The following is a 72,089-nucleotide window of genomic DNA, read 5'->3' as shown; positions in this document are numbered from 1 at the left end:
TACGAACCAAGTTGTGCGCAAGTCACATAAATCTCCTCAAGGCAAAAATGCGATTCCTCCTAAGCAATAAAATACCATTATAAGTGTTTTAGTATCATAAAATGACCCTTTACTCTTACAAAATAAGTAAAATAGATGTTCATAATATTCACAATGAGAAAGGGATTGAAATAGAATATTTAAGGCTTATCTTTTATCGTATAAACATTTTAAAGAATTCCTTCACTTGGTACCCCGGGCGTACTGTCGTGGGATCCCGGGACGTACTGTCGTGGGATCCCGGGGCGTATGAGGCCTGTAAGAACCCAGAATCTCTGGTTCTCTGCACTATACAATCTTTCTCCATGCTTGTTATGCAATGGAATTTTGTCCTTTCCTTTTACCTCTATAGATCCTACACAAGAACAACTATACAATGCACATATCTTCAAATAATTGTTAATTTCTTAGATTAGGATATATATATATATATATATATTAATACATATACATATATGTAAGTGAATTTCATGAGAATAATTCAGTCACGAGGATCCTGGCCCCAATTTTCACAGACTTAGTGCTTTTGCACAAGACTTGTGGGATTTGGAGCTCAAGTTTGAGTGGCTTTGCTTGGGCAAGGACTCAGCTTTACAAGCAAGAATATATGTATTGAGCAGCAAGAAGCAGTAAAGGAAGATAATATAATAAAGAAATATGCAAAGTAATTGTTAGAAGTTCTCAAATCAATATGAGATATTTCATTATTTTTCTTGATTGTGGATTACAAATGTGCTCACTAAGACGTGATACAAGGTTCAAATAAGCTCAAAAATTACAGACTTTGATGGCTATTCAAGCCTCTAAGACTTGTAAAGTTTGAATCCTTTTGAATCTAAGTATGTGCTATAATGGCTGTTTCTGAGATACCGGGAGACATTAGTGGCTGTTTTTGGGATACCAGGAGACATTCCTCTGTTTTTCTTAAATTTTACAGAGTTCTAATGATTCTGTTATGATATTCTTCCTATTGAAAATCCTCTCTCCCCCAATTTCAACATGGGTTTTCTCTTCTTTTTATAGTGTGTTTTCTAGGGCTCCATGGTACTAGTGATTTCTCTCTTTTGCCCCTCATAGCTCGTGCTGTGACAGTTGCTCAAGGGTTGGTCTCTTCCCTTTTTTCTCATAGTTTTCATCTTTTATTGCTGTTTCTCTAAAAGTCATTTGCTGACTTTCCATTCCGGGGCGTCCTCAGCAATTAGCCTTCAATCTCTCTTATTTCAAGGTTTCTCATTTTTCAGACTTAGTTGTCGGTGTTATTTCCTTGTTGTCATTATTCCCAAATAGCTGGAATCTTTTACTGCTGGGTTGAAAGTTCTCTTCCAGTCGCTTCTACGTATGATTTTCTCATTCTTGGTTCCTTGTGGTACAGCTCCTTTGTTCATGAATGTTTGCTTTATACTTTCTGATTCTTTGCTGCACCACTGGGTACTTGAGAAGGACATCTCTGTTCTTCATTTCTTGTATTTCATAGTACCTCTCTTGAGCTATCTCAATCCCACAGTAGCTGTGCTGCATTACCTGAGGATCCCGGGCCTCTGGCAGCCTCTGGGTATCCCGGTCCAGTTCTTTTACTGGATTTTGCTGGACTTTTTAATGACATTTTTGCTGGAAATCTGAACATAAATAGGGCCTTAATGTTGATTCTTCTTGCTGCTTGAATTGGGTCTTCTTTACTTTTCATGGAATGGGTTTTCTTGTGAAATTTTAGCCTTCAACATTAGCCCCCCGAGCTCGTGGGTTACCTGTAGCCCATGCGTGAGAAAATAAATTGTTTTTGGACACTTTTCTGGTTTGTAGAACCAATGTGTAGATCAAAAAATTCTTGAGGGAAACTCCAAAGGAATTGCTACACTTCCTTCATGGGATGAACTTTCTTTTGTTGAGTCGAAATACCTCCAAACCTTTGGTGAGTTTGCACCTTGTTGGGGGAGGGAAATGTCGCTAGCTGGTTTGCAATGTCATTGACTAATTACTTTGTATAGAGACTTGCAAAAGTATCCATGCTTGTGCGGCTTTGAGTGATGTACTCTTAGAATTTTATTTTATTTATTTATTTATTTATTTTTTTAAGTTACACCTTCCTTGCTTCTTTAGGCTCCCTTGAACCAATTCCTTTCAAGGAGGTCAATCTTGTGCAGTTTACACACCCACTTTTGGGTTTTCATACCCACTCAAGGTTCTTTCTCTTTGTACCCCTCGTTAGGTTTTGCTAACAATTTGCATCCTTTGCTAGGACATGCTACGGCTGGTACCTATAAACTTTTGCTTTTGACCATTTTCTTGGTCGTACTTGGAAACTTTTGCTCTTGGCAAATTTTTGGGCCATGTATTTAGAAAAATTGTTCTAGGCCAAGTCTTGGGCTAGGTACATGGAAAGTTTGCTCTTACCAAGTCCTAGGCCATGTCACTTGGGAAAATCTATTTTGGTCAAGTCCTGGGCTAGGTACATGGAAAGTTTGCTCTTACCAAGTCGTAGGCCATGCCATTCGGAAAAAATTCTATTCTGATTAAGTCCTGGGCTAGGTACATGGAAAATTTGCCCTTTCCCAAGTCCTAGGCCATGTCACTTGGGAAAATCTATTTTGGTCAAGTCCTGGGCTAGGTACATGGAAAGTTTGCTCTTACCAAGTCCTAGGCCATGTCACTTGGGAAAATCTATTTTGGTCAAGTCCTGGGTACATGGAAAGTCTGCTCTTTTCCAGTCCTAGGCCGTGCCACTTGGAAAAAATTCTGCTCTGCTCAAGTTCTGGGCTAGGTACATGGAAAATTTGCCTTTTCCCAAGTCCTAGGCCATGCCACTTGGAAAATTTGTGTTTTGCTCAAGTCCTGGGCTAGGTACATGGAAAATTTACCTTTTCCCAAGTCCTAGGCCATGCCACTTGGAAAATTTCTATTTTGCTCAAGTCCTGGGCTAGGTACATGGAAAATTTTCCCTTTCCCAAGTCCTAGGCCATGCCACTTGGAAAATTTGTTCATGACCATTGAATTTTTCGATCTTCAGAAAAAGTTCCTTCATAGCCCCTCGTTTTCAAGTGGGCTCACTAAACTGATTTCTTTTCTTTTCTTTAAAGGGTTGAGGATTTGTTTTCTTCTCCGAAGATCTTCTAAAATATCCCCTCTTAGCTGTGAACAAATCCTTTATGGAAATAATCTTCTTTTATGAGTCATCTAAGATTGCTCTCACTGGTGGACTGATGGCCAGGAGCTCCACCAAGATGATTCTGTCATGGTGTTTTCTTCAAGTGGGGGATCTTCTTACGGGGATCCTGAAAGAGGATGGCTTCCTCTAGGCATGCTCGTTGAAGGCTGTCTTCACAAACCTCATAGTCTGTTTCTTTACAAGGATCTCTACTGCTACTACTTTTTTAGAGATCTTCTCACTTAATAGGAATTTCTCTTCTTCGGGGAACTGGGTTAGTGAGTTTGTTACAACTTAGCTCTTGATAACTCTGGGGATCCTTTAGACCTATGTTGTATTGGGAAATTAATATTAACCACCGGGCTACTCTTCAAGATTGTAAGGGCTGATTGAGGAGGGCTTTTATTGGATGAGAGCTTGTCACCAATAGGATTTGGTGGGATGAAAAGTAATGATTCAATTGTTGAGATGCATGACTGCCATACACGCCCTTTCTATGTTGGGATACCTCATTTCAGTGTCCTTCAATACTTTGTATGCTTGGGATCAAGATCCCAGATACAACAATAGTGATTTTGCCATGGACTAGTACCCATATGGTAGGCAAATGACTCATGATCTATTGAAGTTTTATGAAAGACATTTAATTGCTCAACTCCCCATATGAAAACATTTCCCTTTTTCAACAGTTTGGATAGTCCACTAATGACCAAGGTTGGTCTTGGTGTGAACTTCTTAATGTAAGAAACTCTTTTTAAGAAGCTCTTGAGTTCCCTGATCGTGGTATGCCTCTTCATGGTTGATATTGTTGTTGCCTTAGTTGGATCTATGAGGAGATTGATGTTAGGCGAAGGAAATTTATCCTTTGGACGCGCCTTATTTAGTTTGAAGGAGTTCACGCCAAGAAATCTTCATATATTTTTCTTTTTAATAGCTCCACCAGTTGCTTCTTCTTTTTTTTGTACTGATAACTGACTGCTGATTAGGATGGGCCCCGGGTTCCTTGGGTCAGCCCCCAAGTTCACCTCTTCTAGTTTTTCCTTTGGTAGGATTTATGCCTTCATTTCCATATCCGTAAGTTTCTCCAGGACCTTCATAAGCAGTATATTAACCTTCCTCCTTCTGTCTTTTTCTGTCCAAGGGATCCCTCAAACCATGGGTATTGCTTCTTTCTTCTGGGATGGTAGCCCCCTGGGATCCTAGAGATGAGAGCCCTTCGGGATCCTAACAATGGGATATTCTCCAGTTGGAGCTGATTCACCATAAAGTATATTTTCCACAAAGTTTACTTTGTACTGGATGAAAGGACTAAGATTGGCAGCGACTTTTGTGGGCTTCCCATTCAATCCCTTTTTCACGTACTAGTGGTACATTGAGAGGATTAAGCAGTAGTTGTGATGTTATGTTTGGCCTTTAGAGCTAGTTGTAGGTGTCCTCCAGTGGTCTTTGTATCTCCTCCAAACCTTGTTATTTCCATAGGTGAGCCCAATTATTGAGCTATAAGAAATGATAGATGCATTGTATAGTTGTTGAGCTTTCAATAATGTTCATTTTGCTGCTGACTTGCAATATAGCGTTTCTATTAATTTTCTTCAAAATATATTTAAGGTCCACTGCATAATAGGCTTTAGCCCCCAAGACATGAGGCGGTTGTTGAATCATGCTTGATCCACTTTCTCTTGATGCTATTATGGAACTTCTATCCATTTTCCGGATGCCTCCATTTTTTTTTTTTCACAACCATTTTACTTTGCTGGATTCGTGGAAATACGTCGCCTTTGCTGGAACTAACGATCTTTTAGGCTTTGCTGAAATTGAGGGTGTACTTAGCCTTGCTGGAATTAAGGATCTCCTCAACTTTGTTGGGATCAAAGATCTCCCAGGCTTTACTTTCCTGGAGTTAAGGATCTCTTAGACTTTCCTGGAATTAAGGATGTACTCAGCCTTGCTGGAATAAAGGATCTCTTTAGTTTTGTTGGGATTAAGGATCTCTTCAGCCTTGTTGGGATCAAGGACCTCCTCAGCTTTGTTGGGATTAAGGATCTCCTAGGTTTTGCTTTCCTAGAGTCAAGGATCTCTTAGACTTTGCTGGAATTAAGGATGTACTCAGCCTTGCTGGAATAAAGGATCTCCTCAGATTTGTTGGGCCCCAGGATTTCTTAGGCTTTGCTGGGATCAATGATCTCCTAGGCTTTGCTTTCCTAGAGTCAAGGATCTCTTAGACTTTGCTGGAATTAAGAATGTACTCAGCCTTGCTGGAATAAAGGATCTCCTCAACTTTGTTGGGATCAAGGATCTCCTCAGCTTTTTTGGGATTAAGGATCTCCTAGGCTTTGCTTCTCTGGAGTTAAGGATCTCCTAGACTTTGTTGGAATTAAGGATGTACCCAGCCTTGCTAGAATAAAGGATTTCCTCAGCTTTATTGGGATCAAAGATCTCTCAGGCTTTGCTTTCCTGGAGTCAAGGATCTCCTAGACTTTGCTGGAATTAAGGATGTACTCAGCCTTGCTAGAATAAAGGATCTCCTCAGATTTGTTGGGACCAAGGATTTCTTAGGCTTCGCTGGGATCAAGGATCTCCCAGGCTTTGTTTTCCTGGAGTCAAGGATCTCTTAAACTTTGCTGGAATTAAGAATGTACTCAGCCTTGCTGGAATAAAGGATCTCCTCAGCTTTGTTGGGATCAAGGATCTCCCAAGCTTTGCTTTCCTAGAGTCAAGGATCTCCTAGACTTTGCTGGAATTAAGGATGTACTCAGCCTTGCTGGAATAAAGGATCTCCTCAGATTTGTTGAGACCAAGGATTTCTTAGGCTTTGCTGGGATCAAGGATCTCCAAGGCTTTGCTGGGATCATGGAACTACTCCATTTTGCTAAACCCGTGGGTGGAGTCAAGGAACTTGTCCATTTTGTTAACTAGCGTCATATGATATTATTATCAAGTTGCTGCAAAATTATTTAGCCCCACAACGTGAGGAAATTGCTTTGCTATGTAATTTACATTTCATCAAATCTCATTGATTCACTTACCTCTCTTTCTTCTTTTTCTTTTTAAACAAATGAAACAATATCATGAATTTTTTTTTTAAAGAAAGAAAACATTAGCCCCCAAATGTGGGGCCATTTCTCTATTATGTAGCTCATACAATCTTCATTTCCTCAATCTCTATTTTTTTTTTTTTTGCACACTTCTCCATTTTTTTTTTTAATAATGAGACAATGTTTTGATTGTTAAAATATTATTACATGACCCCTCTTACCCCTTTTTGTAAAGAGTAGAATCCTCATGAGAAAAAAATGATTTTGCTTCTTCTAGCTGAGTTTAATATTTATTTTTTTTATTTTTTTTCAACCTTTTGGTTGTACTCTATAGGTTGGCTGTACTCTCAAAACACCTTTAGTATTAGTTAAGTTTTTATGAAACCAATGAGTTGCCTTTGGAGACCAGTGGTACAAAGTAATTTCACACCACCAATACCTCATTTAACAAGCATCTTCAAGTTTTGGACTTCAAAGTTTAGGACTAAACTAACTACATAAATGCTAATCAAACTGACCAACTTTCTTCTCATCACTCCTTCCTACCCTTTCAATTGCTCAGGGTGTGGAGTCATTAGCAGCCAATCCCATGCCATGTTCAAAACATTGTGAACTTTTGATCAATGTCAAAACCATTTAGCAACATGGTCTCAACCACCAATAAGTTGAAATAAAACAATATTGCAGTATCTTTTATGAATATTTTTAAAATGAGGTCCATTTAGTTGGAGGATGAGTATGACAACCAAACTTATCTATGATTCTATATTGTGTAGAACAAGTGTCTACTAAACAATACAATGCTTTTGCTTTCATGCAACATAGTGAAAGCTATCCATTTGAAAACCATAGATTTCAGTCCATTATGTTCAAAATATAAAATGGAGAAAATAATGATGCATAAAACTTATCTTGTGTTGGGAAATTCCCCAAAATTCCATATAGAGTCCCTCGGTAGAACGTTTGTTGGAGGAACCGGCACTTTTGGGATCTTGATGTTGAATGCACAAAGAGGAACTTTCCTTCCTCTAGGTGTTTCCTAGCTTTGGAGCCATGCTTGCGAAGGGACTGCTTTTTCCCTCTCCTTTTTCCCAGTCCCCAGCGGAGTCGCCAAAATGTGAGAGTGCTTTTTTTCTTTAGCACACAGGCCCAAGGATCCTGGGCTAAATAGTTGTATTTTGGTGGACTAGGCTTGGTTCACCGCAGCTAAATGGGGGCTGATTACGAACCAAGTTGTGCACAAGTCACATAAATCTCCTCAAGGCAAAAATGCGATTCCTCCTAAGCAATAAAATACCATTATAAGTGTTTTATATCATAAAATGACCCTTTACTCTTACAAAATAAGTAAAATAGATGTTCATAATATTCACAATGAGAAAGAGATTGAAATAGAATATTTAAGGCTTATCTTTTATCGTATAAACATTTTAAAGAATTCCTTCACTTGGTACCCCGGACTGTCGTGGGATCCCGGGATGTACTGTCGTGGGATCCCGGGGCGTATGAGGCCTGTAAGAACCCAGAATCTCTGGTTCTCTGCACTATACAATCTTTCTCCATGCTTGTTATGCAATGGAGTTTTGTCCTTTCCTTTTATCTCTATAGGTCCTACACAAGAACAACTATACAATGCACATATCTTCAAATAATTGTTAGTTTCTTAGATTAGGATATATATATATATATATATATATTAATACATATACATATATGTAAGTGAATTTCATGAGAATGATTCAGTCACGAGGATCCTGGCCCTAATTCTCACAGACTTAGTGCTTTTGCACAAGACTTGTGGGATTTGGAACTCAAGTTTGAGTGGCTTTGCTTGGGCAATGACTCAGCTTTACAAGCAAGAATATATGTATTGAGCAGCAAGAAGCAGTAAAGGAAGATAATATAATAAAGAAATATGCAAAGTAATTGTTAGAAATTCTCAAATCAATATGAGATATTTCATTATTTTTCTTGATTGTGGATTACAAATGTGCTCACTAAAACGTGATACAAGGTTCAAATAAGCTCAAAATTACAGACTTTGATGGCTATTCAAGCCTCTAAGACTTGCAAAGTTTGAATCCTTTTGAATCCAAGTATGTGCTATAGTGGCTGTTTCTGGGATACCGGGAGACATTAGTGGCTGTTTCTGGGATACCAGGAGACATTCTTCTGTTTTTCTTAAATTTTACAGAGTTCTAATGACTCTGTTATGATATTCTTCCTATTGAAAATCCCCTCCCCCCATTTCAACATGGGTTTTCTCTTCCTTTTATAGTGTGTTTTCTAGAGCTCCATGGTACTAGTTATTTCTCTCTTTTGCCCCTCAGAGCTCGTGCTGTGACAGTTGCCCAAGGGCTGGTCTCTTCCCTTTTTTCTCATAGTTTTCATCTTTTATTGCTGTTTCTCTAAAAGTTATTTGCTGACTTTCCATTCCGAGGCGTCCTCAGCAATTACCCTTCAATCTCTCTTTTTTCAAGGTTTCTCATTTTTCAGACTTAGCTGTCGGTGTTATTTCCTTGTTGTCTTTATTCCCAAATAGCTGGAATCTTTTACTGCTGGGTTGAAAGTTCTCTTCCAGTCGTTTCTATGTATGATTTTCTCATTCTTGGTTCCTTGTGGTACAACTCCTTTGTTCATGAATGTTTGATTTATACTTTCTGATTCTTTGCTGCACCACTGGATACTTGAGAAGGACATCTCTGTTCTTCATTTCTTGTATTTCGTGGTACCTCTCTTGAGCTATCTCAATCCCACAGTAGCTGTGCTGCATTACCTGAGGATCCTTGGCCTCTGGCAGCCTCTAGGTATCCCGGCCCAGTTCTTTCACTGGATTTTGCTGGACTTTTTAATGACATTTTTGCTGGAAATCTGAACATAAATAGGGCCCTAATGTTGATTCTTCTTGCTGCTTGAATTGGGCCTTCTTTACTTTTCATGGAATGAGCTTTCTTGTGAAATTTTAGCCTTCAACAGACCATAGCATCAACCAATATGAAATTGGTCCCTTCTTAACTGCTTCCCAAACACCAAATGGCCTTCTCACAGATATGGGTATGGTGAGAAAAGGTTTTGGTAATGTACCTCTCAACAATTTGACAATGGAGAGGAAGAGAGTAGAGAAATTTAAAGAGTCTCTATGTGAAGATTATGGATGAATCAATCTTGTTTTTCTCTAGGGTTTCTCTCTCGAAATTCTCTCTAGAAGCTCTCTAAATATCGTGGGTATAATGGTATATATATAGTAGGGTGAGAAGGAATGTGAAAAGTCAGTTTTTCCCAAACAGGGTGTTCTAGCGACTTGGCCTCGCGACTGGGTTGAGTCGCGAGTTCAAGCCACGAGCTAACGGCCTGGCCAGGCTGGGACTTTTGTCTTGTAGTGCAACAGCTTGCGTGACTCTTCAACTTCTGGCATACTTGGCACGTGTGCAACTTCTGGCGGCTTGCAAGCCACGAGCCACCCGCGAGATCCAGTCGCGAGTCCTTGCTTCTTTGCACAATCTTGAGCGTTTCTTCACACTCTCACACACATTACCCTTACATGATTCCCACCTAAATACAGGGTTACTAATTGCTAAAATACAAGCAAATTTGGCATGGAATAAAGCCAACAGGATGGTTGATAAATTTCAACCTTACACATCTGACGTCACTTATCCATGGGTTCTTTTCTGTACCCAATGTGGAGTTGTGATGAAAATTTTTCTTTGGGGAAATTTCAAACCTCACAAATTTGAACATCCTTTGATAGTTATCAAATTTGCAGGAGTTGGGAGTTCCAGCTCCTAAAATACAAAAATGCTTGGTTTCCTCCTTTATTTAGCTTTCACTAAAGGTTAACCACCACCCATTTTTACTTATTATTATTATTATATTTCATAAAATGCTATTTCAACCTTGGGTTTTAAAGTTTGTGTACAAAGTTCAAACTAGTAGTAGTAGAAAAGGAACAAAGGCCCATTTTGTGACCAAAAAATGATCACATGCATGCATACATTGTGGTAGACAATGAGTAAAGGACTATTCTACCTGAGTGCTAGGTTCGATTCTCCTTTTTTCACAAAGAGCTTAGATTAGTGGGTATCCGCACTTGTTATAACACACGTCTCAGCCTCTCAGGTATTACATAGGGAAAGAAAAGACCACGACAAATTTCCTGTGATTTTTTTTTTTTTTTTTGGGTGCATATGATTGCTACTGTCGAAGGTGGGAAAATGGTAGTGTTGAAAGTATTTATTTTTATTTTTTTAATTTGTTTTTATTCAGACAATGCGATTAGGATTGTGATTTTTATCTAATTCTATTAATTTAAACACATGCATAATATTATTAAATTTGAGGACCACCTTCCAATAATGAATAATTCCTCATTCTTTTGAGAGAGAGAGAGAGAGATGTTTCGGTAAAGCAGTGGTGTATTTTTGTTGCAGTCTATTAGGACTCTGAAAAAATTTCTAGGATTATCATGAATTTATGACTATCTGTCCGCGTCTTATGAGTACAACATTCCTTTTGGCTTATCTCTCCACTAGAAGGGTATAACTATAATTACAAAGAAGGCTCCATTAAAACGTGTAATGGTTTGTGAGAGCTTTCTTTCATTTATTATTCTTCTCTAGAAGTGGCGGACTCGTCATGATTCTTAATGGACAGAGATAATATTACATACTATATATATGATAAAAATATTATAAAATAGTTTGTATCTGTATAATTACTTTTATATATATACACACACAAATTTCTTAAATCCTTAATAAAAGAGTTTCAGTCTTTCTTATTAAAAAAAAAAAAAAAAATTAAGGGTCAACACTGTTAAAGTCGACATGTGGGTATTATTGTTGGCAGATTTAACAAGATACTCCAAATATATGCCTCGACAGAAGAGGTCATTACAAATTAATGAGACGAATGTGGTGCTCTCTTCGCAATTTAATTTCACTTTCCAGAACACATGTAAAGTGGTTCTAAATTTTTTGTCATTAAGCTACTTATGGGTGTGAAAGTGCCCACCAAAACTTGATGATGTTGATTGTTGACCCTTAAAACATTTGGCATGCCCAGCTGTTGTGTAATTGACATTATTGTATCTATTGATCATATCTTCAAATTTTAATAGTTAAAGATGTAATTTTATTATTCAACTATGTATTTATTTTTAAGTAATTTAAATATAAGAAGGTTGAAAGTTATTAAGTTAATCAAGTCTATTACCGTATATTATCATAAGTCCACGTCAGAAATTTCAAGGTTGTTTAAGAACTTAATAAAATATTATCCTTTTATGTTTCCCTTGAGATACACTGACAAATTAAATTTGTAGTTTTGTACAATTACTGCCCAATCTCATTAGTGTTAGGCTGTTAGCAATGAACATCAAAAAAATGTCTACTTCTATAATGCTCGAAACCATGCCTTTTAACTGATAATTAAAATGCATCTTCTTTTTCTTTTTCAAGTTAAAATTTTTTGTCATGCATATCTACATTCTACCATTAGTAAAGAATTCTCTCCATTTTGAAATGAATTTATTTTATAATTTAAATTAAATATTATAAATATAAAAACGTATTAAATATTAAATGGTATGACATTCTCTATATTGTTAAATTCCAAAAATAAAAACTTAATTGTAAAATGGACTTTCTCCTTTGCTAAATAGATGAAGAGGATAAATATAAAGAACATAAAATTAATAAATATGATAGACTATTATACAAAGGTATATTGATTTGTAACATGATTGCAAAAGGATTTGAGAGATTGACAATTTAATCATGTAAACAGGTACAATGTGTTTTCTTGTTCGCATTTCGTGACTTGCATTTTGCATGCTGACCACGCCTGGGAAAAAATGCTTTTCCAGAACCTGGTAACTAGGACCCAAAAAATAAAGGTTAACTAGGGTATTTCCTTTTGCTTTTGCTTTTAGGAAACGTTAACAACTACTTTTTAAAGGTTTTGGATTAGAAACATTTTTAGAATTTTTTTAAGAAAAAAGAAAAAAGAATTATTTTTACAGTTTTTATATTCCCATAAAAAAAATATTAATTTTTTTAAAAATAAATTATTAAAAGATGTCCTTAAAACACCATTAACTTAATTTTTTTTTATTTTTTACATATTTGTTGTAATTTGGTCAAAGAGAATTGGGGAAGTCACATCATCAAATGAAGCAATTGCAACGCATCCACATGGAAGTGATTGCAAATACCAAATAGTTAAGATTCCTTTTATTGACGTTATGAAAAATTATAAAGAAAATTGGGGAAGATTCCATTAAACTTTTCTATAGGCAAGGACAGGAAGAGACAAAAAAGAGTGTGAACACAAACGTAGAAGTCAGAAAGATTCAAAAGAAGATAAAGTGGCCCATATAACTCGACAAATCACGTGCGCAGTTCCACACTTCTAAGCAAGCAAGAGAGTGAGAGTTTTGAATTCAAACTTTCAATTAGTTCCATTTCCACTACACTGACCACTGTACAGTCTTTGAATGGTTGCGTTTTACTATTTTAGAATGAATTGTTAATTTATATATATCTCTCTCCCTTAGATTAGGGAAATATTTTATTATTTTATATTTCATGCACTAGTCTAGTGACTCTAGTCTGACGCGGTTTGGTGGTCATACATACAAGTGTAAAGCCAAAATATTGGCCGTATAAGTTATAACTAATAAGTCATGAAAATTATGAAGTGTGGGAATAAAAATTTACAGTCAATTATTTGGCAAGTTTGATCCAATAATCCTCACAACTTGCCGCTAAAAAATGAAAACATCTCAAGCAACTTGAACAAGAAAATATTAGTATTATTACGTACTTTACACTGCGAAGCATGATCCTTTTCGTGCATAAATTTGACTTACATTTTATAACAAGTCAGTCGTGTATGTAAAAATATTTTTTACTTATCTCAAAATTATAAACTAATCAGATTCAGAAATGATAAATCTAATTTTTAATTAATTACCATCTAGAACTCCTAACAAGAGACTTAAAAATCCCATTTATGAGTGGGTCTTATTGCATTTTTTTTTTTTTTTTTTTTTTTTTTTTTTTTTTTTTTTTTTTTTTACAAGATAAAATTTCTACTCTAGCATAATCTAAGTGTATATGTGTGAAGCTTATTTTTGGAGACTTAAACTCCGGCCCTTTCGCCCTACACCCCGTAAGCTCTTATACTTGTAAAGTAACCACCGTACTAAGGGTGCACGGTGGTAAATTTTTAATTTATGAAAGGTATAGAAATGAGTTTTTATTTTTTTTAACAGATATTTTTCCATTTAATCTTCTATAGTACTTTAAGGTATGGTACGACCTACTATAATCAGAAATATTTATTTTAAATTTAATTATAATTTTAATAATTTTTTATTATATTTATGAATGAAGTTTGGAGAGATTTTAGGAAGGTTGTAAAATTTAGGAGAGAAAAGTGGACAAAAAGAAGTTTTAGTGGGTCTTTGGTTGGGGGCTGGGGGGGAGTGAAAAAAAATGTGGGGGGACTCAGGTGTTTTCTCCTCGAGTTCACAAAGAAATTTTCTCCCAAAAATGGAGAGAAAATTGTGGGGAGAAGCTCACTAACACGAGCTGCCCAAAATGCCTTTGCACGTTCTGTTTTGTTAACTTTTTTTTTTTTTCTTCTCTGTTAGCATTCATGTTGTTTTAGGATTTTTTTTTCATCCTACTTTTTTTCTTTTTCTTTCTTTTGTTTTTATCACTTTCTTCCACAGTTCTTTTTTTTTTTTTTTCCCCACTAGTTTTCTGATTTGGCTTGTGCCTTTAAAATAATAATTTTTTTTAAAAAAAAGTGAAATGTCCATACATAAATTAAAAAAAAATAAATAAATGTGTATAAAAAATTGTATTGCCTTTTGTTTTATTTAATAGAGACATAATTGTAAATTTATACAAATTTCATTTTTCATAGTTTTCTATCTTTCTACTTTTCTATTCTCCCAACCAAACACATATGAGAGAAAACTAAGGTTATGTTTGGTAACAGTTTTTGTTTTATATTTTCAAAAAAAAAAATTTTGGGAATAAAAAAAAAAACAATTTTCTTGTATTTTTGAAATCAAAAACATGTTTGGATAGTTAAAATTAAAAAGATAGTTTTTTGAAGAAAAAAAATAGAAAATATTAAAATATGTTATTACTAGGATTTGAACTCTAATGCTAACTCATTAAATGAGATAGATTCATTAAGGGCGTGTTTGTTTCATGTAAAATATTTTCCGGAAAATACTTATTTTCCGGAAATGCTATTTTCCGGAAAGGAAAATATTTTTAAGTGTTTGGTTGCATTTCAGAAAATGTTGTGAAAAATATTTTCTAGTGTTTGGTTGTGTTGTTGAAAATACCATAGAAAACACATTTTCTACTTATTACTCACATTTTCTCAGCTGCCAAACAAGTATATAATTTCATTCCTCAATCTAGAAACACAAATAAAACCCAGAAAAAAAAAAATTCATAATCCGGTTGCGACTGGGTTCGACGAGAGGCGAGATCGCATGAAGCCGATTGGTGCTGCGATCGCGATCGGCGCGAAGGCGAGATCGCGATCGGGGACGACGATCTGGGTCAAGGACGATCGGTTTTGGGGTGCGACAAGAACGATCGGTTTTGGGTGGATCGGTGCTGGGGTGCGACGATCTCGCCGGTGGTGCGATCGGCACGACGAATGAGCTCGGTCTTAGGTTTTCTGGGTTCGTTGGAGTTGGTTTCTAGGTTCGTCGGAGTCGGGCTCTTCTGGGTTTTCTGGGTTCTTCCTCTCTCTCTCTCTCTCTCTCTCTCTCTCTGCGCGCGGGCTCTTCTTCCTCTCTCCCTCTCACTCAGCTCTCTCTCTGTTTTCCAGAAAATAGTATTTGAAGGTAAAATAAAAATGGAAATCAATTTACACCCCCATCACAGGACAACTGAAATGCATTTCCAGAAAATGCATTTTCCATGCGCAACCAAACACCCGTAAATACGGAAAAACATTTTCGGAAGTGATTTTCACCCAAAACAAACACAGCCTAAATTAAATGTGTATTTTCATTGACTTTTAAAAATTAGAAACTAAAAACAATCTTTTACATGTTTTTAGTTTCATTTACAAATTGAGTTTTGAGAACAGTTATTGTTTTCTATCTATTTTGGGTTGCCAAATTAGTTTTTTAGTCTAAAAAAAAAAATTGAAAACAAAAAATAAGAGGAAAAAACTTACCAAACATACCCTAAATCTTTTATATTCTCTTACTTTTCTATCCCTTCTTCATTTTTTATCCTCTTACTTTTTCACATCTCCAACGAACCAGACTCTAAAGAAAAATTATGGAGTAAACACACTTATTTTCGCTACATTTAATTGCAAGATGATAAGTCCAAATTTTGTTTAGTCTACTTTGTCTTTGGTTGAGGTTTTTTTTTCAATGGTCAACAAATGGATATGGGTTTTAAAGTCAATGGCACACTATAATAATAAGTTAGATTTTTCTAATAAGTTGTACTTTTGGCAGCGCCCTTCAAGACACCGCAAGGTAGGGTGCACATTTTTTTTTTGCTGAATAAGCTAGGGTTCACTTTGACTGTGTATGGATCGATGACCTTTTTTTTCTTTTTTTTCTTTTTTTTGCTAGGTAATTGTTTATGCAGGGTAAGAACCCTTGAGTTGAAGGTCATTAGACTTGACCGGGTACCACTTGGGCCAGCAGGCCCGATGGATCGATGACCTTAATTTTTAGAATTATGTGCCTCACTAATTGTCTTCTTTTTTTATTTTTCCCAAAGTCACTCTTTAGCATACGTTTGCCTAGCACTGCATCTGCATCGAAGTTGCGTCTGCATTTTTTTGGTTGGTCCTATGATACTGTTTATGTACCAGTTAAAGTACAAAAACGCATGAACAATATTTGTGAACAGTATTTTGCTTTTTAAAAAATATTTTGTTACAGTATTTTTAGTAATAAATTTTCAGTTTTCAACAAATAAGTAGCATCTAAACAGACTCTTAAAGTGTCTTTTGTGAAGTTTGAAAAAATTTTAGCTTATTTTATAAATTTATTCCATTCAGAAGGAAAATTGTAAATTATAGACTTTCCCAGAAATTGGAGCTTCTACTTTGACGTGAAGACAATTTTGGTGCATTGTCCATTCCATTGAGCTGTTAATACTTACCTAAAATGGAAAAACGACCACAATTTTAGTGGCTACCTAGTTATGTATCTCAAATTCTCAATTCTCAAGCCATATTTAGAAGGTTTATGCACAGACTACAGCATCGCCAACCTAAAATCAAAATTCAAAATTTATGCATTCTGTGCCAAATATATAAATATATTATTTTGGGTGGTTCTGCCGTTTTATGCAACATAATTAATTAATTTTTTTTAAGTTCTTTTTTCGGGCAATGCATTCACATAAGAATACTAATTATTCTATTTTGTTTATTGAATTTACCCAATGTAATTGTTTTTTTTTTTTTTTTTTGAGAGAAACCCAATGTAATTGTTAATTAATGTTTTTTAGTTTTTAACGTTTTATATTGATGAGATCAGGTTCATAGAAATAGCTTTGTTAATTTCTTTTTTTTTAAATTATTTAGAAGAAGAATTAACAAAAAAAAAAATCTAAAACAAAACAAAAAAGTTGATAAATAATTAAATTATGATGTAGGAATATGTTGTTTGGGTCTGTTTGGATACAACTTACTTTTGCTGAAAACTGAAAACATTATAACAAAATAATTTTTAAATGTATGAATAGTATCGTAGGACTCATTTTTAATGAAAAAGTTATTGAAAATGGCGTTTTTGAGACCCGTGAACAGTGTATAGTGCACCACTGTTCATGGAAGAATTGGTCAAAAGTTGCGGCTGAAAAAAGAAAAAAAAAAAAGGAAAAAGGCTAAAACGCGTTGAAAGCAAAACGTGGATGCAATAAACCGAATCCAAACCCCACCATATTGATGACCCAATACTTTTTCTTTTTTCTTTTTTCTTTGTTTTTGAGAAACTCTTTTTTCTTTTTTCTTGTTATTTAAAAGATGTCGCAATTTCATGTGGGCGTTGAATTGCTCGAAACTTTCATCATTAAAAAAATTTAACAAATGTTTCAACTTAATTTCAACTAAGCATTTATATCCAGAGATGGAATAATTCAGATAAGACTTTTGTTTCAAGAGTACATTATAAACGGGAAATAGAATATACCCTTATTTCATTTGAAATGGAGAGAGCATATATATTTCATGGTTAATACCATTTTCTCACGATTAGCCTGTAGCTAATGATGATGAAGCACCTGTATTTTATGGTATTGAACCACAACAATACATAGAATTAGCTTTTCTAGAAGTACCTTTGGAAACTCAGTTAAGAAGATTTATCAAAGAGCAATAGCATTCTAGAAAGTATTCAATCTCATCTACATAGTATATATATATATATATCGACCTCTTTTGACACAGATGATTAATTAGGTTCAATTAATCATCTGTGTCAGACGATTAATCAAGTGAATTAATTAGGTTCAATTACATGCAATAAGCGTGGTACCACAAACAAATTACCTTTGACACTGATGATTTGTTTACGAATGGGGAAAATCGCCGAGGCAAAACCCTATCGGGTGAATTTAAGGTCACCACTCCCGAGAATTCACTATTATTAAAACAAACGGTTACAAGTAAAATGAATCACAGTATCTAATGCCAACCTACAGTTGAACCCTTACCCCAATACACAATTGGACTTGTAATGTAGTGACAATTTCTCCTTTCAATGCACAACTCCAAGTACGTGACTAACCAATCGATGCACGGATCCAAATACGTAACTAACACACCAACTTGAGAAAGATATTGGTTGCAAAGTTCTTCAGTTCATCCAAACGATGAAAATCAAGAAGATCCTTAGTTACAAAACTCTTGGCGCAAAGACACAACAACTTCTACAAAAGAAAGATGAATTAGGGTAAATTGTCTCTGGTCACAATTTGAGTGAATAATCACTTTGCATCAAGTTGTATCACCTTTGACGGCCCTTAAAATAATACTTATATATGTCTAAGATTGTAAGAAAAGAAATCCTACACAAATAACTTGGATGTACGTGAAAAACAGATCTGAAAATCTGAATTTTGTAATTTTCGATAGATATATAGCTTCTATTGAGAGCTGTCAAGAATTATACATTAAATCTCAATAGATATATCTGTTGAGTTTTAATGAACAACACTTCTTCACTTGTTTTTTGGATAGACTTGCATGTTTTCAATACTAGACTTGAACTCTTGTTCCTTAAAGTATTAAACACATCCTAAATCTACTTAAATTACAAGTAAAGTGCGTTTGTCAAAGGATTAGCCAATTCTACATGACATATGTTCTAACAAGTTCCACATATGTCCTAACAATCTCCCCCTTTGGCAATTCGTGACAAAACCATAACAAACAAATGAAGTATGAGAGAAGTCATAAATCACTAAACTCATAATCACTTGTTAAATACAATAAAATCTAATTCTAACACAAACTCTTGAAAAACTTTGCAAGAAGAGAGTTCATGGCATGATAGATTTTGACAACCTGTCTTTCTAAAACTCTTTAAAAAAAACTTATCAAGGCATCTTAGTGTGAGATAGAAATAAAGGATTGCATACAATAAAGAAATATGTGTATAAAGAGAGAAAATAAACAACACATGGAGAGATAGGTGAATAACAACATACATCATTATATACATAAAAAAGAAATAAAAGTACAATGTATGTTATCAATAAATGGTCACAAGACCGATGCACAAAAGGATAACATTTCTAAAAAGAAAGAAAAGAAAAATACATAAATCCTTACTACATCCCTCAAAAGATATAAACACCCCCTATCAAAAAGTCCTATGATAACTCTCCCCCTAAGTACATGACTACTCTTAACCCAAAATTGCTCCACCTTTTTGTCACGAATGACAAAGGGCAAGACACTGAGAAGCGGTCATCTCCTCATCACCAGAAGAGCTAGCATCCTCATCCTCATCCTCATCCTCATCAGCATCACTGGAGCCATCATCATCGTCCTCGTCCTTAAAAGCTTATGGAAATGGAGAGGGAGATGGAGATGCAGTGAAGCCACCCATGCGAACTTGTCGTAGTGCGATACAACTAACACAAGTGTTCACCTGATACAACTCAGTGGTGAGTGTATCAAGGCGAGAATCCATGCTCTCAAGCTATGCGATGACAGCCTTTAGCCTCACACCACCCGCAAAAGAAAAAGAAGGAGCGGAGGTGGATGAAGCGGAATGGGTTGGAGGAGTCGCTGTCTTGGTTTGTGGATGCTTTAGTCGAAACTGGGCCTCGCTCCATTGAACAGATGCCGCGGTAATGGCACCGATGATGGTGAAGTGAGAAGACTTAGGATATGGGATAGAAGAATGGCAAATGATCCTTGTGATAACGGAAGGAAACATAAGCTTATCACGGACCGCTGTATCCTTATAGACATCTGTAACGGAGAGAATGAAATGAGAGGGAAAGTCTATAGTAAGGTCCTCAATGAGGGAAAGCAAAAAGCGAGCACGAGGCTCGGTAATTGAGTTATAGTGAGACAAGGGATGGAGAACAAATGTCATCACCATATTAAGGAACCTCAAACCTTTTGCAAAGCTCGAGCATAAGGTGTTTTGACGATCACCCCATGAAGAAGTTGTCTCACAGAAAAGAGACAGAAGTTCGTCTTTGGACACAGTCCTCAAACATAGACACCTGGAGTAATCAAGATGTGATACCCTTAGAACATGTAGTACATTGGAAATAAGTTTCGGAGTAACTACGATACGTGTACCTCGAACTTGTGTAACAAACCGAGATATAAAGGTATCAAAACCGTGCATGTTGGAGTAGAACTCCTGTATGATCACGGTGGGACAACTGACGGGTATCTCACATAGAGATTCCCATCCCCGACTATGAATGACAATGGGTAGAGTAGTATCGGAAAAGTCTGATAGAATCACGCGGCGCTCTGAATGAACACCACATTTAGAGAAGTTCTCCGAGAAGTCCAGACAGGCCTTCTCATCACGGAACCAAACGTGAAGAGGAGTAGGATCATACGAAGATGCCCTGGAACGAAGAGGGTTCCAAGACGTAGTGGTTTTGCGCTTAGGTGCCATGCGCAGACTATTTGAGAGAGAGAGAGAGAGAGAGAGAGAGAGAGAGAGAGAGAGAGAGAGAGAAAAGCACCATCACAAAGAGTACCAAAAAAAAGGTAAAGAAAAGGTATATATGCATGAACAATGCATAAGCATGTGACATGCAAAGAAAAATGCATCATGGGTTGAACCCAATCCAATTCGAACAGCACATAAGTTTCAACATATAAACACACACCTATAATGCATAAAACATTGTGAAAATGCAAATGTAATACATCGCATGAGCATATAACATCATATAAGAAAAACCCAACCCAAAAAATTCACAAAATACTCATCAACTTTCAAAAACCCTTAAAAATTTAAGAAATCTCAAAACCTAAGTCTAAATGCGTGAAATGCATGAAGAATAAAGGATTAGAGGAGCATACCAGAGGGAAAACACAAGGTTTAGGCCGAAATCCAAGTGAGTTTGAGGTTTAGAGAGAGAAGAAAGTGTTTAGGAGGTGAAAAGACACAAATCTGTCAAGAAAGAATGAAAGAAATGAATCTGATTTTCGCGCTGAAGCTATTTAAAGGAAATGCGTCTTAATGGATCGAGGACCTGTTGAGATTTGTTGAGCACTAAATCTCGACAGATAGAATCTGTCGAGGTTCTGTCCAGAATCTATCGACAGCAAAAATGCCTCGATGGATTGAAAAACTGTCAAGAAGCTATTGGCTAGACAGAAACTTTCTAGATGGATTGAGAATCTGTTGAGAAGCTATCGAAACAAATTCTAGAAAGCTTCAATGGATCAGAGATGCGATAAGATCTATCGAGAAAAGAAGTCCAAGGGTCTCGATAGATAGCTATCTATCATGATCTGTCGAGATGCTGTCGAGCTTGATAAAAACAATTTTTCAAAGAGAGGAAAAACAAGCAATCAAGCAAGCTACTCAATCAAAGATCCAAACAACATTTTAAGCTCTCAAAAACATCTCTAAACAAGAAAATGCAAAGCATTCATGATCCAAAACACACACACACTAAACAAGTCAAACCAATTTTATATTTCAAAAATAAGTCAAGATAGTTTAGTGAGCATACATTAACACATGTATCACTTGTGATAGCTAAATCACATTGTACTTGCACATGTATCAAAAATAGCAAAGAATTTGCGTGTTGTGTGTGAAAACATCGCAAGAGTGCATATGTGTCTCATGTTATGACGATTTGAGATATAAGAAGATCAATTTAACTCACACACAATCATAACTGCTTGATGAGGACTATCACGTTCAAGGTACATTTTATAACTCTCACATCTCCTGGAAACACGCTTGCAACCATATTTAAAAGCATTTTGATTCTTTTTACTTTTGTTTTTCTTTGCATATTTTTTCTTTTAATCATATCATGCATGGGCATATAAGAGAGAGAAGAAATACTCAATTATGTAAGCTTAACATCATTGTTCTCAGAATTAACATTATTAGTAGGTGAGATAAACACAGTAGTACTAGAAGAAGCAATATTAGGAGAAGAGAAATCATAACCCAAACCGGTTCTATCAGAAGCAGATTTATGAAAACTAAGCATCTCATCAAGCTTTGCACTAGAAGTCCTCTCCAATTGAGCTCAAACTTGAAACAGCTTCGCTTCAAGCTTCTTGATCCTTTCAGCCAAGAAATTGTTTTCAAATCACAGTGCTCCAATGGTCTGATTAGCTTCGTCAAATTTTGTGGGGAGCTCTTCTCAGTCAAGTTCCACTTTACTTAGCTTCTTGGTGGCCAATCTATACAATTTCTCATGCTTTTCAGAGACCTTGTACAACTTTGCATAGGCTATATGGATGTTATCCTATTCATCCATTTTGTCAAATTTAGACTTCACCAAGTCCTCTTCTTCACCCACCTTTTCAACAATCCCTTCAATAGGATTCACTGTGGCAGTGAAGGCATTCAAGATTCCCTCATCATCATTATCATCTGAATCATCCTCAGGTTCGGTGTCACTCAAGGTAGCAGCAAGGGCCTTACTTTTCCAAATAGTCTTGAGATAAGTTGGACATTCTTGTTTCATATGTCCAAAACCCTAACATCCGAAGCATTTTGGTTTAGAGGGAACAGTGTACTAACCACCTTCCTTAGCATCCTTCTTTCCTCTGTCTTGGTTCTTAAACTGATACGAACTAGACTACTTACGGTCTTTATCAAATCCTTTTGCATTGGCATTCTTCATGAACATTTTGAACTTCCTTGTGATATAGGATTTCATCTTAAAATTTTCATCATCAGAAGACTCATCAGTATCACTGTTTTTGGCCTTAAATGCCATACTTTTGCTCTTGCTTTTGCTCGATTTCTCGATCCTAGTCAAGCTCAATTCATAGGTTTGTAAGTTGCCAACCAGCTTTATCAAAGGAATTTGGTCAATGTCCTTTGATTCCTTAATGGCGGTGATCTTGGCATGGAATCTCTCCAAAAGAGATCTGAGCACCTTTCTTCTAATCTTGGGTTCTAGAATGGTTTCCTCAAGATTAAATGTAGAGTTCATTATGTCCTTTAGCTTGGCATAGAACTCATCAAACGACTCATCCTCCTTCATCTTAATTTCTTCAAAACTTACGGTAAGCCTTTGAAGTTTCGAATCCTTGATAGCCCTAGTCCCTTTATAGGTTGTTTGGAGGATAGTCTATCCTTCCTTAGCAGTTTCAGTTGAGGATATCTTCTTGAACTCCTTATTGGTGACCGCATTGAATAAAGCATTCAATGCTCTGCTGTTCAAGTTTGCCACTTTGATCTTGGCATCATCCCAATCAGCCGGTGCTTCCTTTTGCTTAGTCCAGCCAATCTTCACAGCTTGCCACACTTTCTCATCTAAAGATTGCAAGAAAGCTCTCATGTGTACTTTACAGTATGCATAGTTAGTGCCATTAAATAAAGGAGGGATAATTAATGATTGTCCTCTATCCATGACAAACAGGGGTCAATGGATCACACAGTAAAGATTAATCCTAATCAGAGTGTACCTGCTCTAATATCACTTGATAGGCAAAAAATGTATCGACCTCTTTAATAACTTAATCAATTAATTAGCCAATTGAACTGATTAGGTTCAATTACATGCAATAAGTGTGGTAATACAAACAAATCACCAACTAAATTAAATGCAGCAGAAAATAAATTTGACACAAGCGATTTGTTTATAAATGAGGAAAACCATCGAGGCAAAACCTTACCGGGTGAATTTAAGGTCATCACTCCCGAGAATCCACTATTATCAAAACAAGCGGTTACAAGTAAAAGGAATCCTAGTACCTAATACCAACTTACAGTTGAACCCTTACCCTAATACACGATTGAACTTGTAATGTAGTGACAATCTCTCCTTTCAATGCACGGCTCCAAGTACATGATTAACCAATTGATGTACGGATCTAAATATGTGACTAACACACCAACTTGAGAAAGATGTTGGTTGTAAAGTTTTTCAGTTCATCCTGACGATGAAGATCAAGAAGCTTTTTGGTTACAAAACTCTTGGCCAAAGACGCAGCTGCTTTTACAAGAGAAAGATGAATTAGGCCAAAATTGTCTCCAGTCACAATTTGAGTGAATAATCATTTTGCATCACCTTTGACAGCCCTTAAAATAATCCTTATATATGTCTAGAGTTATGAGAAAAGAAACTCTATACAAATAACTTGAATATGCGTGAAAAACAGATCTGAAAATCCGAATTTCATAATTCTCGATAAATACAGCTTCTATCGAGAGCTATCAAGAATTATACATTAAATCCCGATATATATATTTGTCGAGCTATCTGTCAAAATTTAATAAATAGCACTTCTTCACTTATTTCTTGGACAGACTTGCATGGCTTCAATACTAGACTTGAACTCTTATTTCTTGAAGTATTAAACACATCTTAGATTTACCAAAATTACAAGTAAAGTGCGTTTTGTCAAAAGATTAAACAATTCTACATGACATATGTTCTAACAAGTTCCACATATGTCCTAACATGGGCGAGAGTCATAACATTACCAAGAAAAGTGTTACGTACATAGAAAATGGAGTGGCTAATCATTTATATGAATTCAGATTGATTTCCGTTTAATTACCATAGATTAACATGCACCATATGGAAAACAATAAACAATGTATCAAACTCATAGGAAGCATGTAATGATGAAGTGGAAAATTGACTGAAAATGAATATTAAAGAAAAAAATCACCATATATGAGAGTTATCCCTAACTCCAAAAAAATTCCATTATTATAATCGAGGTTATAGAATTAAAACATACACATGTACCTGATTCCCGTTTAGAGAGAATTGTTGTAAACTTCTTGTTTTATAGCGAAAGTTTTTGATAGATTAGGTCCCATGATTTTTTCTTCCTTTTCATTGAAATATTTTTCATATAAATAAAAATTTAGTCTCAAATTGTTGTTGTTGATTGTTACCTAAATTTTCAATTGGGTTATATCATGTTTGGCTAAGTCATTTAACGTGTCTATTAAATTAAATCAAAGAAAAAAAAATCATTTTGTGTTGTTTGTTAGTAATAACTTCAAAAAACAAAAACAAAAAATCTAACTGTTAATTGTTTTGGCGTTGTTCTAAATTATATTATTTTATTTATTAAAAAATGCTCTGATTTTGTTTATATGAGCACGGGGAAGGGGCAACAAATGCCTATATAATCTTCATAAATTTAATTTGGTATATATAACTCTTTTACAATGTCATGCAACATGCTGACCTTTCATTATAATATTATATTCATAGTTGTCAAATCGTGAATCGTATTGTGAATTGATTTTTGATTTTTCTGTGTTGTGTATCATATCGAATCGTGTATCGTAAGATACACAAACACCTAATAAAATTATAAAATAATTATAGATATACATATATAAAAGGTATATTTATTATAAATTCAAAATATATTAACTAATGACCAATTGAATCATTACTTATGTAATGAAATTTAACAAAGCTAACTAAATAAATCAAATTAACTTATGTTTATAACATGCACATTTAAATTGATTAAACTCAGAAGTAATACATGATATATGAACCAAAATAATAATATCTTTTCATCATCTTGGCTAATAAACTCCATCTAAGTCAATGTTATCATCATGTTCAACATCTTGCAAAATTATTTTTTCATAGACATTTTCTTTATTATTATTATTATCAACATTTACTTTTTTTTTTGGTTTTTATTCTAATAATTTTTTCTTTATATTTTTGCATGGCATTCTAGCTTTTTAGACTCAAAATAATAATAACAAAATAAAAAATAATTATATTTTCCTTTAATACATTATTAATAGCATAGAAAATAAATTTGCACATATGAAAGTGAGTGTTACGAGTATAGTCTAAATTTTGTAGAAGAAAGAGAAGGGAGGAAAAAAAACTCATGGACTTGCTATTTCATTAGACTCAATTAAGTTTCCCAATAATTTTGTGTTAACAAAGTCTAATTAACAACTTGTTTAAATCAAATAAAACCACAAATTTTAACAAAAAAAAAAACTCATTTTAAACCTACATGTCTATGTATTGTATGATACGTACGATTCACCGATATAATACGATTCATACGATACGCATTTGTGTATCGGAGGATTCATGAACACTTACAATACGAAACTTTTTGTACACAATACGATACATATCGCGTATCGTACGACACTAACAACTATGATTATATTATCGAAAATAATGTGAGATTGTAGAATTTATATATAACCATCATACTTACAAGATATTAAGATAATTAGATCTCAATAATAATCCCATTTAAAAAAATATTCAAAATTTAATACGAAACTTTTTGTACACGATACGATACATATCGCGTATCGTACGATACTAACAACTATGATTATATTGTCGAAAATAATGTGAGATTGTAGAATTTATATATAACCATCATACTTACAAGATATTAAAATAATTAGATCTCAATAATAATCCCATTTAAAAAAATATTCAAAATTTATTTATTTTCCATGTATTAAAAATATAATAAATAAATAAATGAGTTTATGATTTGATTGATAAAAACATAAAATGGGTCTGAAATCTAAAATATAATAAATAAAGAGTAATTATTGGGTACTCCTAAAATATAATAATTTGTTTATAGTACGACTCACCATTCACAAAATAGGAGATATTACCATATCACTGTACCTTGAAAGTACCGAATAATATTCCAAAGGTTTGCGTACAACCAAGAAGACATTAGTTATAGTGTGCACTCATAAATTGGAAAGCACACAGGGAAAAGTTAAAGATTTATTATTTTGTGTGGAACTCAACCCACATATAATAGGAATGTAACATACAATGACTATATATAAAATACCATCTCAAAAATTGGAGAGCGGTTTTCTAGGGGAATTGCCCTTGGTCTCGTAAAAAGCCCCCCCTCCCTTTATACTTTAAATTTTTATCTTTTTTTTTCTTCGTATATACCTCATTTCTATCTTAATTAAACTCATTAAAATAGAATATAAAGAATTACTTTTCTTTTTTTATCAATTTTTTAAAATTCCAAAAGTTATAAAACAAAAACAAGGATTAAAATTTAGTCATTTTTTTTACTTTAAGAAAATCTATCATAATTCTATAATTGAGATTAATCTAGTTACTAAATATCATTATATGACAATTATAATTGAAATTAGGGTAAACTACATATTTGGCCCCTATTCTTTACAACATATTTCAATTTGGTTCTTAATCTTTTAATTGTGTCAATTTGGTCCCTAATCTTTTAATGTCGTGTCAATTTAGTCCCCATTGTTATATCTTGGATGAAAATTGATGACATGTCAAATGGCAAAAATAAAATTTTATTATATTGTCACATCAATGAAAACTAATTTTTTATTTTGGCCATTAGACATGTCATCAATTTTCATCCAATAATTAACAGTAAGGATTAAATTGACACGGCACTAAAATGTTAAGGACCAAATTGACACAATTAAAAGATTAGGAACCAAATTGAAATATGGTGTATATGATAAGGACCAAATATGCAGTTTACCCTTGAAATTATGACTATAAAAAAAAATTAAAACATATATATATATATATATTATAAATTTATCCTTTTGAAATCAAATTCGAGCTTCATCAATGTCACTGCGTACAAATCATGTGTGAGAGAGTAATGTTTGGTGTTGTGTTGTGCAGCGAGGGCTACTAGTATCAAGAAAACCATGTTCCTTGGCGGAGATGATGGTGAGTTTTGTCTTACCTTCAAACCCAAGCTTAAGCTTTTATAATGGGAAAGGAAGCTTCAAATAGTCATATATATATATATATATATAAACAAAAACAAAAACAAAAAAAACTTTAGCCTCCACATTCATAATTTGTATACTTTGGCACATTCTCATAGAAGGAAGAAGAAAGTGTACACTGGTACATTGCGTATGAAGTAGTTTATTATATACATGTGGTTGTAATTCATTATTATTAAATTATTATTATTTTGATAAAAATTATGTACATTTTAGCTGAGTTAATTAGAATCCACGTTATTAAATTATATATATCAACAATCTATAGCTTAATTGATACTTTTTAATATTTATAAAAAAAATTATACATAATTCAAATCCCACCCCTACATTATTGATGTATTAAAAAAAATTTTAAAAAAAAGTGGATAAATTGATCATTAGTTAAAATCAACTAATATTGCAATCTTTAGAAAACTTTAATGGTTAAGCAAACTCCAAAGTCCATAGCAATAAAGGGTAAAAATTTAAGAAGGAACCGAAAAAAAAAAATTATATAAAGGATTAAGCAAAATGATAATATACGGTAAGGGTCGGACTCATTCATGTCATTGTTACTCGTAGCCTACGGTTTTAACTTGCACGGCAAAGCAATCCCTCTGTATGATAAAAATAAATAAGAAAAGAAAGAAAAATAAGGGAATAAAAATCATTTTTTATTTTTATAGTTTTTGCGAAGTAAAATCGTTGAATAGCATGTATAAATATTTTTTTCCTCAAAAAAAAAAAAAAAACAATTATTGCAGAGTTATTAATTACTGCCATTGCACTTCTTGATACAACAAACAAGACCCTGAATAGGAAAATTACACATTTCTTTTGTTTACTTTTAGTTTAATGCATTTGGAAAAAAAAAAAATTAATAAAAAATTATGCCTTTTGTCTCAGTCTTTTAGCAAATAATCTAACTTTATGTTTTTGAAATAATCTCTTTTTTTAAAGCTTTTTATAACACATTTTAACTTTAAAGTCAACAAAAACTATATCGTATGATATACGCTATACAAATAAATTATTGGAAGTAAGCAACACATATTTTATAAAAGTTGACCAAAGCCGCGTTTGGATTGACCAGAGAATCTTTCATTTATTTGTTTTCATTTTTTAAGAAGTATCCGAATCAAGTTGTCTGTATCTTAATCAGTTTGTTGATATTATAATTGATTAACTCTCAGTTTGCATTAATTAAATTTTCCAATCTTGTTCTAAAAGATTAACAAAAATTAAAATAATAGTAGTAAAAGACTGATGGCATATTTAATACATTTGAAAATGATAACCAGCCAACCAAATGATATTTCTTTCAGTGGTTAAGTATTGTTAGAGTGGTTAAGTATTGTTAGGGTCGTCAAGAAACATTATTATCTTCGGCAATAAATTGCTTCTGTGTTGATCAGTAGCCTACGTAAAGTCACATTCTCCCAATGGAAGAATCTTTTCCTTTCTCTAAGGCGTATAATGTATCAAAGTTAACTCAATTAATAAAGTTCTTATCGAATAATATACTTATGTTCAATCTTAAACTAATAATCAATTAGTATTTGACCTAATAATAAAGAAACATGTATTCAAATCCTACCGGTACAAAAAATTAATCGGGTTCAAACTTCAAATCATGAAAAAGGAAAAAATGACCATAGAAATTGAACAATTTTTTTTTTTTTTTTTTTGAGAAACGTTGAAATTTAACACTAATAAGCAGGGGAACAAGCAGTTTCGAGAGTTTTTGGATTGTGTTTGCATAGATGCAGACGCGTTTTTGCCTTTATTTTTTTAACCAATGGCTATTGCACTATTCATGGGATATGAACAGTGCAAATAGGCAAATGAACAATGTTTTTTATGTGAATAGTAATCCGAAATTTTTTTTTTTATTTTATTGTTTTCAGTTTTCAGCAAAATAAGCGGTATCTAAACCCACACTTTATGCCAGAATTAATGTAATTCAAGTTGAAATATCGTGACCAGCATTGACAAAAAAAATGAATGATATATAAAACACTATATATTTGCATCAAGTTGCACAAAATAAAATGATTACATGTATATGTTGTCAATACAAAGAACCTGCATTTTACTCACCACATCTCTTCCGAAACTTTTATTCAGATGCTTTGGTACACAATTTTTATTTTGTTTTATTTTTTTGCCGGGTACACAATTCAATAATGATTAGCTGACTTTTACTGTATTTTTTAATTTATCCATAGAGTTTATAAATATTTGGAATTTGGAATTTTTTGAAAAAAAAAATAGACATCTCAATCCGTTAGAGGTGTTCCAACTCACACGCAACTGTAGCCAACTTTTTCAAAGTTCTTCTCTTTATTTAAGTAAATCCTCAACATGAGAAGCTTTTTTAGTGAAAACCGATCAAGTTACTAAGTAGAAAGAGTCATAAAATATGATTGACCCAAAAATAAAAAAGAGTCATAAAATATCCAGTTTGTTTGAATAAGACCATGAATAGTTGAATACACATAATTCACTCTAAGTTTCTTTCCCCATTGCCAAGAGACTAGTAATTTAATTAGTTTCTAACGAAAATATTTAGGGTTCAAATTCCTTTTTCCTACGTTTGTATGTATGTATCCGTATTTAAATAGTTTTTTTTTTTTTTTTATCATATTTAAATAGGGAGGAGAAGAGGACACAAAGAAATAACATAAAAAATTAACTATTGAGGTTTGTATTTTACATTGCATCCTAGCATTTAAAGGTTGTTAAAATAAGGTTAATCTATTTCACCAACTGATTGGTGGGCTAGTGGCTAAGGCCTTGGGCCAACAAGACTTCGTTATGCAGAGTATTTTGGGTTTGAGTTACCCCTCTTTCACTAGCGATGTATTGGTGCTCCATATACTTCATTAAAATGAGGTCGTTACTCAATAGTAGTTAGAAGTTACAATAATTACATCCAGGTAAGAAAATCGTATTGGTTGCCCACTCCTAACCATTTTTAGATTAACAATGCTCTTTTAACAATAGGTTTCAAGCAATAGATCATAGCAAACATCCTACCTTGTCCTTCTACCAAAAAGAAAAGGAAAAAGAAAAAAGAAAAAGAAAGATACCAAATATAAATAAGAAAATGGTGACCACAATTTGTTAAAATAACAATCCAAAATACTTCGCTTCTCATATACAGAAAGGTTTATTATACCCCTTTTTTTCCTCTATTTTAAAATGGTAACATTAAAATGCTAATTCAGAGATGGGGTTTTCCCGGATCTTGATTTATTTGACTCTGTCGGTGACAACTAAAATCCAAATTACAAATAAGCCAGTATGAAAATTCTGCAGTTACAATTGGCTATATGCCCAAGATTCTTGATCCAAAACCATTTTTGTACACTGACTCAGAGAAGGATTTACAGTCTGCTTTCTGTCACCATCATCATTTATCAACAAATCCCAACTGCTTAAGTCATCATTCCACAAGCCCATGCTGTTGTTGCTGCTATTGTTGTAGTCACAAGGCCACTCAAAATCTGGGAACTGTAAGTCCTGAAAAAAGTTGGAGGAATTTGAAGAAGTGGATGATGAGGTAGAAGTTGATGAAGAAGGAGCACATTGGACTAAAATCTCATGGGGTTCAATTATTGGAACTTCATCTATGCAGAAGCCATTCATGAGCTCCATCGGGTCAAATGGGCTTGTCATGCTTTTGTCTTCCTCTTTGGCTTCAGTGATAGAGGATGACTGCAATGATGTCTCAGTCTCAAGCTCCTTGCTTTGATCAATTTCAGATGTAGTATCAGTTGGAGAAGCTTCTTGTTGTTTTTGCTCTTCTTCTTTTTGGTGTTGCAGTTGTTCTTGTTGTTGTTGGGTTTGTGGTTCATCAGTTGCAGTAGAGATTGGCTTGTGAGTGAGAGGATCAATGCCCATCTTTTTAAGCTTTTTCTTGATGTGGGTGTTCCAGTGGTTCTTTATCTCATTATCTGTCCTTCCAGGGAGATGAGAAGCAATCTTAGACCATCTGCAAAATGCCAAGAAAATATTGTGGACTTCAGAATAATAGAAAAAAAATTCTCAAAAAAAAAAAAAAAAGAATAATAGAAATTAGATTGAAGTTTTGTATATTGATTAATATGTTTTGGAATTATCCAAAGGAAGACTGACTTTGAGGCCGGTAGAAAGGTTCATGTAACTATGAGTATGTCCAAGATTCTGATATGAAAATTGCGTACATGACAAAATTGCCATCGTGTTTATCTTTGAAAACAAAATGTCACACATCAAACAAATTTTACAGTGTTAATTCACAATATGAGAAGTGGCAACTTGTGATTAGTGCAATATCACTTTTTCTTAAATATTATATTATACACCAATTATAATGTGTTATCTCAATAGCTGTGAAATTTGTCGTGTATACCTTTTATTTTGATTGGCAAGTTGTGGATTAAAAAAACTAAAATCAAGATATAAAAAAGAAATAAATAGATAAGTGCCATGGGGACCAAGTCTTCCATTACTGATGAATAAAAAATTTCCATATGATGGATGTCATATTATAGAAATTGCAGAGCATTGGAACAAGATAGTGATTGAAAGACATTATAGTCAAATGCAGAAGAGTAGCAATAAAAAAAACCTAATTACAAAAGAACCCATGAGCCAGGACAGAGCATAAATGGAAGAAAGCGATGTCAAAGCTGGAAATGGAATAAAAGAATGAACCTGTTGCCAAGTTGAGCATGGAGATCAATGACCATTTTCTCTTCACATTCTGATAAAAGACCTCTCTTCAAGTCTGGCCTAAGATAATTTGTCCATCTCAGTCTGCAACTTTTTCCACACCTTAACAATCCTGCAATGAGACCCACCATTACCATAATCAATATAAGTGATCGTTTATCTCTCTTCATTCTTCATTCAAAATCATGATTTCCTGCTTAGCTTTTAATCATTCAAAATCATTTTGGTGGTCAGCTTTTCCCGTTCACTCCTCTTTAATTATATAACCAATCCAAATATTTAATTCATTACACAAAATATAGGAAAAAAATATTTCAAAGCCAGCTGGCTTCTTTCACATTTTTGCAAGAAATGCAGCACAATAAAGTACAGAACAATTAAAAATGAAGAAATTTCAAAATGATCAAAGCTTGCTTTCTTTCAATTGCAGCAACCCAAAAAGAGGGAAAAAAAGAAGTAGCCTTTTTTTTTTTTTTTTCAATCATGAAAGACAAAATCCCATTAAGAAGAAACAGGTTCAAATTTATCAAAGCTGGCTTCCAGCTCCTTACATTTCTGTAAGGCATGAACAAATTTTATTTTAACATGACTAAAAATAATGCCCGGTCGCTCTCCTGACGTTTCTAATGAAAGTGTTCAGATTCAAATTTTCTCTGCCCAACTATGCAATCATAAAGAAGGATGACTAAAGATAACAATAAGAGAAAATTGAATAAAATCAAAGAACTTTTTTAAAAACATTAAAAATAACACCCCCTCCCTTCCACTCCAAAAGAAAGTGCCTGTATTCAAAAGTTTCTAAAAGATTTCTATATATCTCTCTCTGTATGAGATTGTAGTCATGAGGGAAATTAATAGGCCAATGAAAGGAGACCTGCAAGTTTAGGAACAGCTCTCCAACAGCATTGGCCATTGTTGAGAATAAAGTTTATGAGCTTCTTGTCTTCCTCAGCTGTCCATGGACCCTTCTTCAACCCAACTTTGTCACAGCATGGTTGCCTCCCCATCCTCACTCACTCACCCAACAAAATATCTCTAACACCCACAGACTCCAATATTGAATATACAACTACTTGTAAATTCAAGATGAGCACAGAGAGAGAGAGAGAGAGAGAGGGAAAGAGAGATAACGAAAAAACTGGCTTAGAGATATTGAGATATCAGGGTAGTGTATGTACATCTCTACCAACTTATATAAACCAAGCCCCCCCATATGGACTTTCAGCTCTGTATTTTTTTATATTATTTGTGATTATCATTATTTTATTTTATAGTTAAGCATACTTTTTTTTTCTTTTTTTTCTGGGGTTGATGGGACATACTTTTTATTTTTTCCTTAAAATTCTGCAAAGTTAAACAAATAATATATATATTGCATTGCTTATGTATTTTCCTCTGACTTTGTCCACGTGTTAAGTAGATAAGTGATGCGTACCACACGTGCGACGTCTTCATCGGAAAGCACCACCGCATCGAACTCTTTTGCTTCAGTTTGAAGCGTGAGATGTTTGATCCCACCTTTTCAAGTCACATACTTCGGTAGAGGAAAGGTGAAAGTAAAAGTAAAAGTAAAAGTAAAACAACACCAAAATCTCAGGGTAGATAACATGGTATGAACTATGAACTATAAAGTATCAATTTATTTATTTATTTATTTTTTTTTTTAAAGAGAGGGAAAAACAAGTACCAATAAGTTTAGGTACAATGAATTTTCAATTTTCCTTATTGCTGAGGGCTAAGGTGATAATATGTGATAAATTGATGATAATTTATCACCTTAATAAGTTGTGAAATTTATTGCGTCAATAATATTGTTGAGTACAAGTCACCAACTTGTGCTATATATAAGAGAAATTTCAATAAAATATGATTTTCTCTTAAAAAATCACTCTCTCTCTTTTATTTATTTTTAATAATTCAATAATTAGAGGGCGTTTCTCTCACTTTTATTTTATATATAAATATCAAATTTGATGATTATGATTTTCCTAATAGAAATTTATTTTGTTTATATTTATATGTGAAATATTAAATATGAAATCTGGTAACTATGGTAGTTATTAATAAATATGAAACTATTAAAAATATAATTATAATAGTTATTGATAGAAATTTATTAGGATTTTATTTCTATATTTCTACAATTTAAATAAAGAGATTAAATTCTATAAGAATTTATTGTAAACCCTTCAATAAGAATATGCCACATCAACATATTACTAAAACATAAATACATCTGATCACATAAGATTAACATTTCAATAAATATAATATTTCAAGTTTTAAGTAAAAGGTTGATGTGGTGTTATTATGTGTAATAAGATGTACTGAATTTTAAGTAAAAGGTTGATGTAACAATACCTTATTGGAGATATAAAATATGAGTTTTACACTCTATCCTTACCAAATTTTGACTCTTATAGAAAATATAATGTAGCAAAATTCTTTTATTCTTTTTTCTTTTATGGTTGAGAAGAGTATCAAGATTGTAAACGAGAGTTTTAACTTTAAACATATAATAGAATCTACAGTCGATTTAAAAATATATATTAGAATATTAAGGTGTAAAATTGTAAGGACTCAAAAACTTAAATATTGAAACTTTATGAGATCAATTAAAAGCCAAATGTTTATATATGTGTGTGTGTATAATATTACTCCAATTTAGCAAGAAACATTTTTAAAATAATATCATTTCAATTGACATGGTTTTGAAATTATTTGAGGATTTAGTCTTTTTATTCTTCTAAAATTGTGTTTGAAAATATTATTTTAAGTGTTGAAATCATATTTTGAAAACACAGTTTTAAATTATCAAATTGGGTATTTAAAATGTGATTCAAAAATAGATAAATAAAGTTAGATCCCTAAATTACTTCAGAATAGTACTATCAATTTAGATAATTAAAACTAAAAAGATTATATTACAAATTTGGCTAGCATTAGCATTTAGCAAGATACACACCAAGGCAGTGACATACACATTTTTTCACGTTTAAAGGGAAATAAAAAAACAAATTAAAAAGTTGAAGGAAATCTCCAATTGCCTAATAGACCTTTTTTTGATAAATAAGATAGAGTTTTAACATATGGTAGCCGCTTCTAATAATTGTATTTTATCATTAGACTAAACACCAATTAGTTTTTATACAAGCAAGAATCGAACCCTAAATCTCTTATTCAATAATAAGAAACTTTATTAATTGTGCTAACTAGAACTAGGGGCGACAATTTGTGTTCACGTGTCGTATCAACTCTTGAGCATTTGACTATATGTGTCGACATTAACTCGATATATTTATTAAACGGGTTAGGGTTCCTAAATTCTAACGCGAACTGTTTATTAAATGGGTTAGTCGTGTCAACCCATTTATTTAATTTTATCAAAGTGAAAAATAAAAATAAAAATTTTAGTATTAATTCAATTATTTTGAATTATAAAAAACCAATCATACATATTTTTTTTAATATAAAATTTAAAACTAATAGAGTAAATGCATCACAAATAATCATTTAAAACTAAAATATATCTCAATATCACAAATAATCAACCATAATATGTCAAAACAAAATAAACCACTACAACTAATATCATATCATAGCAATCAATTTAAGGGAAATAGATAAAATTGAAGGATGAGGGCAATGGTGGCTTTGCACCGCAGTGATAGAAGGGTGAAGATGGTTAAGAAAATAAGGTGAGTTAAGATAAAATTGAGGTTTGAAAGTGAGAGATGGCCATGGGGCTTGAGAGAACGTAATTAGGAAAGAAAATAAGTTATATACATAAGGTTTTGTAGAGTATATTGATAAAATGAAATTTAATTAAATGAGTCAAACGAGTCAAATGAGTTCAATGAGTTAGACACAAATATGACATCTTTATTCAGCGGGTTAGTTGTGTCAACCTGAATATGACATAAATCTGTTAAACTTGAACCTATAATTTATTAATTTCATGTCATATCGTGTTATATTCACAAGTCGTGTCAAATTTTACCTCCCCTAATTGGAACCGTCAATTGTCTAATAAACTTATAGTCGTGTCGAATTTTGCCTCGTAAAATTGGAATCTATCAGTTGTCTGAGAAAGAAGAAGAAGAAGAAGATATAGACAAAGGAAAGGTAGACGTCCAATTTGTATTCCTACCGTACGATTCCAAAAGCATTTAGTGATGAATACCATGGGAAGAAGACAAATGGGTCCAATTTGTATTAACTCTTACACTTTCATGTATTAAGTAATAATGATTACGGTCGGCTCCATATATATAATTTAAGTTCAAGTCCACACCTCTTTTTTTTTTTCTTTAAAAAAAAAAAAAAAAAAAAAAAAAAAAAAAAAAAAAAAAAAAAGGGTCCACACCATATAAACAAAGACGGAACTATGCAAGACCAAGGGGACCGTAGCCTCCTTGGAATTTAATTTTTTTTTTAAATAATATATAAAATACAAATAAGTTGAAAGTTTGAACTTTGAGTATAAAAAAATTATACTCACTTCTCCAAAATTGAAAACTAACCTCCCAAATATGACACGATGATTGTTATTTGAGACCCAAACTATAATTTTGGAATTTAGGTATTGTCATGCTCTTTTGCTCCACCTAAATTATTGTTTAGATTTTTTTTTTTTCTCTCATTAATTTTATGTATGTGTATGTATTTTTTTTTTTTTAATATTAATTGATTACTTGGAGATAAGGGTAGCAAAATCCAACACAGCCTGTAAAACCCAACACAATCCACCTGTTTATAAACAGGTCATGGGTTGAAGCTAAATAAGTTTGGGTCATATTCGGGTCTACATGACTGACCTGTTTAATAAATGAGTAATGCTACAGTCACAAACTATTTTACAACATTTTTACAAATTGATAATGTGGTCAACCTTTTATTGGTTTTCATCTAGACCCACCATTAATATCACTTTTTCATTTATCAATAATTACTCACCACATCAGCAGTTTGTAAAAAAAATTGTATATCTAGTATTATTCTTAATAAATAGGTCGTGTTTGTGTTCAACATGCGAACTAATTTGACTCGTTTGACCTGATTTGCTTATAAAAACTTTTTGATATGGAACTTTGACATATTATTAAATTTGGTGTTATGGAGGTTAAAACCTTTTGGAATAGTAATTTTATTTTGAATGAAGGAAATAATTATTAGCTTTTGTTATTATTGCAAGATTTATGATTGTAACTAAATGTTTATTACTTGATTTATGGTTGTATTTTAATTCTAGATACATGGGAATTGAAAACTAGTTATTTGGGTCAAGTATAACCTACTAATCAAACAACTTATTTGGGCCAGTTATTACTTATATTAATCAAACAGGTTATTAAACAGGCCATTTTGTCGACTTTAAAATGACCTGCTAATTAAACAAATTAAAAGTGTAGTGTCGGATTACCTGTTTTAATAAACAGCTTGTGTTAGGATTGAGGAATTATGGTCTATTTATTAAATGAGTCATGTTTGGGTTGACCCATATAGCATAACAATCACTACCCAACCCGACACGAATTTGACACACGAACACGAATTGCCACTCCTACTTGGAGACCCTACCATGCCATTTTTATAGGGGATTTTGGAATTCACAATCCACAAAATACCCTTCAATTTCTTGATTAGACTACACCCAAACCGTGTGTTAACACGTTTATATTTCAAGTGAGAGAATCATATTTGAATCCTAGACGTCTTTGTTAGAAACCACATAAGGTGCTAGTTAAACAAAAGATTGTAAACAAGTTAAGCTTTTTCGAGTAGTGAATGTTTGAGATTGGCTTGACAACAAAAGTAAAATGTTTTAATGCAGCTTGAGTTTGAACGAAACCTAAAAATAATGTTCAAACTCTAGCTCAACAAAAACACAATGGACTCATTTCTAAGGCCATATGGCCTATATCCAAAATGCAATAATGCAATTTGATAATCGATACCAATTAGACTTCCAGCGTAAGAGCCTTAATGCTCATTGTTAGGGTCAAATCTTGTTAGTGTTGGTAAATCCATGTCAAAAAGCTTTTTCTTTTTCTTAATTAATTAATTAATTATTTATTATTTATGTATTTGAATTGTAAGTTTTTAGTGTCTAAATACTGGTTGAAGATCTATATTGAAGACACGATAAAACAGTTAAAGAAATTGCTCAGAAAAGTGGAGGTTCTATTGTCTGGATTGCAAACTCAACTACAACCCGATCGATTGAGGTTTATTAAACCTCAACATCAAGCTCGACTAATCAAGCTTCGAATTCAAACTCTTAAGTCTATGGCGCATGATGACTAAAAGACCTAAGATATGTGTACTAAGGTTCCTGGACTTACATAAAGTTTTATTATCATAACCATACAGAGAGGACTCTATGGAAGTTAGAGAAACTGCTGCAACGTTTGTGTACCTAGGATTTTGTTTCAAGCTGCATCTCTAGAACTCATTGAAGATCAAGAGAGTTCTTGTGAAGACATCTATACCAACATCTACTACAATCAGGAGTTGTTGTGGTGAAGTCAATCACAAATTGGATATTTGTGCACTGAAAAGAATCACAAGGTAGAAGAGTCCAACTTGGGAAATTGATCAAATTAACTAGGGTCTAAATTTCCCAACGCTCATATAAGCTAGTAAACATTTAATGTGCTGAAATAATTCAGAAATCAGATTTGCAAAACAATAAACAAAATGTACATCATTTTTACACGATTCCTTTCATTATAAAGAGTTCAATAGTAAAACTTAAAAGTCAATATGGTGATTGGAGCTGGCAGCAAAGATTTAGACGGAATTGAATTTCACACACGCACATAGAAACCCAAACATCTGCTAATCAGGTTAATGTCACTGCCTATACTTGACAAAATTCAGAAATATATGAAAGGAACAGTACAAATATAAACGAAAACAGATAATCCATGGAAAACTAGCTTCAATTGTCAAAGCACTATACAAAGCACTTATTACCACAACTAAATGAGGGACGACAGATTTGACCAGGGTGTATATCACCAATCTTGCTTCTCCGACCTTGATCATTCTTCAATGAAACACCAAAAAGAAGTCAAATCATGGATCATTTTGCTGTTTTTGAGTGCTTGATAAGCCAATCAATGACAACATCTATGTTTATGGAATCCTTGCATGAGATCATATAGCAGCACACCTCTCTGTCTTTAATTGATTCAAGGCCTCTGAAACCACCCAACAAAAGCATTAGGATTTCACATAGGGAATGAAAACGATGAGATTCCTTATTAATATAATTAATGAATAAAATCACTGATGTAACAACATCTTGTAAGATTTTCTGAACTTACAGCTGATCCATCAAAGCTTGCTTGGTAAGAGCTTCGGACTTGTCAATTTTGGTAAGAGCTTCACTTTATTAGTTGTGCTAATTAGAATTAGGGATGACAATTCGTGTTCACATGTCGTATCAACTCTTAAGTATTTGACTATATGAGTCGACACTAACTTAATATATTTATTAAACAAGTCAGGGTTCCTCGATTCTAACACGAACTGTTTATTAAATGGGTTAGTCGTGTCGACCCATTTATTAAATTTTATCAAAGCGAAAAAAAAATACAAATTTTAGTATTAATTCAATTATTTTGAATTATGAAAAACCAATCATACATATTTTTTTAAATATAAAATTTAAAACTAATAGAGTAACTGCATCACAAATAATCATTTAAAACTAAAATATATCTCAATATCACAAATAATCAATCATAATATGTCAAAACAAAATAAACCACTACAGCTAATATCATATCATAGCAATCAATTTAAGGGAAATAGATAAAGGTAAAGGTAAAGGACAACGGTGATGATGTGAAGGTGACAAAGATTTCAAAGATGAAAGTAAAAGATAATGACGACTAGGGTTTCAACTGATAGTGAGAAGTGAAGGACGAGGGCAATGGAGGCAAAGAATTCAAAGATGAAAGTAAAAGACAATGGCAACTAGGGTTTCAAGTGATAGAGAGAAGTGAAGGATGAGGGCAATGGAGGCAAAGAATTCAAAGATGAAAGTAAAAGACGATAGCAATTAGGGTTTCAAGTGATAGAATGAAGTGAAGGATGAGGGCAATGGTGGCTTTGCACCGCAATGATAGAAGGGTGAAGATGGTTAAGAAAATAAGGTGAGGTAAGATAAATTGAGGTTTGAAAGTGAGAGACGGCCATGGGGCTTGAGAGAACTTAACTAGGAAAGAAAATAAGTTTATATACATAAGGTTTTGAAGAGTATATTGGTAAAATGGGTTAGACGAGTCAAATGGATTCAATGAGTTAGACCCGAATATGACATATTTATTAAGCGGGTTAGTTGTGTCCTAAATATGACATAAATCTGCTAAACTTGAACCTATAACTTGTTAATTTCATGTCATATCGTGTTATATTTGCGAGTCGTGTCAAATTTTACCTCCCCTAATTGGAACCGTCACTTGTCTAATAAACTTATAATCGTGTCGAATTTTGCCTCTCCTAATTGGAATCTATCAGTTGTCTAATAAACTTATATGTAACAAGTCCTACATTCTTATGTACCGAGTGGAAGTGGTTCAGTTTGATATAGACAAAGGAAAGGTAGACGTCCAATTTGTATTCCTACCATACGATTCCAAAAGCATTTATTGATGAATACCACGGGAAGAAGACAAATGGGTCCAATTTGTATTAACTCTTACACTTTCATGTATTAAGTAATAATGATTACGGTCGGCTCCGTATATATAATTTAAGTTCAAGTCCACACCTTTTAAACAGAGACGGAACTATGCAAGACCAAGGGGACCGTAGCCTCCTAGGAATTTAATTTTTTTTTTTAAATAATATATAAAATACAAATGAGTTGAAAGTTTGAACTTTGAGTATAAAAAAATTATACCCACTTCTCCAAAATTGAAAACTAACCTCCCAAATATGACACGATGATTGTTATTTGAGACCCAAACTATAATTTTGGAATTTAGGTATTGTCATGCTCTTTTGCTCTACCTAAATTATTGTTTAGATTTTTTTTTTCTCATTAATTTTATGTATGTGTATGGTTTTTTTTTTTTTTTTTTTTTAATATTAATTGATTACTTGGAGATAAAGGTAGCAAAATCCAACATAGCTTATAAAACCCAACATGATCCACCTGTTTATAAACAGGTCATGGGTTGAAGCTAAATAAGTTTGGATCATATTCGGATCTACATGACTGACCCGTTTAATAAATAGGTCGTGTTTGTGTTCAACATGCGAACTTATTTGACTCGTTTGACATGATTAGCTTATAAAAACTTTTTGAAATGGAACTTTGACATATTATTGAATTTGGTGATATGGAGGTTAAAACCTTTTGGAATAGTAATTTTATTTTGAATGAAGGAAATAATTATTAGCTTTTGTTATTATTGCAATATTATGATTGTAACTAAATTTTTATTACTTGATTTATGGTTGTATTTTAATTTTAGATACATGGGAATTGAAAACTGGTTATTCGGGTCAAGTATAACCTACTAATCAAACAACCTATTTGGGTAAGTTATTACCTATATTAATCAAACAGGTTATTAAACAGGCCATTTTTGTCGACCTTAAAATAACCTGCTAATTAAACAAGTTAAAAGTGTCATATCAAATTACCCATTTTAATAAACAGATTGTGTTAGAGTTGAGGAATTCTGGCCTGCTTATTAAATGAGTCATGTTTGGGTTGACCCATATAGCAAAGTCAAAAAGCTTTTTCTTTTTCTTAATTAATTAATTTTTTATGTATTTGAATTGTAAGTTTTTAGTGTCTAAATACTGGTTGAAGATCTATATTGAAGACACGATAAAACAGTTAAAGAAATTGCTCAGAAAAGTGGAGGTTCTATTGTCTGGATTGCAAACTCAACTACAACTCGATCGATTGAGGTTTATTAAACCTCAACATCAAGCTCGACTAATCAAGCTTCGAATTCAAACTCTTAAGTCTATGGCCCATGATGACTAAAAGACCTAAGATATGTGTACTAGGGTTCCTGGACTTACATAAAGTTTTATTAAGTTATCATAACCATACAGAGAGGACTCTATGGAAGTTAGAGAAACTGCTGCAACGTTTGTGTACCTAGGATTTTGTTTCAAGCTGCATCTCTAGAACTCATTGAAGATCAAGAGAGTTCTTGTGAAGACATCTATAACAACATCTACTACTATCAGGAGTTGTTGTGGTGAAGTCAATCACAAATTGGATATTTGGGCACTGAAAAGAATCACAAGGTAGAAGAGTCCAACTTGGGAAATTGATCAAATTAACTAGGGTCTAAATTTCCCAACGCTCATATAAGCTAGTAAACATTTAAGGTGCTGAAATAATTCAGAAATCAGATTTGCAAAACAATAATCAAAATGTACATCATTTTTACACGATTCCTTTCATTATAAAGAGTTCAATAGTAAAACTTAAAAGCCAATATGGTGATTGGAGCTGGCAGCAAAGATTTAGACGGAAGTGAATTTCACACACGCACATAGAAACCCAAACATCTGCTAATCAGGTTAATGTCACTGCCTATACTTGACAAAATTCAGAAATATATGAAAGGAACAGTACAAATATAAACGAAAACAGATAATCCATGGAAAACTAGCTTCAATTGTCAAAGCACTATACAAAGCACTTATTACCACAACTAAATGAGGGACGACAGATTTGACCAGGGTGTATATCACCAATCTTGCTTCTCCGACCTTGATCATTCTTCAATGAAACACCAAAAAGAAGTCAAAACATGGATCATTTTGCTGTTTTTGAGTGCTTGATAAGCCAATCAATGACAACATCTATGTTTATGGAATCCTTGCATGAGATCATATAGCAGCACACCTCTCTGTCTTTAATTGATTCAAGGCTTCTGAAACCACCCAACAAAAGCGTTAGGATTTCACATAGGGAATGAAAACGATGAGATTCCTTATTAATATAATTAATGAATGAAATCACTGATGTAACAACATCTTGTAAGATTTTCTGAACTTACAGCTGATCCATCAAAGCTTGCTTGGTAAGAGCTTCGGACTTGTCAATTTTGTTGCCAAGAATAAGCAAAGGAATTCCGGTCAATGAAGGTTTCATCAAGAGGTCATGCAGCTCACTTCGAGATATGGGAACGCTGTCTCTATCGGCAGCATCAACTATGTATCTGCCTTTGCATCCATCATAAACATAAAGTAAGAAGTGAATCTAATTGAATCACACCACTACGATTGATTTAATGAGACATACCAGGGCTGTCACCCCCTTCTGAATAACAAATTTTATATCATGCACCATAAGTACACTCCATAGTTAGTGAATAATTTGCAAATATTGGGATTTCGAATAATTCCTGTAAGATTCCAGATTTTTCTACCTCCCCTTTCCATCTCCTAAGATATTGAATTGATTTTAAAATATTAATTGTTCCAATGTAAAAATAGAATCAGGCGAGGAAATTGGCAAATGCTGTTTGAGGAAATGTGCAATGTAGTCATCATGGTAATGGTCATATGCCCTTCTTTCTTATTGACAATGACTGAATTCTATCATCATGTAATGCAATCTATGAGATGATCATGTATGGATAGCAATCCCACCAACTGCCAGGTGCTAAAAGAAAAACAACTATGAAATGAAATGCCTTGAACAACATAAAGCAAAGACACCTCGTTTGCAGATTTACTTTTTTCTTTTCTTTTCTTTGTTTCTTCTGATAAGTCCATTTTTGAAGCATAAAATCAACTTTCTTGAGTTCCAAGTTGGTGTTCTAAGCACTTTGTTATCAGTTTCAATTTCAACTAAACTCCACAGGACCCAGAGTAAAAAAAAAAAAAAAAATCTGTAGTAAAAAGGTTACTAATACAAGGCTGCAATGTCCCATTAAGGCAGAGGGAAGACACTAGATTTTACAATAAGTCCTTTATTATAGGACCTGTTTGATGTGGGTATGCTTCTAAAGGGAATTAATATACAGATTAGGACTTATGAGTTCATCTTTTTAGTTGGGATACTTACCCAGGGTAAAGATTTCTGTTCTTGCACGCTGACAGAAATTGCTGTCACTAAAAGCAACTGGCATTCTCATGAGTAAATTTTTTTTATAGTACAATGGGGGAGAGGGGATTTGAACCTTGAATGTCTCTGTTGGAAACAACAGAAGGTGCCAATTGAGCTATAAAGCTCTTGACCATTCTCATGAGTAAATAAAGACCAAAAAAAAAAAAAAAAAGATGCTTTGATATAGCAAAGAGAGTAGATCAGAGATTAGAGGCATTACAAAATTGCAGAAACACCACGGCAATAACGCTCCCACATTGTCCGAAACCTCCTTTGCCCTCCGAGGTCCCAAAGCTTGATTGTCACATTCCCCTTTGTAACTTTCCGCATATTGAATCCGACCTGTTTTCATAGTATTAATAATCCTTTATAAAATATATTTAAAGTATCATATATATAAATTAAAATTATTTAGAATTTATTCAAGGTAAAGATACCTACAGTTGGAATCATGTCCTCACTGTAGCCCCCTGTCTAGTAAACATAAAAGTGCTATGTCAAAAGAAAGCCACTCACTAGTAACAGAAGGATTAAAAGAGACTTTTCTTAATTACCAGAAAAATAATAAAAAAAATAAAAGTAAAAGCAGAGGTTACATTCACTCACAGCAATGGCATTAACAAGAGATGTCTTTCCTGCATTCTGAAGGCCAACAAGGGAAAGTTCCATTTCTTGTTTATAGAATAAGCTGATATACAGACACACAGTAAGAACAAGAAAACAACTTCAATATGGAATGGTATCTGACCGTAGTAAAGATATGAATCCTGAACACACACACACACACACACACACACACAAAAACTTTTCTATTACATTAATTACAGATGGACTGAAGTATGTGTGCTACTTCATTTTAACAAATCCTACATAAAGCACATTATTTTTCTCCATTGACATTTGGAGTGGATAAAGGCACAAGCTATTATACAAGCAGTCTCCATGCTAAAAGCAATTAAAAACTTTTACCATTGGATGATTTCCATCCCAATTTGGGAAGCAATACAGATTATTTAAACACTAATCAGGCAACAAATTGTTCTTTAAAGGGTGGTGAATGACACAACATAAAAATATCAAAGGATCTTAAGTATTTTAGTTGAACACATAAAGTTTCTGGCATTATTTATTAAATTACTTAGAAGTTTAGTGTGGGTTTTATAAAATAAGTGAAAAAATGAGATGCTGACTTGATCTTGAAGCAAAGCACAAAGGTATAGAGTAAGAATCTTGAATGCAAATATTTCACTCTTTATAATGCATCCTTGCGATATAGGTAATAAATTTGCAAGGCATGGCTCTTGAAATGCTTGTTTGCTTGAATATTTTGGTATTGGTTGTTTAAAGGGCAAGGCAAACAAGGAATATGCAGCATGCAGGTAACAATACTTCTCTTTCAAGCTGTTAGGCTTCTTAGATCTTACTGAAAAACTTAAGTCAACCATTATCTATTTCACAGATACCTAAAGATAGCACTATTAAAGTATGAAGGATAAGCTTTCTTCTCCTTTACAAGGAAAAACCTCCTTTCAAAGAGACTAATTCCTTTGAAACTTATTTTAAATTATTTGGGTTTTCATCGATTATGTATGAGATTAAAAAATAAAATGATATTCATCCCCACAAGTGCAAGGGTTACCTTGCAAAAAACAAGATATTGTGGGAATATCCATTAGTGTGTTACACGTATGTGTGCACTTGCTTTTTATGTATCATTTTATGGATAATATTTGAATTATATTGGATGTATATAGCATAAGGAGAATAAAAAGCAAACTAAGTAACCCATAGTACACTCAGCCCTGGAACATGCCTCACAAACCAGAGGCGACTAGTTTGACTCTCCCCTTTTCCCCTTCCCTCTAGGCCACTATCCAAAAGAAAGGCAATCTCTTGGGAACACTCGCTCAAAAAAAAAAAAAAAAAAAAAAAAAAAAAAAAAAAAGGATAAAGTTAAAGAAAACAAAGTAAGGATAAAAGTCTAAGGAAGCTTATCCATAAACAAAACTATGTATCATATACTTTGTATTCAAGATGATTTTAACCTTGAAATTTTACAAATTGTGTCTATTGTGTAGAGGATACCACAAAATATGAAAAATTGACCAATTTTTTCAAGTCTGACATTAATGTCATAAACCATACTCCTATTCTTACAATAGGACTTCGCAATTTTTGGAATTTCTTGGCATAGGATTTTATTTCCTTGTTTTGGAGAGTTTTGAGGAGAATTTTAGGCAAAATGGAATCTTTATATGATTGTATATTAATAAGATTTGTTAAAAATTGTTTTCCTTTCAGAATAGGTTTTTTGGACTCCTTAAATTGGCCCTTAAGCAGTAAAAAAAGAAGAACGAAGTCTACAATCAATACAATATCAGTCTTTTATTCTTTATTTTTTAGGTGGATAGCAGATGTCAACCTTGTGGATTCAAGGTGTTTTAGATTTTTGTCATACACTAACCCTTCTTTCACAACCCAACTTATAAAACTGTAACTAGCTTTTGCCCTCAGCCACAAAAATAAAAATAAAAAAGTTAAATAAAGAAGAAGATTCATAGAAACTCAATTGATTCATAGGTTTGTAATGGGCTCCCTTGAAAGGAAAGATTTTTGCACTTTTAAAATCCAAACAAATGAAGATAAAGAAATGTAAATGCCCTTAAAACTTACAATTATCATATCTTTGCTTTCATATTTCACAGATTGTTTCATATTTTTCAAAAAATGAAATCTTCAAATGTCACAAGAAGATCGTGGAGGACATTCAAGAAAAGATTAAAACCATAACAAGTCCACAGAACCATTCATAAAGGACATATTTTGAGTGTAAGACTTAAAACATGGTGGATAATCGAACTTTCAAGATGACATATTGGGGGGGGGGGGGGGGGGGAGGACTTCAATTCAAATTAAGCATAAATTAATGGTAAATGGCTATTCAAAGTTTTTTTTTGTTCTTTCCTAAACTTAGTTTCAAGAATCTGAGGGCAAAAATAGAAATGTTAATCTTGTTGCTGCTCTTCTTGTTTTTTGCTTTGCACCAGAGGGGGAAAAAAAGGTACAACCATTGGCTTGGATTCGAATGTTCATGTAGCAAAAATAGTCATTACCCATGCCATATTGCTGCCTAGAGGGAGTCCTAAGAAACACAATAATATACTAAAGAAAAATTATCAAAAATATTTTTATCTTAACCCATACTTTCTAAGCAACTAAACAGGCCACAAGAACAGATATTTATGTATTCTAATATTATCCCATTATTCTCACTTCATAAAATGTTTTATTATGACAAAGAACAAAAATATCTTCAACCTCGAAATGAAACTATAACAATAATTGAAATTCCATTGAAGGATATTCTACTAAAATGCATAAAGTTCAGAATCAACAAAGTCCATTGTTAGGAGACAAAATTGGATATACCCCATTTTATCATCCAAAATTTCAAATTCCAGCTTTCAGATAATTCATTTTTCTTGTGAAGATAAGATAATACAGATTTTCAAAAAACCAGGTTGAAAACAAATAGTTAAAAGAATTCATGTATAACTATTAAAGTGGGTTTTTCGTATCCTGTGCAAGAAGTAACAAGCAAACATTATTAAACTTCAGTAAAACTATTTCCTGTGTTTTCTCAGCAACCAAACAAATGAAAACAGAATTCCAATATTCATATAAAATTAAAAAGTTAATAAATAAAATAAAATAAACCCACAAATCAACAGCGGCAAAAACAAGAAGAAATAGAAAAGAAAAGGCTAAGAAGGTCACCTCCGGAGCCAATTGAGAAGGGAATCCCAGAGACCCATTTCGAAATACGTGAGTTTTGGCGCAATGGAACCAGCAAGCAGAGTCCAAGATTTTTATAAGACAAGAAATCTAAGGAATGAGACGAAGTAGTGAAAGAAAGAAAGGAAGGAAACTTCTTGGGCCAACAAAGGAATCTGTGTTTTACGCAAAAAAACTTTGTCCGTTTTCAGGTACTTTTGTTGTGATAAGTGATTGACTGTTGTCCACCATAACTATATCCAAACGTGGGGGGTAAAATCTAGAAACCTACTGTACAATGCGGGAAAGTGGCGACAGTGTGAATTGAGCTTGGACTCTATTTCTCTTCGCCCATCGAGTATGTATATATCCGTTTGTTAATATTGTTTGTATTTTTTAAAAATATGTATAGATGAAAAAATATATAAAAATATGTATAATATTATTTAAATATTAAAAATTATTATTTAAATAACAGTAATAAACAGGCTGTTAGTTTAATTACAAAACTTTTAAGAGAAAAAATTTAGAAGGTAAAATAATAATAATAATAATAAGTTAAAAGTTTTGATTAAAAAGTAGAGATTAAAAGTAAGTTTTCTTTAACTTCTAATTTTAACCATCAAAGGTGTTATTGCATTGTGATATTATGCAAGATCTCAATCCATTCTTGACAACATAAAAAAAAAAAAAAAAAAAAAAAAAAAAAAAAAAAAAAAACTCTATATGAATTAAAAATGATGTTGGTTGCAATCCTGAGTGATGTTAAAATATTGTGAATGTAACACTTGGAGATGACATGGATCCATTTCATGGTTTAAAATATTACAAATTCTTCAACATAAAGGTGAATTCTATCTCAGTAAAAGTGATGTTAAAACATTGTGAATGCAGAAACTTGAAAATGACATAGATCCATTTCATAGATTAAAATATTAAAAATTCTTTAACATAGAGGTGGATTATATGTGTAAACCCACACATAGGACAAGTATTTCTAAGAGAAAGAAGTATAATACATCGGATGTACAAAATAGTTGCTCCTATTACTCTATTACCGTCTAAAAATTAGATGGTCTTAAAATTAGGGAGTAGTTATTCATGGTGTAGGATACAAATTCTAAAATCAAAACCTTATTTGGATATTAATTTACTAACTAATATATTTATTTAAATACTAATTCATTATGTGTGTTGTGGTTCGAAAACATTGTCTGATTTGTTATAAGAAAAAAAAAAATATAACTTGAACAATTAGGTTGACATTACATAAGTTAAGGTAAAATTTTTATAGAGAGTCCATCTGTGTTTTTTAATCCTATTCTCATTTACAAGGTTTTTTTTCCCTCTCAATTACCTAACTAATGTTATGATGTGATGCTATTTGTAGAAGGATAATTGGATAGCTTTTCTGGGGACTTGTTTGATGTGTAAGTTTCCCAATGTTGAGGAATAAATTTTCGGACCTTAATTTCATTAGCTCACTCATAAAAATACCCACATAAACCCATAAACTAATTTGAGCTCACATAAATATTTTTCACATTATTATCCAACTTAGGCTCTCACAAATATTCACTATATAAGCCTCATAAATTATCTTGGGTTCTCTCACACATATTTTCCACATTATTACCCAACTTGGGCTCTCACAAATATTCCCTATATAAACCCCATAAATTATCTTGGGCCTGTCACACATATTACCCACATATTATCCAACTTGGGTTTCCACAAAAAATACTTATCATATTATTACTAAGATTGGGCCACAAAATTATACTATCTCCACAAAAAAGCCCAAAAAACATTTACCTTGTGGGAAAATCCAAAAAGCCCAACAAAACCCCCTCTAAAGCCCATTGCTACTCAGTACCTCTAAAGCCCATTACGACATGACACTTTAAAAGCCCGTTACGATACGGCACTTCTAAAGCCTGTTACGACATGGTACTCTGAAAGCCCATTACGATACGGCACCATTAAAGCTCGTTGATACATGACACCTTTAAAACCCATTACAACACGACACTCTAAAAGCCCGTTACGATATGGCACCTTTAAAACCCGTTATGACACGATACTCTAAAAGCCCGTTACGATATGGCACTTCTAAAGTTTGTTATGATATGGCACCTCTAAAGCCTGTTACGACACAACACTCTAAAAATCCGTTACAATACGGCACCTCTAAAGCCCTTTTCCAAAATGTTGTTTTTCATTTAAATAAAAGAAAAAAAAAATCCTAAAAAGGGATGTTCAAGCTTTTAAGTGCTTTTTCAATGACTTCAAAGAAGGTTAGGATTTGGAGTGGATTAAAGAGAGTCTTTTGACTCTTTTCAACTTACCATCCTTGTCAACAATTAATGTCTCATATATTTCAACTTTGATGGACAAACTTTCCTGGAAAGGACTCTGCTAGCTACGAAGTGTTCACGTAAAGGAATGCACGAGGAAAGTGTGCTTGTTTCTTGTTTTTGGTGCATACTCTTACACGAACACTTCCACTCCAGGCTTGATCTATTACTCTACAAAGCATAGGAAACCCTTGAAAAAGAGCAGTCAAAGATTGCTTGTGCATTAGTGTCAACTCAAATCCTAAGGTTTCTTTGACTGTGTGACCCTGTAAGGGCATGCATATTCACTAACGTTCTCTCACATAATTGATATGGGGACAAAACTTATATACAGTACCTTAGGTACTGTCCCTTAAATTTTATTCTTAAGATTTAGTCATGTATTTAATTAAAACATATACTTCTATCTCATGAGAAAAAATCCATATAGTAGAATTTTAAGAAGGAAACCTAAGGAACAACATCTACTGTACCTAAGTCACCTAAGTCTTGCCCAATTGATATTGATGTATATAATAATAATGTGGCAATAAGCAACTAGGTTTTGCATAGGAGAGAAGTAGGGAGCTATCAAAGAGAGAAGATTTTTCTCAAGACCAAATAGGAATCAAATTTATGCTTTTTTTTTTTGGTAGAAACCTTGTACTAAAACCTTTTTAGCCGTTAAAAAAAGGGAGGGGGGGGGGGGTGGAGGTGGTCTTTTGTACTATAAAGCCTTTTCCTCAAATAGAATGAAGAGTGCACTCCAAACTTTTGAGAAAGGTATGAACCATGCAACAATTCCAGTTAGTAGTCGTGAAGATTGCATTAAAAATCTGCATTATTATAGAAAACCACTGTAAATAAACAGCATGAATCTCAAGGCTCTACACCAATATTGTGAAAACCCTTAATGGCTATATGTCTACATCTTTATAAGCTCTGTGTATTACAATATATATTACAATGAACGCAAAGCATGATATTTTATATTTATAGGAGGCATATTCTTAAACTAACAATACATAAACCAAAGTTACAATACTTACAATTCAAGTAAAATTATGATTTATTGGCTTGCACACCAAGTTGAGTCTTGATTAGGTTGGATCTTGATATCTTTAAGGGCAACCATCCATTCCATAGTTTTCAAAACCGGACCGGACTGAGAGGTTGGAACGTGAAAACCAGGAACCAGGATGAAAACAGGTTTTTTAAACATAAAGAACCGAATTTTTTGTTAATTCTGTGAACCGCTAAAACCGGGATTGGACGGCACGAACCGGTGAGAACCGTGCGGTCCAACCCATTAGCAATTTTTTTTTTTTTTTAAAAAGCAACTTAACACAATTTTATTTTACTTAATTAAATTATCCATCTCTTATAAGGAATAAAAAAAAATAATTAAAATCTTTCAAAGATATTCAACTTTACTTCAAAAATTAATCATAAATTTTAATGTTTTTATGGTTATTATTTTATTTTACTAACTTTCTTATTTAATTATTAAATATATGCTTGAAAATCATTAAATTTCCCTCACATATATAGATATATTGTCAATTTTTCTAGTTTTATAAATTTAATATCTATATTTAGGCTTTAATTAATTATTAAATTAATTATGACGTCATCACGGTTTGACCCTAGTTCGACCTCAAAAATCTTGAACCTCTTCCTTTTATGGTTCAATGAACGGTCTGGGTCTGAAAACTTTGATCCATTCCTCTCTCCATGCATGAAGATGGCGAGGACATTTTGATTTGAGGTATCTCATGACACAACTGGGATTAGGAAGCATATATATACACACACACATGGAGCAGCCAATGCTTTGAGCCTTTTGAGTAGATTAGGAAGACCAGAGTTTTCTTTTGGAAATCATGAAGCCCATCCTACTTTTTGTGTCATATTTTGACTCTCGGAGCTTGTAGCCATCAAAATTGGTGGTTTCTTAACGCTGATTTTGTTTAAAATTGCAGTTTTGTAAAGTAAAACTTTTTGAAGTGTTACTCTTTTTTTTTTAATAAAAAAAATCCAAATATTCCATTTTCGAATAGATGCAAAAATAAACTACTTAGGGTGAGTTTGGTTCAACTTTTTGAAACTGGGCTTTTTGAAAAAAATGAGGTTTTCAAAAAGTGCAGTATAAAACTAAGCTTTTTGAAAAAGTTGAGTATTTGGTAAAAGTTTTAAAAAAGTTTTTTTTGAAAAAACAGAGTGTTTAGCTAAAACTTATAAAAATGATGGTTTGAGTGGTAAATTACCAAAAAGAACAATGCATATATAAGAGAGTTTATTTCATTTTTAAATCAACTACTTCATAATACTTACTCAAAAAAAAAAAAAAAAAGCTACTTAATAATAATAATAATAAAAATAAATATATTATTGTCATAATTATTTGTTATTACTATTACTATTATTGGTATTATTTTAATAGTGTTAGTTTTTTTTAGCATCAATTATTTGTTATTCTATAAATTTTGAACCAAGTATGTTATCTGTCTTACTTTAAAAATGTTATCTATTTTTAACAATATCAATATCACTATTTTAATAATGTTTTTGTCTCATCCAAAATAAATAAATAAATAATGTTTTTGTCTTATTGAATATGGTGTTATCTGTTCTAACATGATGGTCTTAAGGGGTTTTAAAGAGTAAAGTTGAGTTTTTAATAAAACAAGTAGACAATTTGGTAATTGAACTAACAATTCCTGAAAGTTGAAGTGACTTTTTTGTAAAAGTGGGCCGAAAGTCTTTTGACTTTTTGGGGGGTCTTGCACTTTTTGAAAAAACAACTTTTTTGCTAAAGTAACTTTTTAATACCCACCAAACGGCTAGCATTTTTGGCTTCGTTTGGTAGAGTAGTTAAACAATACATTTTTAGTTTTTAAACAATATTACTCACATTTCTTTTTATTTTTCATCTATTCATATTTCAAAAAAATATAAATAATATTACTTAAACTCCTCTACTAAACATGTACTTAAACTTTGAAGCAAATTTTTTTTTTTTTTTTTTTTTTTTTTTTGCCATCTGCAAAGAAACGGGGCACTTAATTTGATAAATTTACGCTTGCACGGTTTCACCCAAAAAAAAATAAAAATAAATAAAAAAAGAGAAAAAGTGAATTTAGAACACAATGACATAATCAATTCTCTTGCAAACCCCACATGGTACCACCAGGACAACATGGTCACCTTGACTAGTGTCAAACTATATAAAATAGGGCAACATGCTCACCATAATTGATGATTGGCCTTTGAGGTTGAAATGGATCGCTCCTTGAGCATATTTAAGGCATTTCTTTATTCAACCCAAAAACAATAAATAAAAAAAGGGACCATTCTTTAAGCATATTTAAGGCATTTATTTTCCATAGTACGTTGGTCATTTTTTTTTTTTTTTTTGATGGAACATAGTACGTTGGTCATTATAAATAGATATTAGAAAGAGATTAGGTGAAAATGAAGCACTGCTTTCGTATGATAAATTAGTACTTGAATACGATGGCCAAAATGAGACCTCAATTAGACCAAGTTTTTGTTGTTTATCATAGCTCCCGTGCAAACATTTGTATTTTGCTTTATTATGATAGATTTTGTCTTCGTAACTTTGTTTCTGCTATTTAGCTTATAAATATCCATTATTAACAACAACAAAAAGATATTAGATTTTTTTTTCTTCTTTTTTACTTAAACCATTCTCTTTATTCTTGAAATCCAATCATAATGATCAAAATATCATTATCAGAGAGATTTTTTTTTTTTTTTTTTTTTTTTTAAATTCAGAGTGTAATAGTGACACAACCTAACATTTTAATACTGTTAAAAGCGCCATTATATCTAATTTAAAGTCTCTTTCATTCCACTGGAAAAGCAATTATCACTAATAAATTTCTACGCTCCTGCTTTTCAAACCAACTGGTACAATTCAGTTTCAACAAATTAGAATTGTACATGAAGCATAAAAAACATATTTATTTGTCTTTTCTCCTCCCTTGCATCATAAGAAAACTTAAATAATATAGCTGCGAAGATAATTCATTCTGTAAAAGGTATTAAAGTAAAAAAGAAAAAAAAAAAGGAAAGGAAAAAAAAATTGAAAAGAAAAGAAAAACTTGGTCAATTCTCAAAGAAAGATGAACCCCAATAACATGTTAAAATGGGAAACACTGAGATATCCAATCTTTCTTCAATATATGCATCTTGTATATGTGGGAAACCAGCTGAAATAGTAAAGCATTTTGCAGGGAATAAGTGTCTTTATTCACTTTTTGACTCCCATTTCAACTTTAGGAGTTCTCCAAGGTTGCATCTAGTAATAGCATATGGTCACTTGAAAGTGGTTTCAACTGAAATTTTAGATGAGTTTTCTCATTCTGGCTGAGTTCATTACATTAAGAAAGTAAGATTCCATGAACAAGTCCAGTTCAGACTATAAAATGGTTTGACAAGTAAGACAGACTTAACTCCTTTCCCTTGTAATACTTGTACGACATTGCTAATTGCACATCACATGATAAAATCTCAAGTCTGAGACCAGCCTTACTGAATATTGACTGGGAACAGGATGCCAAATAAAATAAGTAAAACCAACAAACCAAATTAGCATCAAAGCTAGAGAGAGTGGGGGATTACAATAGTAATCTACCCAACTAGAGCAGTGCAACTCTCATTGACAATATGGACCCAACCAAATAAAATAATGACATTGAAATTCCCCCTTGTTATAAAATACTGTATATAAGTAAACTAAAGAGGAGGAAGAAAAGCCTACAATGAAAATTGGCAAAGGCCAAAGGATAAAAGAAAAAGGAAGACAAGGGAGCTTGAAGAGTTGATTTCTTCAGAAAGACAACCCATGAATAAACAAACAATTGAGAATATAGTGCAATAATGGAAGACTTCTATACTGAAGATGCCGGTGCCCCTGAATTTGCAGAGTGGAACTGCTGTGAGAACCCTTCATCTTCATCATAAAACAATTCAGGACTGGTTTCTTGCATTTGCTGTGATCTAAAACTACAGAGATCCTCAATTTGGTTTGTCACCTCAGCTATTGAAGGACGCTTATCGGGGTACGGAGCAGTACATTCAAGAGCTATCTGTAAGAGTTGAACCATTTCATCCTCAACATTCTGGTACCTAAGAAGCTCGGCGTCAAAAACCTCAGAAGTCCACTCCTCTTGAACAACAGATTGGACCCATCTTGGGAGGTCCACACCCTCCTCATTCAGCAAGGTATGAGTGGGAGGCTTCCCTGTAAGCAGCTCCAATAGCAGTACACCGAAGCTATAGACATCTGCTTTTTGAGATACTTTTGAAGGATCTGTGACTTCTGGGGCACGATAACCATCAATGCGGTAGGGGGTAGAGGTGGGAAGCGCAAGACGTGCGAGGCCAAAGTCAGAGACCCGAGCTTCATACGATACGGTGAGGAGGATATTTGATGACTTGATGTTACCATGGGAGATTGTGGAGCCATATGAATGTATGAATGTGATTGCACGGGCAGCTCCAAGAGCAATGCCAGACCTGGTTTCCCAATTCAATGGAGTCCTATTAGACCCTCTTTGTCCTGCAGTGAAAAAACAGAGGAATAGATGAAATTAGAAATGCAGTAAACCAGGAATTAATCCAGAATTTTAATCTCAACCTGAAAAAGCAGTTAACTTTAATTTTCAAATAAAATGTTTTACATCACAAATACCAGTTTTCAATGTTTTTCAATTTTTGACACTTCTTTTCTGTTGGTATGGATTTAAAAAGTGCTCAACCGAAAGTTCCTGACTAATGAACAGATATACATGGTCTTTCATCACCAGCATTGCAGTCACAGACACACAAAGCAAGCACAATTCTACATTTCGCAGAGGAAAAAAAAAAGAAAAAAAAAGAAGCAAACGCATACATCATTTCAATTGAATGTGATCACGATTCAAGCCCCCCAAGACAACTCACAAGAATCTTCAATTGCACAATCAACGCAAATTTCAGAACTTCTCCACAACTGTGGTATAACAACATGTTAATAATGAAACCATCAAAGTCATTAGCATCAATAACAATTACAGTTGCATACAGACACACACACACACACAAATTCCTCAAGACATTTCAAAAGAATTTCAAAATATTGATAAACCAACAAAATTACTGTATGTCTTCATCTGTTTCAAACAAACATAAAAAGTTTTCCTTTTACTTCTAATCCATTTAGCAAGTAGAATTTGAGTTTCCAACAAACTACCAACCATAAAGTTTACATTGTAGAAGCATTGAGAAATTGTCTCTAATAGGTCTAATTGTGTAGAATTCATGATAATCATAATGGTTCTTGACCAAAGATCTCATCAATTTTCCATAAAACCATGGTAAATTTTGAAGACACATAACAAGAACATTGGAGGAGATATAACGAAATAGGCAGATATAATTTATCTAGAATAGCAATTCAATGAGAAATACATACAAACATGAGCCAAGTGAAATAATGGTTGTAGAGACATGATTGTACTACCAAAACATAAATGCATCAACAGTGAATAGGGAATGCAGGTGATGATCCTAACAGAGGTAGCACAATATAGACATAATAAAACCCACAATCATGAAATTTGCCAAAAAGGAAAGGAAACAAAATAATTAGGACAGGAAAGCCAAGAAAGAAAATGCTGACCATGTAAGAGTGCAGATAAGCTTCCCAAGGGCACGTAATCATAAACAAGAAGCTTCTCATCTCTATTGTAATAATAACCCCTCAATGTAACCAAATTGACATGAACCATCCTTCCAATCTCATCAATCCTTTCCCTGAATTCATTCTCCGAAACTTTCACATCCTTCAACCTCTTCACCACCACAGCCATTCCCATTTCCAAAGTGGCCTTATACGCAGTCCCAAAAGTCCCCTTTCCTAACACCTCCGCCGATGCCTTCAACAAGTCCTCCAAATCAAAAGTCTTCGCCACATTCCCAAAGAACACTAAACTCTTACTACTCCTCGCACTAGCACTCGCAGACATAGTACTCCTACTCTCACTCTCTTCCACCACTATTTTCTCTCTCGGAATCTCAACATCCCTACCCCTCGCCGGCACAAAATCTTTCCCATTACTCTTTCTCTTCTGACAGAGAACAATCAAAAGCACCATGACGATCACAAACACAATAAACGACCCGATCACAATCCCAGCAATTGCAGCACCAGACAGCTTGTTCCCACTCCCACTCCCACTACAAGCCTCCAATGGCTTCCCACAAAGCGAATTACCTTCAAAAGCACTCGTGGGCAATCCCGAAAGCCTTTCCGGCACCGACCCATTTAACCGATTGAAAGAAACATTAAACTGAGTCAAACTCGAGATATTGATATGAGGAATTCCCCCAGAAAAAGCATTCCTCTCCAAAAGCAGAGTACCCAACCTCGTCAAATTGTTAATCCTATCCGATATCTCCCCTGAAAAGTTATTATCAGCAAGATTTAAACGCACAAGACTCTGCATATCATACAAAAACCCCGGAATTTCACCAGTAAGGGAATTCTTTTGCAAGTAAAGGTTGTGAAGCAGAGCAAGGTTTGCAAAGTCAGGGGGTATAGGCCCAGAGAGTGCGTTGAAACGGAGAGACAGAGTGATCAGTTGGGTCAAGTTTCCGATTCCTATTGGCAATTGGCCCACTAAGCCCATCCCAGGAAGCCGAAGCTCTGTAACCCTGTTCTGTGTGCAGGTAACACCGTTCCATAAACATGGAGAGGCTGAGATATTCCATAGCCGTAAGCGTCCTTTAACGGCGTTACGGAGAGAAACCAGAGCTGCTCTATCTGATTCCAGATCAAAAGCTCTGTTTGTAAAAACGCTCAAAGACACAGAGAGAAAGAGAATAAGAATACTAATACTATGCATACTGGTTTTTTAGTTGTAATATAGTTGAGTATTGTTTTTGTTCTGGACAAGTTGGAAAGAGAAACATAAGACCAGAAAAACAACACAACTGTCTATTAAGATTTTTGAGAGAGAGAGAGGGAGTGAGTGAGAGGAGGCAGAGGTGGTGGTTGGGGCTTGGTTTTTGTAGTAAAACCTCAAACCCCTAGAGATGGTTAAAAGTCGGCTGTGTCTAGTCGTTGCTTTCTTTTTCTCTTTTATTCCTTCTGTTTTTCTTTTTCTTTTCTTTTATATATTTTGAGGTGTAGTTTACGGGTGTCCAAATACATCTCTTAAATCACCTCATCCGGCCACTTTTAGTATTTAAGACTAAGAGTTTGTTGTTTCTCACAAAAAAAAAAAAAAAAAAAAAAAAAAAAAAAAAAAAAAAAAAAAGTAAGAATCTTTTTGGAATTTGCTTATTTTACTGAAATTAAAATTTTTTTGTTAAAAGTACTAAATAAAGGTAAAAATTAGCTAAAATAGTACAGTGAGATTTATGAATAGTATCAAAAAGTGCAGTATAATCCATAAATAATAGCAAAAATAAGCTGAATAGTAAAATAAGTTGGTTTTTTAATTTAAAACCAAACGCACACTAAGTGTAACATCTTTATAGTAATTCTTAAGATCTCGTGATATTCCTAAGACTTTTAATAATATTTTTTACCAATATTTTAGGGTTACTCATAAGAAACTACGCCTTACAAATAACTTAGTATGTGTGGGATTGAGATTGCATACATTTGAGAAAATAGTCAATGATACTAGAAAAAATCTAGATACCATTGTTTGTAAAAAAAAAAAAAAAGTCGAGGTATAATTTTTTTTTTTTTTAATTTTCCAATATAAATGAGATCCAATAATTCTAGTATCATAACATATTCCACATACTTTGTTACAAAAATCCTATGTAGCAGACTGTGATTATGTCTATCACTTTTACATAGACCAGACTTTTTTTCTCCAATCTTATTTGGCAAAGTTTGTATAATAAGTTGTGATCTTATAATTTTTTAATGAGAACTCTCAGAATCTCCTCAATCATTGTACTTGGGCACTCCAACAACAAAAGTTAAAGAATAATGGAAAATATTAGTGTTATTATAAATTTTATTATAAAAAAAATTTACAAATTGATATGACAATTGATACCATTTAAAGAACATAATGATAAATATTTGAATTACATGATTTATATGGTTTATATGAAATTTATGGTATCTTGCATTTCTTTGGAATAAGAGTTGTGTTACTGTTAGTGTTAAGGACACAATAAATTGACGCAACAAACAATGTGTAAATGTCTCATACATCAAAATAAAATAATAAAATATAAAATCTAGACCTAACATAAATAAAAATATAGAAGTATTACATTTACAATATTTTTACAACAAATTTGAGGTGATAAGTTGTTATTAGTTCTAATTTGAATAAACTATTGAAATTACTTTTTTGTTTACCAATAACAACCTATCACTCAAGACTTTTTTTAAAAAAAATACCACTCAAAATTTATTGTGAAAGTATTATAAAAATATTGCCAACATAATTTTTTCACAAAAATAATAATATTATAAAAATATGTGAAATTTTACTGTGTGCATAAAATTTCTCTTTGATAATTTTTTTTTTTGAGAAACTTCTCTTTGATCAATTGGGAACGGAAATGGTATTGTTAGGTACTCTTCTTTTGACGTGGAAAATGATTGGGGAAAAGGTAAAAGGCCAAAAGGCTGACTCTGATTAGTAGGACCTAAGGGAAGCTTCTTCCACCAAAATCATCCAACGCGGATTAGAATGGTCCAATGTGATTTTTTATTTTATTCCCACCGAAAAATAAAGTAAAATAAAAATAAAATAAAATATAATAATGAGGGGCTTTAGAGCATTGTTGAAATTTGTGCAGTGCTGTGCTTTTGGGTTCCTTGCGTAAGCCACAAGTTGGATTTTAATTTTGGTTAGAAAATTTTATTTCGTAATTAGCTTTGATAAATTAAATAGTACTAATATTATTTTATGAGACGGACGGCTCTCTCTTTTTTTTTTTTTTTTTTTTTTGGAGAGAGAGAGAATAATTAGTCTGAATATCTTATAAGATCTGAATTTATTTTATTTTTGCGAGATTATATTATTAATTTTAGAAATCGGTCCAATATTAGCTCCTAATAATAATTAATAGCAATATATTAGGGGATTTGATTTCATCATTAGCTATCAATACGTTCTTGCAGTTTATACGAGATTCAAGAATGTACACTCGCACTAGTGTTTCTGCACCATTAAAGAAAGTTCTTCCCTCGGATTTTATAATTCACGGGTCAAAAGAATTGCAAAAAAAAAAACTATAAAAATCATTAGCTGTCAAGTGCAAAAAAGAAAAGAAAGTTCGGTCCTCGCAGTATTTTAAGGGTTTGCCTTTCTTTTTATTGCACATTTTGTGTACTCAAAGATCACACAATATTTGACACATGTTTTAAAATAGTCAAGCGTAGGTTTTGTGCCCTGTGTTATGCTTAATGTGTAGGACGGATGCCTCACGCATATATTCATAATTCTTTATTTTTCAGAGATTATTATAACAATAAGGTTTTGGCTTAATTTCAACACTCTTGTGTATTGGACACGTCATGTTTTTAAATGGTCACATATGAATTGAACAAAAGTAAAAGTATAATGATGAAGAGTGAGGTGAGGTTTGGCCCGGATATATGATGCTATTACTATTAAGTTATCACTTGAACAGTTGAACCTCATTAAGTGAAAGTCTTATCTATAAGTAAAAGTTGAGCATTAAAAATCATTTCTATCCTAGGCTTTTTTTTTTTTTTTTTTACTATCTTAGGCTTTTAAACTATATAATAAAAGTATGGTATTTTATTTATTTTCTTTTTGATAATTTGATAGTTATAGAGAGAGATTTAAATTCTAGATGTTTCTGTTTGAAAACACCAAGAGATACTAGTTAAGTTAAAAGGCTCTTGACAATAAAAGTATGGTCTTAAAAAGTTGTGACACTATGACTATCATCATTGTGTAACAAGTAGTTAAATTCTTTTTATGCCACATGACAAGTATTATGAAGATTTAGCTCAACATGTTCTATTCAATATAGCCCATATGAGTAGAAGAAGAACTGAACTTGGTATTATAAAGGATTATGAAATTCTATTCTAGTTTTACAAATCTTAGGGCACGTTTGGTAGACTGTAATAGGTACTGTAATGTAATAGTTATTCCTATGGTTTAGCTATTCAATAGTTTGGTTATGTTTTTATTACAAGGAATGGTTATTCCTTATGAATAACTATTTTTTAAAATGAAAAATAATTATTCCTCTCTAAAAGGGTTGCAATAGTTATTCCTTAGTAGATGTAATAATTTCCAACACTAATATATTTCCAAATAAATAAACTTTCCATATCCACTTAACAATTATGGAAATAAAAAATCATTAAAAAATAACTCATCTCTCTAAAATTTAAAATATATTATTTTCTAGGAAATATAATTGTATGGATGAGATATTTCCTAAAATAGATCATAAGTTTTATTCTAATGTTACAACTCACAACCAAACTAATGAATATGTTTAGTTATTCCATTACAACATATTTTATTCCTGGTAATAAAAATTACCATTCATGTTGTAATCCACATTCAGTGTACCAAATGTACCCTTAATTTTTTATAAACTATGTTAAAATATTACATAGTTCTCCTATATATAATTTGGTATGGTTTTAAATTAAGCCCTAAAATTAAAAATTTTCAATTAAAATCATGAAAATTTTAAATAGTTTCAATATGTTCCCTCACTGATTCATTATTAATTAAAAATAACAAAAATTCAAGAAAATTGTGACTAGACATATTTTTAGGAAAACAGAAAAAGAGAACTTTCATGTGAAATAATAAGACAGTTTATATATATACACCACCGTACTCCCTTGGTGCGATGGTCATTCTATAAGTATAAGTGCTTGTGGAGTGTGGGGGGCAAGGGTCGGGGTTTAAGTCTCCAAGAGGGAGTTTCACACACATAAACACTTAGATTAGGCTAGAATAGAATTCTATCTTGTATAAATATATATATATATATATATATATATAAATTTATAAATGAAATAACAAGACAGCTATACTATACAAAAGTTGAGAAATGAAATAATAATCAGTCAATTATTTTTAACATAATTATATAGAAAAATTTATGAACAATAAATAAAAATTACATAAACTCATGTCCAAATATATTATATAATAAAAGATATTTTCTACACGTTGTTATTAACCAAGTAAACACCTTCTCCTTATTGTTGTTGTTATTATTATTATTATTAATTTTCATGCGAATATAGGTAATTATTAGTTTTCTCTTTTTAAAAGGCAATTTATTAGTTTCTTTAAGTGAAATTCTACTACCAATGTTTAAAAAATATTGCACCAATTACAATCAGAGTTTCTAAAAATTTAATAAAAGAGTTATTTTTATTTTAAACAATTATATAATATATTATTTTTTAACAAATTTGGTCTTATACGATGTGTCTTTTACCATGTAAATTGAAGTAATTTTATTTATTTATTTTTACTATCTATTTTATTTTCAGTTGTATTATTAATTATTTGCTTATTAAATTTATATATAATTTTTTTATTAATTGGTATCATGGATTTTTTTTTTTTTTTGAGAGATAATTACAACATACTACTAATTAACCCCGCAACTTGAATCCTTTCTCCCCTAAACCCCCAAACACTTTGTATATAGGGAGGTACCAATTCAGTTTCAAAGCCTTTGGCAGGTGTCATGGATGGTAGTAGTACTAACAATGATTAAATGGTAAAACTTAGTAAAGTTTTAAACGTATAGTTCAAATTAGGTTTTCTAGTAAAATTTAATCACATGGAATTGTATTAACCAATTGTGGGGCCAGGGAACTTATGATCCGGCCCACGCTCTACTAGGGCCCGGGACCTGTGCCGAGGAGGGTATTTGCCGAGGACGAATAGGAAAAGGCCGAAGTGTCGGGGGAAACAGCTGAGGATGACCCTGTCCTCGGCACTCCAAGACTTCAAAGGGAAGAGCAACATCCTGTTAAAGGCTGCCCCCAAAAAGCCCCCTAAAGAAGAGGCGAGTAGAATGGGACCCACGTGGGGGTATGGTGCAAAACTGGTTCAAGGCAAATACGTTCCCTCCGCATTAAATGCACCCGCCAACGTCCTAACCATATTAATGAGAAAAGACGCCTAGACAGGGTGACTTCGATCATCACAACTAACAAAAAGTAAGGGGGGACAGCTGATGGGACGGGTACTAAAGTAGGCACCTACCTGATCAACAAGTGGAGGGTTAAGATCAACCAAGAAGGGCTATATAATGTGAAGGTTGATGCGTCTAAAAAGTGGCTGGAAAAAATGGCCAAGAACCAGAGCCTCCCAGTCCGCCTCCAGGAGAAAGACTCCTCGAGCGAACGTGATTTAATTCTGTATGAACACCACGGCAAACCACCGTCTGGTGACCAAGGTCTAACCTTTCAAACCCACGCTCTACAAATGATATTGTTTGGGTCTTTTTTACGTGCGAACCCGATATCATTTTGGTTCGTTACAAATCGAGTCTTTACAATTGGCGCCGTCTGTGTGGAAGGCTTGTGTGTTGGCATAGGCGGTGGGCGTAAAGTTCCACTGGGGGTTACGTTTCTTCACTAGGGGTTGCGCTTCATAGTGACAGCAGCACGGATGGTTCTAGGGGCTTGGCTGAGGAGCTAACCCCCCTAAACCAAGGTCCCACGCCATAGCCGAGGGGTTAATTCCCCCAACTGCTTAAAAAATCAAGTTTTTGACAGAACCAAGGTATTGCATGGTCCTCGGACTTAAACCTATGGGGAAACCAACTACTTAAAAAATCAAGTTTTGGACAGAATCAAGGTATAGTATGGTCCTCGGACTCAAACCTATGGAGAAACCAACTACTTAAAAAATCAAGTTTTGGATAGAACTAAGGTATTGCATGGTCTTCGAATTCAAACCTATGGGGAAACCAACTACTTAAAAAACCAAGTTTTGGACAGAACCAAGGTATTGCTTGGTCCTCGGACTTAAACCTATGGGGAAACCAACTACTTAAAAACTGAGTTTTGGATAGAACCAAGGTATTACATGGTCCTCGGACTCAAACCTATAGGGAAGCCAACTACTTCAAGGAAATCTGGATATTAAGTAGGACCTAACAGTACATGTGACATCTCGGATGATGCCTATATTTCCATTGAATGAGGTTTAGACATGAGTTCAAGGCTCTATAGGTGCGAGTAAGCTAACGTTCTGAAACATGATTCTAAATATATCGCATGCACAACCATTCATACGTGTTAAGATAATTAGTTCAAAAATCATAAATAATAGTAAGTATCGACAAGGGCAACTAACAAGTAACCAAAAGGAAAGAGGAGGAAAAGAATTTCATATAGGCGTTCAACAGGTTCAAACTACCAGCAGATTACAAAGTTTTCAAAATAAAAAAGAAACTAGTTAGTCATTAAACTAGAAACAAATTTGGAGGTTGGCCGGGGTTTCTACTTCTTCAATTCTATGCCGGCCACATCCTGGGAAGGCAAAACAGGACCAGTTTCGACGCCCTGGAGGACAGTCCCTTCTGGGGAAGACTGAGTAGGGTCGGTGTTGGTACTCTTGGGGACCACAGCGAGGGGAATTGCCTGCAGGGGCTGGGCAAGTATGGCTGGCTCTTCGGCATCAGGGATCTGAGTGCTAACCACAGGCTCGGCATCCTCTTTGGGTACCTCGGGATCCATACGCTCAAGGGTTTCTTTCACATCCTGAAGCTCTCCCCCTTTAAGTGGCTCGCCAGGAGAGGCGCCGACCTATACAGCTTCCGACTAAGTGACCCCTCCCTCATGTTGGTCGCTCACAGCCTCGGAGCTGGTGGAGGCGGCCTCACGGATGACTGTAGGGTAGAATATGTTCTCCGCTTTCCACAAATCAAACGAAGCATCCACCCTAGCTCGCTTCAAGGCCTCTTCCCAAACCTGGGAGCAGTATAGCCTGCATACTCCGAGAATTTGGGCTTTAAGGGAGGCTTGGGTTTCAGCTACCCCCGCGTTGTAACCCTCATCCTCGGCCGTTTCCTTGGCAACCTCAGCCTTGTTTCTGGCAAACTCAGCCTCCCGCTTGGCCCTCATGGCTTCGTCCCGGGCATACTCTGTCACACCTTTATCATTCTCTGCCAAGATCAGTCTTTTCTTTAAATCACTGATCTGCTCCTTGGCTATTCGCAACTGATCCTCGGCTTCGAGTAGACGTTTTGTCTATTCCTCGGCCTGTTTTTGGGCGCCATCTAAACCCGTCGAGGCGCTATCCCTATCTCGGATAGCTTCCTTTAAGGCAACCTTGGCCTTGGCGAGGCCGTCCTCTGAAGCTTTAAGAGTCCGCGTGGCCTCTAGGCGCTTAGAGCGTTCATTCTCGGCCGCCTTACTCTGCTTGTTCACTTCCTCCTCCATCCTGTAGGTGGCCTAAAGAGCCTGTCGAGTGAGATAAATACATCATGAATGACAAACTGGGAGCAAGAGTTAATAATGTTTTAGGTTTCAAAAGCCTTACCATGCACAAGTACCTCTTCGCACTGAGGAAAACCTCCTGCATCCTCATTTTCTTCAACTTATCCACGTCATTGGGAAGTAGCATGGTTCTCCCTAATGCGTCTGCCACATAACCACCCTCGCCATCTCCAAGGTCCCTCATGGACGCGGTTTCCAACAGTGGCCTCCCGTGGAGCATTGGGGCGGGAAGCCAGGCGCTTGGCAAGGATTGGGCCTCGATCCCTTTTCCCTTGCTTTGGGCAGATTGGGTTTCAGTCTCTTTACCCTTACTTTGGTGCCCAATCTTCAATTTTTTCACACGCGGGGCTTCCTCCCTCTCCTTAGAAGGTTGAGATTTTCCCTCATCCATGGTTTCCTTGCCCTTGGGACTCCTCTTTCTCTTTGAGTCAGTGGTCTCCGGTCGAGGAGGCAGAGCGGGCTGGGGAAGAGCAGGAAGTTTGGGGCGGGGAGATTGTGGCTGTGACTTTGTGGAGGATGACCAAGTCTGGATAGTCTGGGGCTGAGGTGGTGGGGACGGAGCGCTGGACTGTGGTGCTCGACCACGGTAATTTTTGGAAGCCGAGGACGGCTGGCGCTGATCACGTGCCTGGGGTCGGCAAATGACTTCTGAAGGGGAGCGTACCCTAAGATTTTATGAGCGGCTCGGACTTGACCGTCTCCATCATTTACGAAAACTGCCGCTTGAAGAACAGTCTCCAAATCCACCCGATTAACCAGTTGAAAATGCCGATGAAAAGCGTGTGGATCTGCAAAAAAAAAAACACATGTGCATGGTTAGTTACCGAACCACATCAAATTAGAATGGCGCAAAGGTTCGACGCCCTTCCATTCCCTATACCCCACCTAGTTCTCCTTCTACCACAGGGCACGGATCGCCATCATGCCATTCACCGGAGACGATAAGAAAATCCTTGTTTAATCCCTTGTTGGAATCAGGGAGGCATTGAATTAGTCGAACCCTCTCGTCTCTCGTCTTCATGTAGTAGGACTTCCCCTTCAAATTTTGGAGATTATAGCACCAATTCATGTCGTGGTGGGTCAATCTTAGCCCCATCTTTTCGTTAAAGGAATCCACACAACCTAGAATCCTAAACATGTTGCCGGTGCACTGGGTGGGGGCTAATCGGAAGTGCCTGAGGTAACCCTTCGTTGCCAGCCCCATGGGGATTCTCATGCCCCCCTCTACAAAGGCGAGGATGGGAATTACCACCTCGCCCGTTTCCCTCAGATAGTACCACTCCCCCATCTTACAATGCCTCAAACTTACGTTGGGAGGAATCCTGTAATCAGCGATGAACTTTTTCATCGCCTCCTCAGTCTCAATTTAGCCATCTCTACGATTTACTAAACAAACTCAACCAGCGACGGGAGAAGAAAGGGAACCAAAGAAAAATAAACCCAGAAAAGAAAAAGCACGAGTTAATGGAGGTAGGGAACTTACAGAAAAGAGGAAAGACGCTTCGGACAGGCTTTTTGTGCTGGAGATAGACTTGAGTTTGGACGAAAGTTCAGATGAACCCAGGGTATACGTGCTAGAACTCTTAAGTGCAAAACTGAAGAGACAAATCCATTCCAAAAATCATTTATGCTTCCTAGAGTAACTGCACGAATTTTCCCGCCCATAAAAGCCAAGGAATCACCACCGTTTGATCTCCATCATGCCATAGAACGTGGGAAACATAGAGCCGCCCGCATTTAATGAGGCCACGTTTTACCTTCCAAGGGCTCTAGGAACGTGTCTCGGGCAGACGAAAAGTCTTGGGAACCGATAGGTGACAAGGATTGACAGGCATTGACAGATATTTGATGTCATCAAAACCCTCCTATCCGTCCGAGGAGTCAGATAGCAGGATTTTGAGGGGCTATTGTGGGGCCAGGAAACTTATGATCCGGCCCACGCTTACTAGGGCCTGGAGCCCGTGCCGAGGAGGGTATTTGCTGAGGACGAATAGGAAAAGGCTGAAGAGTCGGGGGGAACAGCCGAGGATGACCTTGTCCTCGGCACTCCAAGACTTCAAAGGGAAGAGCAACATCCCGTTAAAGGCTGCCCCCAAAAAGCCCCCTAAAGAAGAGGCGAGTAGAATGGGACCCACATGGGGGTACGGTGCAAAATTGGTTCAAGGCAAATACGTCACCTCCGCATTAAATGCACCCGCTAACGTCCTAACCATATTAATGAGAAAAGACGCTTGGATAGGGTGACTTCGATCATCGCAACTAACAAAAAGCAAGGGGGGACAGCTGATGGGACGGGTACTGAAGTAGGCACTTACCTGATCAACAAGTGGAGGGCTAAGATCAACTAAGAAGAGCTATATAATGTGAAGGTTGATGCGCCTAAAAAATGGCTGGGAAAAATGGCCAAGAACCAGAGCCTCCCAGTCCGCCTCCAGGAGAAAGACTCCTCGAGTGAACGTGATTTAATTCGGTATGAACACCACGGCAAACCACCGTCCGGTGACCAAGGCCTAGCCTTTCAAACCCACGCTCTACAAATGATATTATTTAGGCCTTTTTTACGTGCGAATCCGATATCATTTTGGTTCGTTACAAATCGAGTCCTTACACCAATAAAACACAATGATTATTATTTATTTTATGCAAAATAGTTATATGTTTGAATTTAATTGGGAGACATTTTTTTTTTTTTTTTGATAGTTATAGCAATAGGTCAATTTTTTTTTTTTTTTTTTTTGATTGAGTCAAAGTCAAAATAAAAGTATTTAAAAAAATATTGTGATATTTTATTGTATCCTTGAATTTCTCCTGACTATCCGTTAAAATAGGCCTTTCCCTCTCCATTTGACATTGGCTCTATAAACAGCCTGTCATTAAAAAATAAGTAAAAACAAATAATAAAAATAAAAATATTGTTTTGTTATAATTAACACTCAGTTGTCATTGACTAGACTGAGCATATTATTTCTTATTTTATCCGTATCGTCATTCTAGAGTACAGTCCTCAAAACAGCCCTCTCTTCCCATTTAATACTCCACCAGCTATAATAATAATAATAATAATAATAATAATAAGAAGAAGAAGAAGAACAACGACAAAACTTAACAAAAAAAAATATTGTAACCTAAATCTATAATTTTACTCAATATCTTTTTATTGGAGGTAAATTCTGATAAATCTGCCATTAGATTATATTTTCTATACTTGCAAAATTAAAAAAAAAAATTAAAGATCAATAATTATGTCATCAATAAATTATTTAAATTGTAAGTTTTTGTAGTTTAAAATGAACTTGGCTTAGGTCTAGTGCATCTAGTGCACTAGACCTGGTGAGATTGTGACATGTGTCTAAAAATGGACACATGTCATCATCTCAACGGGTCCAGTATTACTGGACACTAGACCTATGCCTGACCCGTTTAAAATTATATATAAAATATAATTTTATAGATTATATAGTAAATAATATCCAATTGTCACAAAATTTGATATATGTATTAAGAACATAAAAAATGCAATCTAACGGTTAGATTTTAAAAATATGTAATAATGTTAATAACATTGAGTAAGAACCTTAGCCTACAACCAATTTTATAGTTAAACTTTGTCCTAAAATTAAATGCCTAAAAGAGAAAAGCCCAAGCATTTCCATTTTGTAATTTTGTAAATCTTAGAAGCTAACTTACAATCATTGGGACAATAATCTACTCAGTACTCGCAATAACTTGAGAGTAATATGTTATAATTTTCTTTCATGAATTTGTCTGTTCATATCAGAGTTAGACTCAAAATACAATTGAAAATAATAATGAGGACTGAACTACCACCTTTATTGCATGTCTTTGAGCCATCTGATCTGATCCTTATAGCTAGCAGTGTTAGCACCCACTAGTACATTTCAGCCTTGTATTTGTCATCCATTCTTCAAATCATTTCAGGCATTAATAATTAATATGATGTTGTTCTTTTATGATTGATCGTATGATTATTATTATTAATTTTTTTTTTTCTAAAAAGAAAGAAAAAGATTTTTGAAGCACCTCATTTAGGCATTTATAGATGAAAAAAAAAAAAAAAAAAAAACCTATACAGGTCTTTAAAAAGAAAGAAAAATAAATGATTATTATAAATCATGAAAAAGATCTATCGATAACGGGTGACTGATCTCAGCTTACACATAGTTATCAGCTCATTAATGAGAAATCCAATCTTAGAGGCTCTTCTTAAAAGGCCAAATGAGAAGTCAGATAAGGTCACGTGTGACCCCAATTCACTGTAAATTCTGGTTAGTGTAAGCATATTTTATAGATAATACACAAAGAAATTAAGTCATAATCCTTTCAAGATATATGTGCAAACATTAGGCTCATACTCACTGCCGAGTTCACTCACTGCCGCGCAACATTGCATTCTTTAAATCTGCCCCCACTCTTACGTTATGAATCACATGGGGTGGGGTTTCACACTTTCACTTGTCAAGTATAAGATTTACACTATATATATTGGGAGACTCGTGCCAAAACAACTTGGGCCCTCGTGCAGCTCCCTGCCTCACGCAACTAATAAATACAGACCATAATTTAACTCCTTACAACCACTTTAAAAATAGGTACGCGTGGCGTGATGTCGAATACCATAAAAGATTTAAGTGTGTTTTTCTCATCATCAATTGGTTTTGAGGTGGAATGACACAATTCTCAGTCCGACAACTATAAACACTTTATACTATGTGTGGGGCCCAAATGATTTATGGGTCAGGCCCCTCTACCTGGGGAGAATCCGAAGGCCCAAGCCGAGGAGGGCTACGGCCCAAACTCGACAAAATAGCCTATGGATACCGCCGAGGACAACTTAGTCCTCGGCAGACCCAAAGTCCCCCCTGAAAGAAGGGTAAAAACGGTATAAGACTGAAACTAGGAAGAAAGATCTAAAATATCCAGGGAAAGCTGCCCTTACTGCCATTCAATGCTCTGAACTTGACAGAGCCGCATTCTTTGGCTTTTACAACCACCCCCAACGACTTTGAATATGGGTTGATGGGACAAGTATCAATCTTGGAAAGGTTGACCCTATACGTGGACGAAGGACAATGAACGCAGGCGAATATAAAAGGAAAAAACAAGTAACCTAAAAGGAGGGTTGGGAAAAATGGCCAAAAACCAGATCCTCCCAGCCCACCTCCAGGAGAAAGACTCCAGGGGTGAAGGAAAACCGAAACTTGTATGAATACCACAAAAAGCCCACCACCTTTCCACCAAGGCCTAGCCTTCCAAACCCACGCTCTACAAATGATATTGTTAGGGGCCTTTTCACGTGCGAACCCGACATTGTTTAGGTTCGTCACCAAATCGCGTCCTTACAATTGGCGCCGTCTGTGGGGAAGGCTTGTGTGTTGGTATAGGAGGTGGGTCGATAGAGTCTCTTCGATATATCTAACCGTTGGTTATAGAGTTCTAGTATAAAGCTCTGTTAGGGACTGCATTTCTTGACTAGGGGCTGGGTTGAGGAGCTAACTCCCTTAAAGCCAAGGTCCCCCGTAAAGAGCAAACTAGGCACTTGGTAACGTTAACCGTATGGATAAACTCTAGGGGCTTGGCTGAGGAGCTAACTCCCCTAAAGCCAAGATCCCACACAAAGAGAAAACTAGGTTTTGGACAGAACCAAGGCATTGCGTAGTCCACCGGACTCAAGCCTCTGGGAAACCAACTATCTGGATGTGGAAAACTAGGTTTTGGACAGAACCAAGGCATTGCATAGTCCACCGGACTCAAGCCTCTGGGGAAACCAACTATCTGGATGTGGAAAACTAGGTTTTGGACAGAACCAAGGCATTGCATGGTCCACGGACTCAAGCCTAGGGAAACCAACTACCTGGATGTGGAAAACTAGGTTTTGGACAGAACCAAGGCATTGCATAGTCCACGGACTCAAGCCTCTGGGGAAACCAACTACCTGGATGAGGAAAACTA

General features: G+C 34.1%; 3 protein-coding genes across 4 annotated transcripts; all 3 read right to left on the bottom strand.

The window, feature by feature from the left end:
- Window positions 1–30,798: 30,798 nt before the first annotated feature.
- LOC115963042 (transcription factor MYB20-like) lies at window positions 30,799–33,598 on the bottom strand. Its single transcript, XM_031081927.1, has 3 exons — window positions 33,270–33,598; window positions 32,378–32,507; window positions 30,799–31,673 (listed from the first exon to the last, which is right to left on the bottom strand). Exons 1-3 carry the CDS (start codon window positions 33,400–33,402, stop codon window positions 30,998–31,000), a joined length of 939 nt encoding a protein of 312 aa, XP_030937787.1. The 5' UTR covers window positions 33,403–33,598; the 3' UTR covers window positions 30,799–30,997.
- Window positions 33,599–39,217: 5,619 nt separating this feature from the next.
- Window positions 39,218–48,611, bottom strand: LOC115965615 (ADP-ribosylation factor-like protein 8c). Of its 2 annotated transcripts, none has more exons than XM_031084878.1 (6): window positions 48,273–48,611; window positions 45,102–45,183; window positions 44,937–44,969; window positions 44,716–44,837; window positions 43,441–43,602; window positions 39,218–39,600 (listed from the first exon to the last, which is right to left on the bottom strand). In XM_031084878.1, exons 1-6 carry the CDS (start codon window positions 48,308–48,310, stop codon window positions 39,483–39,485), a joined length of 555 nt encoding a protein of 184 aa, XP_030940738.1. In that variant the 5' UTR covers window positions 48,311–48,611; the 3' UTR covers window positions 39,218–39,482. The 2 variants fall into 2 exon arrangements, with proteins under 2 accessions (XP_030940738.1, XP_030940737.1); XM_031084877.1 differs by lacking the exon at window positions 39,218–39,600 and adding an exon at window positions 42,801–43,314 and having other exon boundaries at window positions 48,273–48,604.
- Window positions 48,612–55,092: 6,481 nt separating this feature from the next.
- Window positions 55,093–58,723, bottom strand: LOC115962568 (probable inactive receptor kinase At5g16590). The gene is made up of 2 exons (XM_031081428.1): window positions 57,294–58,723; window positions 55,093–56,192 (listed from the first exon to the last, which is right to left on the bottom strand). The coding sequence occupies exons 1-2, from the start codon at window positions 58,516–58,518 to the stop codon at window positions 55,522–55,524; spliced, it is 1,896 nt and encodes a 631-aa protein (XP_030937288.1). The 5' UTR covers window positions 58,519–58,723; the 3' UTR covers window positions 55,093–55,521.
- Between the last annotated feature and the right edge of the window lie 13,366 nt (window positions 58,724–72,089).

The sequence above is a fragment of the Quercus lobata genome, chromosome 10, assembly GCF_001633185.2.
Source record: "Quercus lobata isolate SW786 chromosome 10, ValleyOak3.0 Primary Assembly, whole genome shotgun sequence".
Classification (NCBI taxonomy): Eukaryota; Viridiplantae; Streptophyta; class Magnoliopsida; order Fagales; family Fagaceae; genus Quercus; species Quercus lobata.
This window is presented reverse-complemented; position numbering and strand designations above follow the sequence as displayed.

Coding starts and splice junctions, on each gene's coding strand:
- LOC115962568 (XM_031081428.1), bottom strand. CDS start 58,518: ATGCATAGTATTAGTATTCTTATTCTCTTTCTCTCTGTGTCTTTGAGC. Junction 56,193..57,293: donor CTTATCTGCACTCTTACATG/GTCAGCATTTTC, acceptor TTTTCACTGCAG/GACAAAGAGGGTCTAATAGG.
- LOC115965615 (XM_031084878.1), bottom strand. CDS start 48,310: ATGGGTCTCTGGGATTCCCTTCTCAATTGGCTCCGGAG. Junction 45,184..48,272: donor CTTCTCAATTGGCTCCGGAG/GTGACCTTCTTA, acceptor TCTGTATATCAG/CTTATTCTATAAACAAGAAA. Junction 44,838..44,936: donor GTGAGGACATGATTCCAACT/GTAGGTATCTTT, acceptor CTATGAAAACAG/GTCGGATTCAATATGCGGAA.
- LOC115963042 (XM_031081927.1), bottom strand. CDS start 33,402: ATGGGGAGGCAACCATGCTGTGACAAAGTTGGGTTGAAGAAGGGTCCA. Junction 32,508..33,269: donor AGCTGTTCCTAAACTTGCAG/GTCTCCTTTCAT, acceptor GTCTCATTGCAG/GATTGTTAAGGTGTGGAAAA. Junction 31,674..32,377: donor CATGCTCAACTTGGCAACAG/GTTCATTCTTTT, acceptor GGCATTTTGCAG/ATGGTCTAAGATTGCTTCTC.